This window comes from Neoarius graeffei, chromosome 17 (assembly GCF_027579695.1).
Source record: "Neoarius graeffei isolate fNeoGra1 chromosome 17, fNeoGra1.pri, whole genome shotgun sequence".
Taxonomy (NCBI): domain Eukaryota; kingdom Metazoa; phylum Chordata; class Actinopteri; order Siluriformes; family Ariidae; genus Neoarius; species Neoarius graeffei.
This window is the reverse complement of record NC_083585.1, coordinates 19,304,143-19,366,678: the sequence shown is the minus strand read 5'-3', so window position 1 is coordinate 19,366,678 and position 62,536 is coordinate 19,304,143. Positions and strand designations below refer to the sequence as shown.

The following is a 62,536-nucleotide window of genomic DNA, read 5'->3' as shown; positions in this document are numbered from 1 at the left end:
AGTCTGGGGCAACTGGAGCCGGTAGGCGACAGGGTTCATCCTGCGCACCACCTTGAAGGGGCCAATGTAGCGAGGAGCAAGCTTGCGGTTCTCCACCCGCAGCGGAAGGTCCTTGGTGGACAGCCAAACCCACTGCCCAGGGCGGAAAGTGTGGGCAGGTCTTCTATGGCGGTTGGCCTGAGTCTGGTTGGTTCTGGAGGTCTGGATGAGGGTCTTCCTGACCTTGCTCCAGGTCTTGTGACACCGTCTCACATATTGGTTGACTGAGGGCACCCCCATGTCCTCCTCCTGGTCCGGGAACAGAGGTAGCTGGAACCTGAATTGGCACTGGAATGGCGACAGCTTGGTGGCCGATAACTGCAGGGTGCTGTGGGCGTACTCTGCCCATGGCAGCCAGGTGCTCCACGATGTCGGGTTATCCATAGCCAGGCCTCGCAGGGTGGTTTCCAGGTCCTGGTTGAGCCTCTCCGTCTGGCCATTGGACTGTGGGTGGAACCCAGAGGAGAGGCTGGCAGTGGCTCCAATGACTTTACAAAACCCATGCCACACTCGGGAGGAGAACTGGGGCCCCCGGTCAGAAACGATGTCCTGTGGGAGACCAAAAACTCGGAAGACATGAGTGAATATGAGTTTGGCAGTTTCCAGGGCAGAAGCGAGCTTGCACAGTGGTATGAAGCGGCAGGCCTTAGAGAATCTGTCTACTATGACCAAAATGACAGTATTACCATGTGACTCAGGGAGACCCGTGATGAAGTCGACTGCCACATGGGACCAGGGACACCGGGGAATGGTCAGAGGATGCAGGAGACCCTGGGGATGCTGTCGTGGGTTCTTGCTTCTGGTGCACACTTCGCAGGAAAGGACAAATGACCTCACTTCCTTCTCCATGCTAGGCCACCAGAATCATCTTCTCAAAAAGTCCAGGGTCCTTCGAGCTCCCGGGTGGGCGGTGAGAGGGGATGAGTGACCCCACTGGAGAACCTTGGCCTGGGCTTGATGTGGGACATACAAGAGGCCTGGTGGCCCCATCCCAGGACCGGGGTCCTGGCATTGGGCTCGTCGGACGGCCTCCTCAATACCCCAGCGGACAGGGGCCACAATCTGGGACACAGGGATAATAGGACCAACTTCGCTCTCCCTGTTGGTGGGAGCGAACAGCCTGGAAAGCGCGTCAGGTTTGGTATTTTTGGAGCCGGGGCAGTATGATAGGGTAAAGTCGAACCGACTGAAAAATAAGGCCCACCTAGCCTGTCGTGGATTGAGTCTCTTTGCTTGCTGCAGGTACTCCAGGTTCTTGTGGTCCGTCCAGACCAAAAATGGGTGTTGCGCTCCCTCCAGCCAGTGCCTCCACTCCTCAAGGCCCAGTTTAACTGCTAGCAGTTCTCGATCCCCCACATCATACCGGGACTCCGCAGAACTCAGGCAGTGGGAGAAGTATGTGCAGGGGTGCAACCTTCCTTCCAAGCATTGAGAGAGGACCGCGCCGACGCCGCTGTCTGAGGCATCCACCTCGACGATGAAGGGTTGCGAAGGGTCCAGGAGGACCAGAATGGGTGCCATGCAGGAGCGGTGCTTGAGGTCTTTGAACGCCTTTTCTGCCTGAGGAGACCAGACATATGATCCACCTGTCCCTTTGGTGAGGTCCGATATGGGCTCTGCTACAGAACTAAAGTTCCTGATGAACTTGCGGTAGAAGTTAGCAAATCCTAAGAACCACTGAACCTCTTTGACGGACTTGGGGGTGGGCCAGTCCCGGATGGCCAGGGTCTTGGCTGGATCCATCTGGAGTTGGCCTGTCCATACAATAAAACCCAGAAAGGAGACCTCGGGAACTTGAAATTCGCATTTCTGGGCCTTAGCAAACAGATTGTTCTGTAGCAGCCTCTGGAGAACCTGGTGGACATGGTGGCGGTGCTCCTGCACGGTCTTGGAAAAGATTAGGATGTCGTCGAGGTAGACAAAAATGTACAGGTTAATCATGTCCCTCAAGACGTCGTTGATTAGGGCCTGAAAAACAGCTGGTGCGTTGGTGAGTCAGAAGGGCATCACCTGGTACTCGCAGTGCCCTGACGGGGTGTTAAAGGCGGTCTTCCACTCGTCTCCTTGTCAGATACGGACGAGGTGGTATGTGTTCCGTAAGTCCAACTTGGTGAAGACGGTGGCGCCTTGGAGCAGGTCAAATGCTGTGGACATCAGCGGAAGGGGATAGCGGTTGCGCACGGTGATCTTGTTCAGGCTCCTGTAGTCAATACACGGTCAGAGCCCCCCATCCTTCTTGCCGACAAAGAAGAAGCCGGCACCAGCAGGTGAAGTGGAGGGTCGAATGAACCCAGAGACCAGGGCTTCCTTGATGTATTCCTCCATGGCCTTGCATTCTGGCTGAGAGAGGGAGAACAGTCGGCCCCGAGGAGGATTAGTCCCAGGGAGCAAGTCGATGGCACAGTCGTAGGCGCGGTGCGGAGGAAGAACAGCGGCCCTGCTCTTGCTAAAAACCTCTTTCAGATCCCAGTACTCTGTGGGAACTTGAGATAACTCGGTGAGATCAGGAGGCTCGGCAGGAGATACAGGAGAGCTAGAGAGCAGACAAGAGGCATGGCATGCAGGACCCCATTCCACAACCTGGCTTGTTACCCAGTCTATGCGAGGGTTGTGGCGAGTAAGCCAAGGAAGGCCTAGAATAATTGGGTGAATGAATAAGGTGCAGGGATATTTCTTCTTTGTGACCTAAAGACTGGAGAAGTAACTTGGGTGACTCTTCTGTCACCTAAAGCTTGGCCATCCAGGGCAGACACAGACAGTGGGACTTCAAGAGGCGCAGTCGGGACATTGATACTTTGGGCGAAGTGGATATACATAAAGTTTCCAGCCGCCCCTGAGTCTAACAAGGCCTGGCAAGAATGGACGGACTCACCCCAGGAGATGGAAACCGGGATGTAGATTCCTTGGCCAGGAAGTCCGGGAGAGAGGGTAGGCCCCGTCACAACCCTCCCTCGGCTGGACGGGGCGATCCTTTTCCCGAGAGCTCGGGACATGATGCTCGGAAGTGACCAGGCTTGCCACAGTAGATGCAGCACTTGTCCCTCCTTCTGCGCTCCCTCTCAGATGGGGAGAGGCGAGTAGGGCCCACTTGCATGGGTTCTGTACAGTCACTGGAGGAGGTAGATGGGCTCCATGTTGAGGCAGTGAGGCCGGGGAGACTCAGGACTTGGCGGCGTTCTCTAATCCTGTTGTCCAGACAAATGGCATGAGAAATCAGTGTTTCGAGGTCACTTGGGCATCCAATAGAGGCCAGACCATCTTTGATGAGGTCAGACGGACTAACCAGGGCAGTCTCGTTCCATCCACTTACTGCTGCGACGCTTCCTCCTTGCCAGATGGACATGAGCTTTCTGGCTGCGTCTTTGCTGATGTCTGCTTGATCGAAGACACGAAGCATCTCCTCCGTAAACAGCTGGAAATCAGAGCACTTGGGTCCCTCTCTCTGCCAGATGTCTCTTGCCTTACCAGCTAACTAGGTTATCACAAAGGCAATCTTGTGGCAATCCGTAGTGTAGGTGGTAGGCTGGAACTCAAAGGTGAGTTGGCACTGTGCTTGCCATCATACCTCTGTGGTGTAGGAAGGCTGGGTTCGCGAGGTGAAGGAGGCAGCATGGCAGGTGGCGCAGGCGATGGGGGCAGAGAAGTCAGCTGTGCCAGGGTTTTCCCAATTTGCTGAAGCAGTACCTCGTGGCAAGCAAGGGTCTCATGTTGGCTTGCAAGAGTCCGTCCATGAGTGTCCATGGTGGATCCAAGGCATGTTAACACGACCATCATTCCCCAAAGGTTAGCCGGGTAGACAGTTGAAGAAGCCCCTGCTGAGTCGATCATGACGGAGTCTTTCTGTTAGGGTTTGGCTGGGATTCAAACCCAGGTCGCTGGTGTGATAATCCAGCAAACCCCCACTAGGCCACCAGGGGGATGACTCAAGTGCAGAGGCGTGAGGCGTAGGTAGAGTATCAAACAGTTTATTTACAATATTTACAATCCGATGGAAAAAACAAAAAGAAAATCCAAAAGCTCAGAAGATGACCAAAAATAAAAATATCCAAAGGTTCAAAGTCCAAAAAACAAAAGGAAAGGCAAAAATGCTGAATGCTCAGAAGATCAAAAAATACAAAGTCCAAAGAAAGCAAAAGCATCAAAAACACAACGGCACAGGCAAGACACATGGGACAGAGGAAACTAGCACTAGACAACATAGCATAAAGACTCCGTGACAAGGGAACAAACAGAAGGGTATTTATACACAAAACAATTAAAGAACAGGGCCGGGCAGGAAACAGGCAATCAAGACAAACACAAAACACAGTGGTGGCCTCTAGAGGCCAAAACAACCATGACAAGATAAACATAACAGCGTCCTCTAGAGGCCAAAACAGTCCCAGTCCTAACACAAGCAATGCTATTGGTGAAAGTTTGTCAAAATTTGCATTATTGTTCAAAACTGATTTAATAAAGATTTCTATTGTGCAATATAACAAAAGGTACATCTCGGAAACGAGAAATGTACCCTGAATTCAAGAATGACCAATTAAAAAAAAATCCATCTATCCATCCATTATCTGTAGCCACTTATCCTGTTCTACAGGGCCACAGGCTAGCTAGAGCCTATCCCAGCTGACTATGGGTGAGAGGCGGGGTACACCCTGGACAAGTTTCCAGATCATCGCAGGTTTGTCATAGAGAAAACCATTTACATCTACGGTCAATTTAGAGTCACCAATTAGCCTAACCTGCATGTCTTTGGACTGTGGGGGAAACTGGAGCACCTGGAGGAAACCCACACAGACACGGGGAGAACATACAAACTCCATACAGGAAGGCCCTTGTTGGCCACTGAGCTCAAACCCAGAACCTTCTTGTTGTGAGATGACAGTGCTAACCACTACACCACCATGCTCTCTCTGTCCCACTTTCTGTCTCTTTTATATGTATATAAAAGAGAGAGAGAGAGAGAGAGAGAGAGAGAGAGACTGTGTGTGTATATATATATATAATGTATATATATTAGTGCTGTCAAAAATGTCGCGTTATTAACGCGTTAACTTGACTCAATTTTAACGGCGATAATTTTTTTTTATCGGGAGATTAACGCTCTGTGACATGATGCCACGCCCCGCACAACCAGAGTCCTCTGCCCTCCCCCAAAGAGCCACGGTGCTCAGCTTACGTTTCGTTTTCCCATCGGCGGCTCCAGCCCCACTTTGCAGTGGCTGTGACAAGACGTGTTATGCTCTGCAATAATAAAAAAACATTGGTACAACCAGTGTTCGAACTATGCCGATATTTTCGGGGGGGGTCCCTTATTTTCCTTTGGGGGTATGCTTGCGCTTGTCTCAGAGCGCGGCTCTCCATCGCGCGCTCACTTCGGATATGCAAATGCTTCCCGTTACACGCGATTGCTATGTCAATAAACATCATTTTGCCAATATTTTTGAGACCCCCCCCAACATTTCCCAAATCATGTTTTCAAGGGATCTCATGTCTGTTTCAGGGGATCTCGGATCCCCCGTGTACCCCCGTAGTTCGAACGGTGAGCAAGCCCATTCATTTTTTTATGCTGATAAGAGAATTACAATGTTTTTTCATGTGACAAAAATGTGCGATTAAATTGCGATTAATCACGAGTTAACTATGACAGTCACGACATTAATCACGATTAAATATTTTAATCGCTTGACAGCACTAATATATATTACACAGTGTGTATATATACACAATGTGTGTATAAAAGAACTTCACTTTAAGGCAATACGCTGTGCACAAAACGAGGTCCATAAAATCATGGCTTGTCAGGTTGGTGTAGAAGATGTTACGTGGCCTGCACAGAACCTTGACTTCAAACCCAATGAACACCTTTGGGATAAATTAAAACAGTGCCAGGCTTTCCTGCCCAAGATCATGGCTTCAACCACACTTTTGCTCTTGTAGCTGAATGGGCTCAACTCCCTATAGATTGATAGAATGGGCTCAACGCCCTATAGATCTAGCGGGCTCAACTCCCGCTAGATTCCACAATCTAGCGGAAATCTTCCCAAATGATTGGAGACTGTTATAGCAGCAATGGGAATACTAACTCCATTTTAATGCCCACTGTTTTGCAATGGGACCACAAACTCCTATGGATGTGATGGTTAGGTATCTACATACTTTTGGCCATGTACTGTGTATTCTCTATAAAGTATCATCCAGTGACGACTAAAACAAGTCAAATTAGGCAGATCATCAATCAATCAATCAATCAATCTCACTACTTTATACTGCTAAGAGTGGCAGTGTAAATAATCTTGTGAAATATTTCATATTGAAAAGCTTGTTTTCCAAACAAGTTGAGTTACCAACAATTAGTACTTCAGTTTATTATCAGCCTCATCCTTAATGTCAGGGTAGGATACAGTGGGGAGACTTGGGACAAGTTTTCAGCTTTTGTAGATTGTGTGAAATTCTTTGCAGGTAGCATCATGTTCATATTGCATTAGAAAGTATTTCCTATACCCTCTTACCACAACATTCATTTCTCACCTTGTCTCATATACTGACTTCACTTTTTCTGTCATTATTTTTTTTTTGTGGGGAGACATGAGACAAGGGCAGCACGGTGGTGTAGTGGTTAGCGCTGTCGCCTCACAGCAAGAAGGTCCGGGTTCGAGCCCTGTGGCCGGCGAGGGCCTTTCTGTGTGGAGTTTGCATGTTCTCCCCGTGTCCGCGTGGGTTTCCTCCGGGTGCTCCGGTTTCCCCCACAGTCCAAAGACATGCAGGTTAGGTTAACTGGTGACTCTAACTTGACTGTAGGTGTGAATGTGAGTGTGAATGGTTGTCTGTGTCTATGTGTCAGCTCTGTGATGACCTGGCGACTTGTCCAGGGTGTACCCCGCCTTTCGCCCGTAGTCAGCTGGGATAGGCTCCAGCTTGCCTGCGACCCTGTAGAAGGATAACGCGGCTAGAGATTATGAGATGAGACATGAGACATTATGTTCAGAAACTTGAGCCATGGTGGATAGAAATGGAACAAAAATAAAATACCTAGGTCTACATGTTTAATTTTTATTTGTTATCAAAACCTGTAACATATGAACTGTATGAACATTCAATACTGGTACAGTTATAGAAAATTGTCAGTTTACCCAAAACCTGACTTGACAAAACAGTTCCATTCTCAAAAAGAAATGAAATGGCTTAATCCTCATGCAGGTTACCGCCCACATTTTTAAACAATTTTATATTTGTAAACCACAAGAAAAAAAAAACGTTATATGAGCTGTCTCAACTCTTCCCATCTGGCTATTTTTTCAAAAATTTGAACTTTTTTACAGTATTCTAAACATGTGTGCGTATGCATGCAAAAAAACAGATACCAGTCGAGTGCTTCATTTAATGTTCACATAAAACAACAGAATGAAGAAAAAATTTTCAAAATGTGATTTCTGTGACTTTGATCATGGCATGGTTGTTGAATTTCAAGCACAAGTTTTGAGAGTTTAAACAGAATCATGCGAAAAACAAAACCCATCCTGTGAGCAGAGGGTCTGCAGGCTGAAACACATTTTCGATGAGAGAGAGGTCAGCGGAGAATGACCAGGCTGTTCAGAGCTGACAAGAAGTCTATATTAATCCAAATATGTTCTCTTTACAACTGTGGTGAGCGGAACAGCATCTCAGAATGTACAATACATCAAATATTGAGGTGGATGGGCTACAACAGCAGAAGACCACATCAGGTTCCACTCTTGTCAGTCAAGATCAAGAATCTGAGGATATCATGGGCATGTACTATAAAATAAAGTAACCCATAGTGGTTTCAATTTAAGTTCTTATAATTTAACAGAATAAGGTTCCCACGTAGGACCAAGGGGTTTTGGTCCACATAAGCCCCACTTTTTGGCTTTACTTATGGTCCACACAGGATGAGATATATTGGGGCCCATGTGGGGCCAGAGGATGGTGGTCACATGGGCCCCACTTGTAGCCTATCTATGTCCTCGTAAGGGTCCACATGGGTTAACCCAGACAGAGAAACATACAGTATGCTGCCAGATGGCATCTTTTTTTCAGGAAAGTCCTTTCTTATTCCAGCAAGACAATGCCAAGCCACATTCTGCATGTGTTACAACAGTATGACTTTGTAGTAATAGATTGCAGTGCTAAATAGCCCTGTCTGCCTCCAATGAAAATGTGTGGTCAAGTTTATTTGTATAGCGCTTTTAACAATAAACATTGTCACAAAGCAGCTTTACAGAATTTAAACAAGTTAAAATATGAGCTAATGTTATCCCTAATCTATCCCCAAGGAGCACGCCTGTGGTGATAGTGGCAAGGAAAAACTCCCTCAGATGACACAAGGAAGAAACCTTGAGAGGAACCAGACTCAAAAGGGAACCCATCCCCATCCGGGTAACAACAGACAACATGACTATAACATTAACAGTCCTAACAAAGTCAGCTTCGTTGATGCTATAAACCCCCCACCAACGGAAACCCGAGTGCAAAACTGTTCATGACAACCGCAGTCCCAACGTCAGCGAGTCAACTGCAGTTCTAAAGTCAACAAGTCAACTGCACACAGCCACAAAAACACCACTGCAAGAGTCCAGAGCGTCCTCCAGGTGCGACCCCCAACTGTCTACATGGGGCCGCCCTCCACAGGAGTGATGCGATGAGACTCCAACCAGACACAGGGCACCAGGATGGATCAGGCAGGTTCGAGGAGCAGAAGAGGCCAGCATCTCGATCCCAGGACCGACATGTATCTCAGAGGGACAGATTTGGGGGGGGGGGAGAAGAGTGAGAAAACACAGGTTGTTAGGTATGCCCAATGTCACCTGAATAAGTAGGAACAGTATACATATTGCACGGAGTACAAGCAGGGACTCCGGCAACTAACTATGACAGCATAACTAAAAGGGGAGAGAAGGTAGCACAGGCATGAGGGAGCCCTGGGACATAAAGCAGCCAGCCACGACACCATCAACAAACTTGAGTGAGCAAGTGAGTGGGGACTGACAGCATCCATACATCCCAGTTTACCAAAACACTCTATGTCTGAGGACCCTCCAGATCTACACCTTTACCTCATAAACACCATTAACAAAAGGTTGACTAAACAGATATGTTTTCAGCCTTGACTTAAACAGTGAGACTGTGTCTGATTCCCGAACACTACTTGGAAGGCTGTTCCATAACTGTGGGGCTTTGTAGGAAAAGGCTCTGCCCCCTGATGTAGCCTTCACTATACAAGGTACCCGCAGATAGCCTGCACCTTTTGATCTAAGTAGGCGTGGCGGGTCATAGAGGAGCAGAAGTTCACTCAGGTACTGTGGTGCGAGATCATTCAGTGCTTTAAAGGTCAATAGTAGTATTTTATAATCAATATGAAATTTGATTGGAAGCAAATGCAGTGTGGATAAGCTAGGCGTGATGTGGGGCATTGTGGCTCAGGTGGATGGGGTGCTGTGCCGTGGGTTTAGGGACCCAGATTTGATTCTGACCGGGGGTCATTTCCTGATCCCTCCCCATCTCTTTCTCCCGTTTGTTTCCTGTCTCTGCACTGTTCTGCCCAATGGGGGTGAAAAAAGTCCCCCCCAAAAATCTTTAAGATACGGGTGATGTGGTCATATTTTCTAGTAAGGCCTCTTGCTGCTGCATTTTGAACTTACTGGAGCTTATTTATGCACTTATTGGAACATCCAGAGAGTAAGGCATTACAATAATCCAACCTGGAGGTAAAGAAAGCATGAACTAGTTTTCCCGCATCATGTAGTAACATTAAATTTCTTATCTTAGCAATAGGGCAGCATGGTGGTGTAGTGGTTATCGCTGTCGCCTCACAGCAAGAAGGTCCTGGGTTCGAGCCCCGGGGCCGGCGAGGGCCTTTCTGTGTGGAGTTTGCATGTTCTCCCCGTGTCCACGTGGGTTTCCTCCGGGTGCTCCGGTTTCCCCCACAGTCCAAAGACATGCAGGTTAGGTTAACTGGTGACTCTAAATTGACTGTAGGTGTGAATGTGAATGGGTGTCTATGTGTCAGCCCTGTGATGACTTGGCGACTTGTCCAGGGTGTACCCCGCCTTTCGCCCATAGTCAGCTGGGATAGGCTCCAGCTTGCCTGCGACCCTGTAGAAGGGTAAAGCGGCTAGAGATGATGAGATGAGATCTTAGCAATATTACTGAGATGAAAGAAAGCTATCCAGGTAATGTTATCAATGTGTGCTTTGAATGAAAGACTGGGGTCAATAATCACTCTGAGGTCTTTTACTGCTGCATGCGAAGAAACAGAAAGGTCATTCAGCGTTACTATGTAATCAGAAAACTTACTTCTAGCTGCATGTGGTCCTAATACAATACTTCAGTCTTGTCAGAGTTAAGCAGAAGGAAGTTAATAAGCATCCAGTGTCTAATGTCCTTTACACATTCCTCAATTCTATTAAGCTGGTGTCTCTCATCAGGTTTTGCAGAAACATACAACTGTGTGGCATCAGCATAACAGTGGAAACTAATACAATGTTTACAAATAATATCACCCAGAGGTAACATATATAAAGAAAAAAGCAGTGGACAAAATGTGTGGTGCATTATAAAGTGCAAAAAAAGGACAACGAAGACCCCAGACTGTTGTACTATTAAGGTTGTATATCAAGCAAGAATGTGAAAGAAATTTGTGGCAGTGGGGGTGTGGCCGAGAGTCAGTTTGTGAATGGAGGACGGAGTCGGGGAAGGTGAGTGGCCAAATTGCTACACCTGTTGTCAATTCATGTGTGTCTGCGTGTCTCTTGCAGTGACGGCACTGTAATAAAAGGAATAGTAGAGCAGAGGAGTGGTGGATTGGGACCAGAACACAACGGTGTGTGCATGTGACTGTCCCAGTTGGGAAAGTGTTGTGCTGAAAAGCATAATAAAGTGTATCTAAACACTAACAACAGTCTGCCGTACTTCTGTGCTCCACCCACATCTGGGCAGCTTCTGGTCAGGCCGGTTCTGTGTGGACTATAGAAAGGTCAATGGGGTGTCTAAATTCGACACATACCCAATGCCTCGCATTGATGAGCTGCTCGATCGATTAGGCACTGTTCGTTTTTACTCGACACTGGATTGAACAACGGGATATTGGCAGATCCCCTTGACTCCTCTATCCTGAGAGAAAATGGCCTTTTCCACACCTTTTGGGTTACACTAATTCATCACACTTCCTTTTGGGTTGTTTGGGGCTCCTGTGACATTCCAGCGGCTCATGGACAGGGTTCTCTGACCTCATACTGCCTATGCGGCCGCATACCTAGACAATATCATCATCTGTAGCAATGATAGGCTGTGGCACCAAGAACACCTTAGGGTCATCCTAAAGTCGCTGAGGCATGCGGGTCTCACAGCTAACCCTAAAAAGTGTGCAGTTGGGTGGGTGGAAGTATGGTATTGGGGTTTCCACTTGGGTCATGGCCAGGTTCATCCCCAAATTAACAAGACTGATTGTGGCCTGCCAAAGACCAAAAAGGGGGTGAGACAGTTACTGGGGCTGGCTGGCTACTATCGTAGGTTCACACCTAATTATTCGGATGTCATCAGCCCGCTGACTGATCTCACTAAAAAGGGAGCACCAGCTCCGGTCCAGTGGACGGAGCAATGCCAACAGGCTTTGTCTAGGGTAAAGGCTGCACAGTGTGGGGGGCCACTTTTATACTCCCCTGACTTTTCTCTCCCCTTTATTTTACAAACAGACACATCAGACAGGGGGCTGGGGGACATTCTGTCCTGGAAGGTGGAAGGGGAGGAATGTCCTGTGCTGTACATTAGCCAGAAGTTGTCAATGAGTGAAAGCAAGTACAGCATGATAGAGAAAGAGTGCCTGGCTATCAAGTGGGCAGTGCTCGCACTTCAGTACTACCTAGTGGGACGCCCTTTCACCCTATGTTCGGACCACGCGCCCCTCCAGTGTCTCCACCACATGAATGAGACCAATCCGCGGATCACCCGTTGGTATCTTGCCCTCCAGCTGTTCAAATTTGAGGTGGTCCACAGGCCAGGGGCACAGATGGTGGTGGTGGACTTCCTGTACTGTCGGGGGGGGAGTCCGCTGCAGGCCAAATGGCTCTCCGGCCTGAATCGGGTGGTGGGGGTATGTGGCAGTGGGGGCGTGGCCAAGCTTTGGTTTGTGAATGGAGGGCAGAGTCAGGGAAGGTGAGTGGCCAAATCGCTACACCTGTTGTCAATTCATGTGTGTCTGTGTGTCTCTTGCAGTGATGGTGCCGAATAAAAGGAGTAGGAGAGGAAAGGAGTGGGGGACTGGGACCAGAACATGACGGTGTGTCCGTGTGTCACTGTGTGTGTGTGACTGTCCCAGTTGGGAAAGTGTTGTGCTCAAAAGCATAAAAAGTGTATCTAAACACTAACAACAGTCTACCATACTTCTGTGCTCCACCCACATCTGGGCAGCTTCCACAAATTTCATGTTCAAAACTTCAGCAATTGGTGTCCTCCATTTTGAAACACTTACTGACTGTTGTTAAACGAGAAGGTGATGTAACACAGTGGTAAACATGGTAGTGTTACAGCTTTTTTTGGGTGGTGTTGCAGGCCTCAAATTCACAATGAGTGTATATTTACAAAAACAATAAAATTAGTTTGAACATTAATATATTGTGTTTGGATTGTATTCAATTGAAAATAAAGCTCTGGAAACAATTAAGAGACTACTTCATTTTTTTCTTAAATCAGCATCTCTATGTATGGCAGCAATTTTATTCCAGTGTCTGTGTTGGAATTCCAACACAAGCACATCTCATTTGACTGAATGAGGTACTGATTAGGTGATCACCTGAACCAAATCTTATTTAAAGAGGAAAAGTATAAAAACCACTGCTGTGGTCATTACTATCCTCTTGCAATAGTAGCAGTTTGATGGCAAAATCAGTGCTAGTAGTACCTCAAACTTGGAATACAAAAATATTTATTCATCATGCCAAAAGAGTTAAAAAGAAAAGTTTTGAGTGAGAAAAAGAAGCACTCAATACTGGCTTTACTGGCAGGAGGATACAATGAGTGTCAGGTTGCTTCCATCCTCAATTTCAAAGACAGCAGTTCATAAGAACAAGGTCAAGCAGCAGACATTGAGGACAACAAAGTTACAGACTGGCAGAAGGCGAAAATGACACTCCACTGACCAGGATAATCAACTCCTTTGAATGGCCCTCAACAACTGTCAGATGACATCAAGTGACCCAAAAAAGAATGGCAGCTGGGGTAAAGTGCATGGCAAGGTTGGTTTGACACAGTAGGGTTGAAGTCATGGAAAGCTAGAAAAAAAGCCTTTCATCAATGAGAAGCAAAGAGCCTGGCTAAGGTTTACTAACGACCATAAGGATTGGATCGTTGAAGACTGGAGGAAGGTTATCTTCTCTGATGAGTCCTATTGTCAGCTTTTCCCATCACCTGGTCATCTAATGGTTAGACATAGACCTGGAGAGTCCTACAAGCCACAGTGACTACGTTTACATGCACATCCAAATCGAGCTGCTGTCGGTAATCGAGCTGAAGGTCCCAGCAGGGTGCCAGAGAAATCAAATCCTACATGCACACAACTGAAATCGGGCTATTGTGTGAGGTGCATTGTGCACCCGAGCCACAGATGGCGCAACACGCCCCATCGTGTTGGTACACTTCCGGTTGTCGTCATGAAGTAGAGCTATTCAAGAGTGTAAACAAAGTTATCAGTTCCGTGTTCTCCATTGCGCGTTTTTCTCCCGTCCATGACTTTTAATATATTCAACTCCTTAAGCTGAATGAGCATGAACTCTTTCTCCTCATTGCTCCAGAAGTGCACGTTTCTGCTTGCCTGTAGCAGTGGGGGCGTGGTCAAGCGCCGGTCTGTGACAGGAGGGCGGAGCCAGGGAAGGTGAGTGGCAGAATAACTACACCTGACGGTAATTAACCTGTGTTTGTGTGTCTTCCCAGTAACTGTGCCCTATTTAAGGAGGCAGAGGGAGAGCAGAGGGGACAGCTCATCCCGGGACTAGAACACAGCGCGCGCATGTGTTTTTTTTCTCTCAAGAATAAAAGTAGGCTGTTGTGTGTGTTTTTCTCTCAAGAATAAAAGTAGGCTGTTAAACTGAAAAGTCTGACAATAAAAAGCCTATTAGTACCAGAAGCTTTGTCCTGCCGTCCTCTGTGCTCCACCCACACTTCAGAGAGCTCTACATCGCCATTTTCTCTTCTTCGTTTGTTCCTCCTGACCTCTTCTGCTGCTCGCTACTACTGTTGTCATGCCGACCGAGGCTGTTGTGTTTCCCGCTTGTGGTCTCGTCACTCGTCACTTCCGGAAGTAGCTTGACAACTAACTTGATAGGATATACATGCACAAAGTAGCTCGGCAGAAATCACATAAACTAGGTCGTGTAGCTTGATTCCGACAAATCAAGTTCGGTTCAATTTCAGCCGAATTAAGGTGTATACATGGCATTTTGAACTTCGATTTCAGTCGAGCAACGGCAGAAATTCGATTCTCTCTATGTGCATGTAAACGTAGTGACTGTCTCACACCCATTGTAAAATTTGGTGAAGGGTCAGTGATCTGGGGGTGTTTCAGCAAGGCTAGAATGGGGCAGATTTTTTTTTTTTTGTAAAGGACACATGAATCAAGCCATATACAAGTTTATCCTGGAAGAAAACTTGCTTCCTTTTACTCTGGCACTGTTTCCTAACTCTGAGAATTGGGTTTTCCAGCAGGACAATACTCCATGCCACACAGCCAGGTCAGTCAAGTTGAGAATGGAGGACCACAAGATCAAGACCCTGCCATGCCCAGCCCAATCTCTAAATCTGAACCTCAAGGAAAAACTCTGGAATGTGATGAAGAGGAAGATGGATGGTCACAAGCCATCGAGCAAAGCTGAGCTGATTGAATTTTTGTGCCAGGAGTGGCATAAAAGTCACCCAAGAGCAATGTGAAAGACTGGTGGAGAGCATACCAAGACGCATGAAAGCTGTGATTTAAATGTCAGGGTTCTTCAACCAAATATTGATTTCTGAACTCATCCTAAGTTCAAAGTATTGTGTTGTTTAAAATTGAATATGATTTTGATTTCTATGCATTACTCAAGGTCTGAAAACACTTAATCGTTTTTGTTATTTTGACCAGTTTTCATTTTCTGCCACTAAATGCTGTGACAATTTTTTATATGGAGTTTGGAGGAAACATTGTAAGTTCAAGGAAATTTTTTAAAAAAGTACGTGTTCTTCAAACATCATCATCATGGCCAAACCTAATCTAGGCTTGAGTCAAACCATGTTTGGTTGGCTCAGCCAGAATTGCAGCAGTAGGGTGGACAGTTCCTTTCTGCATCCCCACACAGATATGAGGAGAACATGCAAACTCCACGCAGAAAGGACCCTGTCAGCCACTGGGCTCAAACCCAGAACCTTCTGTCTGTGAAGCACCAGTGCTAACTACTGCACCACAGCTCCTCAAACACATCTCTCATCTCATTCTCATTTTCTCTAGCCACTTTATCCTGTTCTACAGGGTCGCAGGCAAGCTGGAGCCTATCCCAGCTGACTACGGGCGAAAGGCGGGTACGCTGGACAAGTCGCCAGGTCATCACAGGGCTGACACATAGACACAGACAACCATTCACACTCACATTCACACCTACGGTCAATTTAGAGTCACCGGTTAACCTAACCTGCATGTCTTTGGACTGTAGGGGAAACTGGAGCACCCGGAGGAAACCCACGCGGACACGGGGAGAACATGCAAACTCCACACAGAAAGGTCCTCGCGGGCCACAGGGCTCGAACCTGGACCTTCTTGCTGTGAGGCGACAGTGCTAACCACTACACCACCATGCCGCACAAACACATCTATAAATAGTAAAACAAGAGCAGCTGATAATTTTGCAGTGGTCTTTTAATTTTTTCCAGAGCTGCCGTTTGAAAAGGATTTGCAAATTATTGCATTCTGTTTTGATTTACATTTTACCTAGAATCCCAACTTTTTTTACATTTGAGGTTGTATCTGGCATCATCCATAACCAGCATTTGACATATTAGGATGGACTGACAATAATTTGATTCTCTTATAAATTAAGTATTTGCTATGTGAATAGCAAAATTAGTATCTGATTTTTGTGTATTTCTATTTTAAAGCATGGTACATCTATTTCTACATAAATTTTGTACAAATAACAAGGACACATAACACACCGACTGTTAAATAAAAAAAATATAATGAGACAACATTGTATACCCCATATAATGGATACTTTTTAGACACTGTTAGCTAAAAGTTGTTGTTGGTGTGTGTGTGTGTGTGTGTGTGTGTGTGTGTGTGTGCGTGTGTTTGACAGTAACAGTGAAACGACATTTGATATTCAACATTCAAACCATAACACATTTCAACAATAAGCCTTGATCAAAATGTATAATAAGACAATTCAGCCTCAGGGGCATATATTTTTCCACATTTTTTGTTGTATAAGCAAATTCCAAAATATTCAGTTCACCAAAAGTTGGTAGATAATTTTAGCACAGTCATTAAAGCATCTGTTTTCATCAAACAATCTAAAAATCACATAAAATAATCACTTATTAGTTATGTCCTGCATTGTATTTAAATTGGTCTTATTTTCAATTTTTTGATTTCAAGCAATGTTGGGAAATGACAATCAGTGCCACACATAGCATAATGTCTTAAAGCATGAAAAAATTTTTCATCTCTGAGACCATAAATCAATGGGCTGAGACAACGTGGTGCAATCACAAAAGCTATAAACATGGAATATCGTATTTTCCGCAACATCATTTCTTCAACCCCCCAATATGCCATTTCTATATATGGGTTTAAAAACTGCACTATGCACAGAAACAACTGAAATGCATGAAGCAGCACAGTCCTGAGACTCTTACTGGTTGATTTCTTTTTCTCAGAGGAAGCAGCTCTAGCTGCAATCATTATCTTGATGTAGGTGAAGACAATGATAATGATTAAAAAAAGGAAAAAGATAATAAAAATGATGGCACGTCCGTGTGCCTGCCATGCTTCACCTAAAATTAGCTCCACAGTGCACACTGCATAGGAGTACTGAGCAGCAGGTGGGACTACTGCCCAATATCCTATGAAATTGAACAATGGAATTATAGAACTGAGAGTCCATATGATAAAACCCCCATATAATCTGGTCCTGCTTGTGGAGATGACAGCATGTCTCAAAGGCATGCATATAGCCACATAGCGTTCCAGACACATTGCCACCAAAGTCAGTGGTGTACAGCAGATCAGAAAAACCGAAACTGTACAAATGATACTGCAAGGAATTATGTGCGTGGCATACTGGAAATAAGCTCCAACTGAAAGCAAGTCACTTAACAGCATAAGAGCAGAGTCCACAAATAGGGTTTGTACAAACAAAATGTATCGCGTTTCTTCCCTAAAAACCTCCTTTTTAAAAAATGTGTATATCATCAAGCAGTTTATATAGAGGAAAACCCCAACCAGGACCTGCAACAACAATAGTCTTCCACTCAATGAGCTTGAAAAATTAAATAAATTATTGCTTGAGTTACTGTTTGCTCCTGCACTTTGCATGTCTGTAAAATAAAGAACTCTAAATAAAAGACACTGTACAACACCAAAAATATACTTATGTGTATAGGAGGGAATAAACAGGCTGCTGGAGGACATAAATTGTTCCAGTGTGTGCAAAGCAATATAATATGGGGAATGTTTGCTTTTCAGGGATTTATACTTTTCACGTGGTGGTGGTGTGGTGAGTGGGAGGGGAGTGGGTCTAACAGTAGTTTACTATGCTCAGAGAACGACAAGTATTGGTGCTGTTAGTAGTAATACTTAATGATATCCTTTTGATGCAGAGCTTTTCTTTGTACTCTTAATGCAATTTTTCTTCCCAACAAAGTTAACATCTCAATTTCAACATATGAATAATACCAGTACTTACTGAATGTTTCAATATGTAATGTGAGCCATTCAGTCATGCATTTACAAACAGGAGACCTTTTGGAAACAAATCATAACTGAGGTAATCAAGCTTTTTTCATTTTTCCATTTTTTCCCCATTTTCTCACTAATCTTGTACATATTTTAGGATGGTGATTTATATAAAGATGCAAACAGGATTAGTATTTGTACATCTTAAATTTTTACCTCCACCAACTTTGGAGAAGAAGGTTATGTTTTCACTTCCATTTTTTTGCTTCCGTTTGTTTGTCTGTTCCAAACATAACTCAAACAGTCGTGAAAGGATTTTAATGAACTTTGAAGAAATGCAGCCCACGGGCCAAGGATCAATTGATTAGATGTTGATGCAAATCCAGGTATGCATGTGGATTTGGGATCCAGCTATGCACGCAGATCCAGGAGTTTTTTTTGTGGTTATTCTAATATGTGGCTTAGCAGATGTATGCACTCTCCCAAGTGCCCTTCTAGTTCAAGATGTAATGGTCTTCATTCAGTCATGCATTACAAACAGGAGACCTTTTGGAAACAAATCATAACTATGAGGTAATCAAGCTTTATCCTACATGTCAACCTTTAGTTACCCATGCCCTTACAAAATCTGTACTTTTCCCTTACATACACCCATGAGCCCTTATGCATGAGAAAAAAATTCCAATATATAATCCAAAGCACCAATTGTTTTATTCCACATTATACACTCCTATTGTAATAGGCATATTTATCACACTGCATCAAGTTAAAGGGATCAAATAAGCATGTACTGAATTAAAAGAAATTTTAGATCCCAGAGAAAACAACTGAATTGAAAAGGACTATATGTACAGTCAAGTAAACAATTATCTTCTAAAGAGAATGACTGAACTATAAACTTAATTATTTAATATACATTGTATCAGTAATACCAGAATTATTGATATAAATTTTGCAAATAAAATATATTAATATTAAATAGTTCATAAAAATTACACAAAGTTCTATTTAACAAGTGTTGACATCACCTACAATATTACATTCCACCAAAGAAAATGACTTGAAATATAACATCAATACTAAGAAGGCATGTTAATTAAAATAGTAGGTTACATTAAATAAATTATATGTAATCATGTCAAACAGTATATGAAGGTTAGTAAAAGTTCCATTTGAGAAAAAAGTGTTGACACCACAAGCAGTGTTAGATCCAACTAAAGATGACTGAACCACATCAAGTATATTATGCAAACAAGGACAAGTGAAAATATTAATAAATTATGAAATTAAATTGAAAATCTTCCCGGTAATTTATAACAAGAATTTAAATCTTATTCCTTTTTGGACAGTTCTTTGTTGTACAAAGATGTTGCATATTTGGCACTAGCTATAATATCACTGCTTGGGGAGCAGTTGTAGCTCCTCATCACACTTAATTTTAATTTGCAGATATGCAGTTAATATGTCTGCAGCCATATTTTTTCTGTACTCAGTATGAATTTTCCTAACCAATTAAAAAGCCCTCTCACTATCTGCATTGCTATGTGGGAAGCACAGCAAAGCAGTAAAAAGTTGTTTCAGCATTGGAAACTTGGCAACACCCAGAGCAGTTTTTACATCAAAGACCTTTCCCCAATATACATCTATTATTTTCCACGGCAAACATGTAGACGGGTGGCATGGTGGTGTAGTGGTTAGCATGGTCGCCTCACAGCAAGAAGGTACCGGGTTCGAACCCAGTGGCTGGCGAGGGCCTTTCTGTATGGAGTTTGCATGTTGTCTGTGTGGGTTGCCTCTGGGTGCTCTGGTTTCCCCCACAATCCAAAGACATGCAGTTAGGTTGATGTGGGGTGGCCTTGGGCTGAGGTGCCCTTGAGCAGGGTATCTGTGCTCTGGTGTGGCTGCCCACTGCTTTGTGCGTGTGTTCACTTCTTCAGATGGGTTAAATGCAGAGGATGAATTTCACTGTGCTTGAAGTGTGCATGTGACAAAGGTGTTAAATTGCTTCCATCCCCTACTGCACATTTTAGAGACAGGTTACCAACAGACGTTACCACCATTACTCTTCATTCAGTAATTTTCCAGTTTACTGACGACTGATGGTAGTAACAGGTGTTGGTCATCTGTGTCTACATATAATGTCTATCAGCAATTAAAATGTTTAGGGAAGTGAAACCAGAAATTGCCGGGTAACTACAGTTGCCGTTGTATAAACTGCGACTCCCAGTATCGCCTCCCTAAATTATCATCATAATGGAGAAAGGTTTCCTACATGCAAACAGTAAAAACTTAAAAAGAAAATAAATAAATAAATAAATAAATAAAACCCCCACAAATGCTTACCTGTGCAGTCTTTGAATCGGGAAACATTTTTTTTGCTAGCTGCGAAAAATGGTCTGTCACAGTCGGGGGGATGTTGTGTTCCATGAGAAATTGGCAGAACATAACTTCTGCAGCCATAATAGAAATATGGGCAGTCTGAGCCGATGGACTTAAATGACAGAGCAAACCACGTGCAACTATAAAACCACATAAATCGAAAATAGTTCCATTTCATTGGGCATGCGTGTTTGAAAAAATAAATGATGAATGCTAAGAAAATTTTCTTGGAGTAACGGAAAAAATCTCTGATACAAAACGGAATTTTCCCGTATGAAAATCAGTGTACGCCGTATTAGCCAAAAAGCTGCATTTTCCCATACAAAATACAGGGAAACCATATAACTTGACATGTATGTTTTATTCGCATTTCCCTCCCCCCCCCATTTTCTCACTATTCTTGTATGGTTAGGTAGTAATTTACATAAAGATACAAACATGAGGATCAGAACAGTTTATTTCAGGGCATATGATTCTTAAAATATCTGGGATGCAATAGGACCTGAGGTATCTTCCTATTTTCTAGTCCAACTGCTCTACTTGTCTGTTAGAAAGCAGATGGTCCCTTTCAGATATTGTTACCTTAAATTTGAGCTGTTGCCTTCCATGCATAGGAGGTAAACTGGCCTCCCCACTGGAGGTAAATTGTCAGACACAATATCTTCTGGTATGCCATAATGCAGAAACACATAACTAAATAGTGGTTTCCATGGCTGTAGGAAGTTTAGGTGCAGTATTGGAAGGGACTCAAGTAGTACAGTGGCCAAGTGTCTAGTGGTTCAGAGCTGTGTATAGATATGGCAATGTTGAAAGTTGCGTCATGAGCAAGGGAAGGCCATACTGACCATTTTGATTGTTCTATGAATTCCCAAATGTCCATAACTGAGCAATATATATATTGCTCAGTTATATATATTTCTTATATATAAGAAAGATGAAAGAAAATGAAATCTATCGAAGCATAACCTGTTATTTTCACTGCTTTGTCAGGATATGAAGTCTGAGCATGAACAACTCCACTTTCACATAGACATGAGTTCGCTTTCCAGAGGTAAAGTACTGCAACACTTGTATGAAATGCGTGCAGAGGTCAAATCCTTTCTATATATGATATTAAGTCTGACCTTGCAAGTTACACAATGACCCTCTTTGGGTCGCGCAGCTGTCATATCTAGTGGACATTTTTGACTGAACAAACTCACTCAGTAAAGTGATGCAAAGGAGAGGCAAATATCTTGCTGCTTCCAGTATCCATGCATTGATTTACAAATTGGACCTTGGTGTGAGCGGCTGGCAAACTAAAATGTTGACATGTTTCCAACTTTTTCTCATATAAAATTGTGGGTATATTTCAAGTGTTGACTCTCTTAGTCGTCATCAACTCTGTTATCATTAAAATGGGCAATCCATTAACAGAATTGATAACAGAGTTGACATTTTCCACCATTTTGTGTGGAATGCTAACCTCAAACTAGCTACCACATGGCATGTACATAAGCAGAATGTTATAATAGATTTGATGAATAATTAATCAACTGTTGGTGTATCCTGAATATTTTGTTCAAATTAATGAGACACTTCGTACCTCACTGCCTTTCTGAAGTTTCCTGCCAGAGGATGTGACCTTTCTCAGTGCAGGTGTCATGCATATTATTCAAAGTCATTGTAGATTTTATGCAATTTATAACAGAGTTAAGTGTTGACAAGAACATTGGGACAGATAAAAACATATACATTATATATATATAAAAATAAATTTTTTTTATTATTGAAATTCAATACAGAAAATAAGTTTCTATGCAATTGATTTTTATAACAGATAATAGAATAAGCCCAAAAACAGATTGTTAGATGGAATCACTTCATGTTTATTCAACTTGAATGTATGAATCAGTAGTCGAAGACAGCCAATAATATGGGGGGTGTTTGACATCACGAGAGGTTGGCTGGCTCTCAGCGGGACCCTTCAATCAGTGCAAGGACACAAAGGTTAAAATAAATCAAGATTTTTAATGTTATGCCAGGAGATTAAACAGAAAAGGTATCTCAAAGTCCAATGTTCAAACAAAGATGGATTCCCAAAAGTCAAACTCAATGTTTCTGGCTTTAGAACAACAAAATTATAGGCAGGTTTCCTTCAGTCCAATATCCTTTTCACAGAACAAACAAAATCTTCTGCCTTACTTTGAGTCCAGTCAACAATCCCTGTAGTCTTCAGCCCGGTGGCAGCCCAGTAGCAGGCATTCGTAACACAGGTAAGTATTTCAGTGCAAAAATCCCTCAGGTAAGAATTCCAGATAAGCATTTCGATGAATACTCCACCCAGCAGGAGAGTCCATGAACCTCACTCCTCTCTCTTCCACATTCACCCTGGGAGTTTTGAGCTCTCACAAAGCCCGCTTACTCATTAGGCCCTCATCGGCCACAGGTGTGTTGCCGTGTTGGGTGCTGAGGGTGGAGTTCCCAACTCCACCACCAGATGAAGTTATAGCTGCTTGTTGTTGGAGACATCTACGTGTGACATAGCGCCCCTCGACAACGCAGCCTCTCGGGATATCACACATCCCCCCCCTCGGGACCGACGTCCTCGTCGGGCTGAAGGTTATGAAGAGGGCATCTCGCCGGGACAGGGCGTCTGCATTGCCATAGCGCCTGCCAGCCCTGTGGACAACAGAGAAGTTAAACGCTTGCAAGCTTAAAAACCATCTGGTAACCCTACTGTTTGTCTCCTTGTTCTTGGCCATCCACTGCAGAGGGGGCGTGGTCAGAGATCACTGTGAAACGCCAGCCCAGGAGGTAATATCGTAGGGATTCCAGGGCCCAGGTAATGGCGAGACACTCTTTTTCGACCGTTGAATAGTTCTTCTCTCTGTGGAGTAGTTTTCTGCTTAGATATAGGATGGGATGTTCCTCACCTTCATGTACTTGAGCGAGTACAGCCCCCAGCCCCACCTCTGAAGCATCTGTTTGCACCACGAACTCCCTCTTGAAGTCTGGTGCCACCAGAACCAGACTGGAACAGAGGGCCTGCTTCAGATTGATGAAGGCTGCCCCCACCGCGGGATTCCACTTCACCATCCTTAAGTGCCGTTTGGTTGTCAGATCTGTCAGGGGTGCAGCAATGGAGGCAAAATTGGAAATAAAACGCCGGTAGTAGCCGGATAGGCCCAAAAATGACCTCACCTGCTTCTTGGTGAGGGGTTGCGGCCAGTCCTGTATGGCCCGCAGCTTCGCTTCGTGGGGCTTGACTAGTCCCCGGCCAACGGTGTACCCCAGGTAATTGGTTTCACTGAAGGCCAGTCTGCATTTTTTCGGCTTTGCCGTCAGACCTGCATCTCTGAGGGAATCAAGCACAGCTTGTACATGGGGTAAATGACTGTCCCAATCCAGACTTTGAATGACCACATCATCTAAAAAATGCAGCTGCATACCTCTTATGGGGGGCCAGGACCCGATCCATTAAGCGCTGGAACGTGGCCGGCGCTCCATGCAGACCAAATGGGAGCCGTGTGTACTGGTAGAGAGGAGGAACAGCTCCTTGGCTATCTGTTTAGAGGTAGCCTTCCTCAGGGGGATGGCCTCAGGGTACCGGGTCGCATAGTCCAGTATGACCAGAATGTACTGATGCCCCCTGGAGCTTTTTGGCAAAGGCCCAACTATATCCAGTCCAATCCTCTCAAAAGGAATTTCAATAATTGGTAAGGGGATGAGCGGGTTACGATATGGGGGCTTAAGCTCCACCTTCTGGCATTCCAGGCAACTACGACAGTAATTCTCTGTTTCCTTGTGCACTCCAGGCCAGAAGAAATGCTGCAAGATCCTTTCTTTTGTCTTCTCAACACCTAGGTGGGCCCCCAGTGGATGTGTGTGTGCCAGATTGAGCACAGTCGCCCGGTGGGGCTGTGGTACAAGGAGCTGTTCATGCACTTCGTCATTCTTCTTCACTACCTGATACAGTAGGCCCCATATAATTGCGAAATGGGGGTATGTAGGGCTTGCTCTACCCCCTAACAGCACACCCTCTAGCACCTGCACATTTCTTAAGGCATTTGCAAGTGTGGGATCCTGCAACTGGGCAGTACCATACTGGCCTGTGAGAGGGGGAAGCTCCTCGATGCCTGGGGCATCTTCCTCGTCGGAGCTCAGAGAGCTTTCCGGGGCCACATTCTCTTCTCCAGTCTCCGGGCCAGTCTCTGTGTCAGCCTGGGTGCCTATCATCCCTGCGAGGGCAAAAGCGGGGATGCGGGGTTGTGCGGGTTGCACTGGTGTGGTTGCAGGATGAGTCTTACCTCTCTGACTGCGGGGTACCCAGGCTGGCCTCTGCTGGGTCTCTCTCCACAGCAGGTGGAAGGTTGGGCAATCTCGCCCAATCAGAACAGGAAAAGGGGGGGAATCAACCACTCCCACCCTCATGTGTATAGTCCCCCTGGTGGTGGTCATTTTTAGTTCAGTGGTGGGGTACTCTTTGGTGTCCCCATGGATGCAGGAAACTGGGAGAACTTTGTCAGTGGTCAGACACGATGGATCCACCAGGTCCTTATGCACCAAGGTGACCCGACTACCCAAATCTAACAATGCCTCGACATCACAGCAATTCACAGTCACTGGGCAGGTGGGGGGGTCAATCTGGGGGCCAGTCTGCAGCCCCAACGAGTGATGCAAACAGCTGGACAGATGGTGAGCTGGAGGACCCTGCAGTGGGCATAGGCTTGTCCACCAGTTTCCCACACTGCCAAGACATGTGTCCCCTGCCCCCACACCGGAAGCATTGTCGGGTGTCACCATCACGGGGAATCCTAACCGGACCCGGCTGGCTTCTGGCTCCCCCTGGAGCATAGCCAGGTCCTGCTGTGGCTGGGCTGGACCCCTTGGGTTTTTTGGGGTGGCCTCCCCCTGTCAGCAGTGGGGGCGCAGTCCTGGGGTCCTTCCTGGAGGCACGGAGCATGTCTGTTGTGACCTGGTACTTTTTCACAGCTTCAACAGTCAGTTCAGCTGTGGTTAGGGCTTGTTGGCTGATGAAGCGCTTCGCCTCATATGGCAGGGCTCGAATGTAGTGATCGACGACAATGGCCTCCACTACTGCAGCCGCTGTGGTTTTCTCAGGTTCCAGCCATCTCCTCGCGATTCTGGAAAGTTCGTGCATCAGTCAACAATCCCTGTAGTCTTCAGCCCGGTGGCAGCCCAGTAGCAGGCGTTCATAACACAGGTAAGTATTTCAGTGCAAAAATCCCTCAGGTAAGAATTCCAGATAAGCATTTCGATGAATACTCCGCCCAGCAGGATCCACTCAGCAGGAGAGTCCATGAACCTCGCTCCTCTCTCCTCCACATTCACACTGGGAGTTTTGAGCTCTCACAAAGCCCTCTTACTCATTAGGCCCTCATTGGCCACAGGTGTGTTGCCGTGTTGGGTGCTGAGGGTGGAGTTCCCAACTCCACCACCAGATGGAGTTATAACTGCTTGTTGTTGGAGCCATCTACGTGTGACATAGCGCCCCTCGACGACGCAGCCTCTCGGGATATCACAGGTGGAAGTCATTTAGTTAATGTTTTATGGATAAATTTGGTCTAAAATATGCATCAAGCAACGCTATTGGTGAAAGTTTGTCATAATTTGCATTATTGTTCAAAACTGATTTAATAAAGATTTATTTTGTGCAATATAACAAAAGGTACATCTCGGAGACGAGAAATGTACCCTGAATTCAAGAATGACCCGTAAAAAAAATCCATCTATCCATCCATTATCTGTTGCCGCTTATCCTGTTCTACAGGGTCACAGGCTAGTTAGAGCCTATCCCAGCTGACTATGGGCGAGAGGTGGGGTACACCCTGGATAAGTCTCCAGATCATCGCAGGTTTTACATATAGAGAAAACCATTCACATTCACATCTACGGTCAAATTAGAGTCAGCAATTAGCCTAACCTGCCTGTCTTTGGACTGTGGGGGAAACCGAAGCACCCGGAGGAAACCCACACAGACACAGGGAGAACATGCAAACTCCACACAGAAAGGCCCTTGTTGGCCACTGAGCTCAAACCCAGAACCTTCTTGTTGTGAGGTGACAGTGCTAACCACTACACCACTGTGCTCTCTCTGTCCCACTCTCTGTCTCTTTTATATATATATAAAAGAGAGAGAGTGAGACACTGTGTATATATAAAAGAGAGACACTGTATATATATCACAGTGTGTATGTATACACACTGTGTGTATATATACACACTGTGTGTATAAAAGAACTTCAGTTTAAGGAAATACCCTGTGCACAAAACGAGGTCCATAAAGTCATGGCTTGTCAGGTTGGTGTAGAAGATGTTAAGTGGCCTGCACAGAACCTTGACTTCAAACCCACTGAACACCTTTGGGATAAATTGAAACAGTGCCAGGCTGTCTTGCCCAAGATCATGGCTTCAACCACACTTTTGCTCTTGTAGCTGAATGGGCTCAACTCCCTATTGAGGTTTTTCACCTGATGTCACAGGGTCATGTGATGCCCTGGTGTCCGCCATTTTGAAGGTCAAGCTAGCTAATGTCAACATCATAGTAGCTAGTATGTTACTGTAGCAATATTTACGTTCAGTCATTTGGATGACTGTTAAAACCTTTCAGTCTCAAGTTTTTCCTTTACTGTATTTACTAGTTTACTGAGCTAGCGTGCTCAGGCAAGCTGGGAGCTAGCGTGCTCGGGCAAGCTGGGAGCTAGCACGCTCGGGCAAGCTGGGAGCTAGCACACTCGGGCAAGCTGGGAGCTAGCGCGCTCCGGCGCCGGAGCGCACTAGCTCCCAGCCTGCCTGAGCGCGCTAGCTCCCAGCTTGCCCGAGCGCGCTAGCTCAGTAAACTAGTAAATACAGTAAAGGAAAAACTTGAGACTGAAAGGTTTTAACAGTCATCCAAATGACTGAACGTAAACATTGCTACAGTAACATACTAGCTACGATGTTGTTGACATTAGCTAGTGCTAACAGCAAGCTGCTAGTACACTGCTACAACACAGACGCCGACCCTAAAAATACAGTTCTTGGTCATTGCCTGGTAACAGCAAATTTATAACGGGCCATGTCTCAACAGACTAAGAAGTTATTTCAATGACATTTAATAACATTTTGTTTATCCTGAGGACCGAAAGTAAATGAAAATGTGAACAAACCTTAGCTGTAATAAGATGGCGACCACCGGCTCCAGGGACGACCCGCTGATGTAGGCATGTTACCCAGCCTGACACAAAATATTTGTAGGCATCCAAAGTCTTATACGCTTTCAGATCAATACCTGTGTATGGTGATGGGTTTTTAACGACATAGGTATACAGATCATGTGGGCCGAATTCAGGTAAAGACGAGGGCTTCGTGTACTTCCGTACGTCAGTGAACAATCCTGGTGGAAGCAGGTAAACGTTCTCTAAGCCTGCTAACCTCAATTTTTGCAAATACCTCTCCCTCTGCTCACCCTGTAAATGCCCTATGTCGCTGGATAGTGAAGGTGTTTTCTGCATCTTGCTCCTTTTTCTTTTATGTTTTTCGTTTGTCACCTTCCTCGCATTCAAACTGATTCGAGCCATGACGTCCAAAATGGCAGCCTCACATGACTTGGTCACATGCGTGAAAAACCTCAATAGCCACATTCCACAATCTAGTGGAAATCTTCCCAAATGATTGGAGACTGTTATAGCAGCAATGGGAGTACTAACTCCATTTTAATGCCCACTGTTTTGCAATGGGACCACAAACTCTATATGGATGTGATGGTTAGGTATCTACAGTGGTGCTTGAAAGTTTGTGAACCCTTTAGAATTTTCTATATTTCTGCATAAATATGACCTAAAACATCATCAGATTTTCACACAAGTCCTAAAAGTAGATAAACAGAACCCAGTTAAACAAATGAGACAAAAATAGTATACTTGGTCATTTATTTCTTGAGGAAAATGAGCCAATATTACATATCTGTGAGTGGCAAAAGTTTGTGAACCTTTGCATTCAGTATCTGGTCTGACCCCCTTGTGCAGCAATAACTGCAACTAAACGTTTGCGGTAACTGTTGATCAGTCCTGCACACCAGGTTGGAGGAATTTTAGCCCGTTCCTCCATACAGAACAGCTTCAACTCTGGGATGTTGGTGGGTTTCCTCACATAAACTACTCGCTTCAGGTCCTTCCACAACATTTCGATTGGATTAAGGTCAGGACTTTGACTTGGCCATTCCAAAACATTAACTTTATTCTTCTTTAACCATTCTTTGGTAGAACGACTTGTGTGCTTAGGGTCATTGTCTTGCTGCATGACCCACCTTCTCTTGAGATTCAGTTCATGGACAGATGTCCTGACATTTTCCTTTAGAATTCGCTGGTATAATTCAGAATTCATTGTTCCATCAATGATGGCAAGCCATCCCGGCCCAGATGCAGCAAAACAGGCCCAAACCATGATACTACCACCACCATGTTTCATAGATGGGATAAGGTTCTTATACTGGAATGCAGTGTTTTCCTTTCTCCAAACATAGCGCTTCTCATTTAAACCAAAAAGTTCTATTTTGGTCTCATCCATCCACAAAACATTTTTCCAATAGCCTTCTGGCTTGTCCACATGATCTTTAGCAAACTGCAGATGAGCAGCAATGTTCTTTTTGGAGAGCAGTGGCTTTCTTCTTGCAGCCCTGTCATGCACACCATTGTTGTTCAGTGTTCTCCTGATGGTGGACTCATGAACATTCACATTAGCCAATGTGAGAGAGGCCTTCAGTTGCTTAGAAGTTACCCTGGGGTTCTTTGTGACCTCACCGACTATTACACGCCTTGCTCTTGGAGTGATCTTTGTTGGTCGACCACTCCTGGGAAGGGTAACAAAGGTCTTGAATTTCCTCTATTTGTACACAGTCTGTCTGACTGTGGATTGGTGGAGTCCAAACTCTTTAGAGATGGTTTTGTAACCTTTTCCAGCCTGATGAGCATCAACAATGCTTTTTCTGAGGTCCTCAGAAATCTCCTTTGTTCGTGCCATGATCCACTTCCACAAACATGTGTTGTGAAGATCAGACTTTGATAGATCCCTGTTCTTGAAATAAAACAGGGTGCCCACTCACACCTGATTGTCGTCCCATTGATTGAAAACACCTGACTCGAATTTCACCTTCAAATTAACTGCTAATCTTAGAGTTTCACATACTTTTGCCACTCACAGATATGTATTATTGGATCATTTTCCTCAATAAATAAATGACCAAGTATAATACTTTTGTCTCATTTGTTTAACTGGGTTCTCTTTATCTACTTTTAGGACTTGTGTGAAAATCTGATGATGTTTTAGGTCATATTTATGCAGAAATATAGAAAATCCTAAAGGGTTCACAAACTTTCAAGCACCACTGTACATACTTTTGGCCATGTACTGTGTGCTCTCTATAAAGTATCATCCAGTGACGACTAACACAAGTCAAATGAGGCAAATCATCAATCAATCAATCAATCAATCAATCAATCAATCAATCAATCAATCTCACTACTTTATACTGCTAAGAGTGGCAGTGTAAATAGTCTTGTGAAATATTTCATATTGAAAAGCTTGTTTTCCAAACAAGTTGAGTTACCAACAATTAGTACTTCAGTTTATTATCAGCCTCATCCTTAATGTCAGGGTAGGATACAGTGGGGAGACTTGGGACAAGTTTTCAGCTTTTGTAGATTGTGTGAAATTCTTTGCAGGTAGCATCACGTTCATATTGCATTAGAAAGTATTTCCTATACCCTCTTACCACAACATTCATTTCTCAGCTTGTCTCATATACTGACTTCACTTTTTCTGTCATTATTTTTTTTGTGGGGAGACATGAGACATTATGTTCGGAAACTTGAGCCATGGTGGACAGAAATGGAGCAAAAATAAAATACCTAGGTCTACATGTTTAATTTTTATTTGTTATCAAAACCTGTAACATATGAACTGTATGAACATTCAATACTGGTACAGTTATAGAAAATTGTCAGTTTACCCAAAACCTAACTTGACAAAACAGTTCCATTCTTAAAAAGAAATGAAATGGCTTAATCCTCATGCAGGTACACACCCACATTTTTAAACAATTTTATGTTTGTAAACCACAAGAAAAAAAAATGTGATATGAGCTGTCTCAACTCTCCCCATCTGGCTATTTTGACAAAAATTTGAACTTTTTTACAGTATTCTAAACATGTGTCCGTATGCATGCAAAAAAACCAGATACAGGTCGAGTGATTCAGTTAACGTTCCCATAAAACAGAAATCAGAATCAGAATGAAGAAAAAAATTTCAAAATGTGATTTCTGTGACTTTAATCGTGGCATGGTTGTTGAATTTCAAGCACAAGTTTTGAGAGTTTACACAGAATCATGCGAAAAACAAAACCCATCCTGTGAGCAGAGGGTCTGCAGGCTGAAACACATTTTCAATGAGAGAGAGGTCAGCGGAGAATGGCCATGCTGTTCAGAGCTGACAGGAAGTCTGTATTGATGCAAATATGTACTCTTTACAACTGTGGTGAGCGGAACAGCATCTAAGAATTTACAATACATCAAATATTGAGGTGGATGGGCTACAACAGCAGAAGACCATATTAGGTTCCACTCTTGTCAGTCAAGAACAAGAATCTGAGGCTATCATGGGCATGTACTATAAAATAAAGTAACCCATAGTGGTTCCAATTTAAGTTCTTATAATTTAACAGAATAAGCAAGTGGGGACTTGACAGCATCCATACATCCATACAAGCAGGGACTCCGGCAACTAACTATGACAGCATAATTAAAAGGGCAGAGCCAGAAGGTAACACAGGCATGAGGGAGCCCCAGGACATAAAGCAGCAAGCCACTACACCATCAACAAACTCGAGTGAGCAAGCGAGTGGGGACTGACAGCATCCGTACATCCCAGTTTACCAAAACACTCTATGTCTGAGGACCCTCCAGATCTACACCTTTACCTCATAAACACCATTAAGAAAAGGCTTGACTAAACAGATATGTTTTCAGCCTAGACTTAAACACTGAGACTGTGTCTGATTCCCGAACACTACTTGGAAGGCTGTTCCATAACTGTGGGGCTTTGTAAGAAAAGGCTCTGCCCCCTGATGTAGCCTTCACTATACGAGGTACCCGCAGATAGCCTGCACCTTTTGATCTAAGTAGGCGTGGCGGGTCATAGAGGACCAGAAGTTCACTCAGGTACTGTGGCATGAGACCATTCAGTGCTTTGATGGTCAATAGTAGTATTTTATAATCAATATGAAATTTGATTGGAAGCCAATGCAGTGTGGATAAGATAGGGGTGATGCGGGGTGTCATGGCTCAGGTGGATGGGGTGCCGTGCCATGGGTTCAGGGACCTGGGTTTGATTCCGACCCGGGTTCATTTCCTGATCCCTCTCTTTCTCCTGCTTGTTTCCTGTCTCTGCACTCTTCTGTCCAATGGAGGTGAAAAAAGTCCCCCCAAAAAATCTTTAAGATAGGGGTGATGTGGTCATATTTTCTAGTAAGGACTCTTGCTGCTGCATTTTGAACTAACTGGAGCTTATTTATGCACTTATTGGAACATCCAGAGAGTAAGGCATTACAATTGTAACACACCTGAAAATTAGGCTAAGCCGAATTTGTGTTTATATACTGTGTCTGTAATATTATGTATTTTTAATAAAAGATTGAATAAGTATTTAGCTATAATCTTATAAGAATTGATATCTAACGTTGTCATTGTACGATATGTATTGTATTTTGCTTGGCGTACTGTTGTTTTGTATGCCCACCTGATTGTTGTTATGGTAATGGGGGTGGGAGGAAAAACAAGAGTTGGGGGAAGTGATGTGTTTTTTTCCCTGGGTGTGATAACAACGTTGGGACCTATTTAAAGACGACTGTGGATGTCCAAGGTGAGAGATGGACTTTTAGACACCGGCGGTAGGCACACGGCATTTATGTGTTACACTTTTATTTTGAGTTTGTGTTCTGTGAAAGTGCGTCTTCACCCACTTTTTTCCAGCTGGATCTGAAAATGCTAGCTGTGACCAACAGAATCTAGTTACATGTGGGGGCTCGTCTGGGAGGTGAAGTTGAATGCTGTGTTTTAAAGGTCAATGTGAATGCAATATAAGGTGTTAATATTGCTGATTTTAATACTGATTTCAATAATTATACCGTGTTGGGCATTTACCAAAATATATTAGTATTAATTTGCACTGTATTGAAATATGGAGGCTGAATGGGTAATTAGTTGGTGTAAACAGAAGGGGGTTGATTTCAACAAAGCTATAGTACTTGGTAATGTGCCTGTAGATGTAACTGATGAGGTCGTGTACAGCATACTAGATAATGTAGCGTTTTTTGGTAGGTCTAAAATAAGAGGGCGTTGCCTTGCCCCTTGTGGGAGGAGTCAGTTAATTCTCCTTGAGATATCTCATGATGTCAGAGTAGTCCAAATGCCTGAGCAGGTAGGCCTTAGTACTGAGGTGGCTCCTTGGGTGGTCAGTGTCACTGCTGAAGCCCTGTCTGTGAAGGTTCCCCCAGAAGAAGATTTTCAAGCCAAACTGAAAGCCTTCCTGGCACACGAGGGAAAGACTGTCGCTGATATGCAAAGCCTGTTAACTCCTGCCACACCTACACCAGCACCATTAGACCTGAACACGCAGCTCGTCTGCCTCTCTCGTGGACAGATATCAGACTGCTCCAGTTGAAAATCAGGTCTACCGCAAGCTTCATGTATTCTCCGGTATAAAGCCAGCACCACCTGGAGAAGAGGAATATGATGCATGGGCAGAACAAATGACGCACCTGCTTGAGGAATGAAAGTGTCCAGACACCTTGAAAAAGCAGAAAATAGCTGAATGTCTTAAAGGGCCAGCAGCAGACATTGTACAATGCTTGAGAGTGAGCAACCCCAGTTCAACGGCTGACGATTACTTAGCAGCACTTGAAACAGCATTTGGAACCACAGAGAGCGCCCTTGACCTCATGTTTAAGTTCTGCAACACCTATCAGCTGCAAGGTGAGAAACTCTCAGCATACATACTCAGAATTGATAAGCTGCTGCATTCAGTATTCCGCAAAGGTGGAGTTCTTCTGTCAGACATGGACAAAACTCGCATTGAGCAGGTTACACGGGGTGCACTGCCTAATGATCTGGTTGCCCTCCGTATCAGGTTGACATACAAATTCAAGACTCCACCCAGTTTCACTGAGCTGTTGTGTGAAGTGAGGGAAGAGGAGACTCTGATATTGGAGAGGCCAGTTGCCAGTCATGTCGCTGTTTCTGCCATGGTAGCTCCTGTTGAGTATAGCACCAGCCCTGCTGTATTTCCTGGTTACAGTTCAGTGCCCACTGAAACTTTCCCTTCTGTTGAGAGTCTGACTAAAGAGGTGCAAGATCTGAAAAGCGAGCTGACACGCCTGCCCTCATTCTCTGTTTCGTTGCCCTCAGCAGCATTGGTAATGACTTCACAGAGACCCAGCCAAAGGGTAGAGGGACGACCTGCAACCACACACAGAGCATGACAGGGCCAAGCTGACGTCTTCTGCTACAAGTGCGGGGAAGATGGCCATACTCTTGTTGCTAGTTCAGAATGCTCACCTGTCTGCCGCAGAACGGTAGGGGCCCTGGCGGTAAGCTGCGGTAAGGGTGCAGTTACAACTTGCAGCCATGGGGGCAGCATAACACTGAAGTAGGCTTTGTCAGTGGCCGCCAAAACATGTGCGCCCGCCATCTCTCCCTCTCCTTTCGTTGATAATCGGCGATTTGGTGATAGCAAATTACCTCTATTGCTAACTAATAACAGAGACAATTGAACACATACGAGTTGATAATTGCATGCCACAAACTTGAGCAGATGCGCCAATTTCTCCTCTCACCTCCTTTCCTCCACGCAGCTGTTAAAAAAAATTGCAATTCCACAGTTTGTTTGGCATGCCTCGTCACTTAAATTTTGTACAGACACTGCCGTTGTTTTGTAGGTGAAGACAGTTCGTCTGGTTATGTTAGTTATTAATAAATATCCCAACTTAATTTATAACATTAATATTCTAGCGCACCCCGATTCAGCTGATAACGAGATCATTAAACTGCACAGTATTCTCGAGCACACTTCCAGGATTTAAGTTAGAGAGGTGAAGAAGTGGCTGCACGTGATTTCGGTATTTAAAATAAATGTTTGTATAAACGTAGTTCGGGAGGAAGCCCGCGGAGTGATTGACAGCTGTCATTACCTGCTCCCGCCTTCACGGAGATTTAATCCCTCCTGCTCCTTTCACCTGTCATGCGCGAAGGCTTCTCGAATTGTCCCACCACCTCCCCCTTCTCCTCCATTTCACTAGAGCACCCAGCTGCAATTCCTCTATAGGGGGTGTGTGAAGCGGATCTCATCCCGTATGATCTCCGCTGAAAGCATCCAGGCATCCAGCCAAGCATCCAGCCAAGAAGGCTTGGGAGGAGTGCTGTATCAAGATCAGGGAGGTGGCTTACGTCCAGTTGCCTTTGTGAGTAGGAGTCTGTCCCAGTCTGAAAAGAACTACCCCACACATAAGTTGGAGTTATTGGCTCTTAAGTGGGCTGTTACAGAAAAGTTGCATGACTACCTGTATGGGGTGAAGTTTGAAGTGCACACAGACAACAGCCCAATGTCCTCACTACAGCCAAGTTGGATGCAGCTGGACACCACTGGCTAGCAGCACTGTCGACTTACAACTACAGTTTAAAGTATTGACCAGGGAAGCAGAATATAGATGCTGATGCCTTGTCAAGACGTCCTCATTCAGCCATTCCTCCTGGTGTCTCATGCCTGTCTGAAGAAGGGTGGGAGACAGTTCCTTCAGCTGGTGTCAAAGCCATGTACCAAGTGTCCCGTGTCTGCTGTTCAAAGCATACCCAGCCTCACAGAGCCATTGACCTGCTGGGAGCTCCCAAACAAGCTGTTCCCAGGGCCTTCTGCAATGTGTCAGCTGTAACCACACACCATCTTCCCCGATTGAGCTCAGTTGAGATTGCACGGTCTCAGCATGCAGACCCATGCATTGGAGAAGTGCTGAAAGCTGTTTCTCAAAAAGACTGCCAGTGTGCTGACAGAAATATGCATAAAGACATTCCACTGTTGCTGAAAGAGTGGGAGAAGTTACAGTTAAAGAACTCCCTCCTCTACCGAGTGTCAAAGCCACCCGATGCCCCATCTCATCAGCAGTTGTTGCTCCTGCAAGAGTTTAGAGAGACAGTGCTTCAGTCACTCCACAATCAGTCTGGTCATCTGGGATTTGAGAAGACTTATGGGCTTGTGCAAGAGAGATTCTACTGGCCCTGGATGAAGGCAGAGATTGAAAAGTACTGCAAGAACTGTGCTAGATGTATTCAGCGAAAGACCTTGCCAACCAGAGCTGCTGAACTTTCCCACCTCAGCAGTAATGGGCCAATGGATCTTGTCTGCATTGACTTTCTGTCCCTTGAACCAGACTCTAAGAATATCTGCAATGTTCTTGTGGTCACCGATCACTACACCCGGTATGCACAAGCATTTCCCACAAAAGACCAGACGTCATCTACAGTGGCCAAAGTGTTATGGGAGAAGTTCTTTGTTCACTATGGCCTACCTAACAGAGTGCACTCAGACCAAGGCAGAGACTTCGAGAGTCGTCTCATCCATGAACTGCTGGGTATGCTGGGAGTGAAGAAGTCAAGAACCACCCCATATCACCCGCAGGGAGATCCACAGCCTGAGCGTTTCAATAGGACACTGCTCAACATGCTGGGTACACTGAAGCCAGAAGAAAAGGGGAAATGGAGCCAGCACATTAGCTACCTTGTCCATGCATACAACTGCACCAAGAATGACAGCACTGGCTACCGCCCTTACTTCTTGATGTTTGGATGTGAACCTTGCCTGCCAGTTGATGTGTGCTTTGGCGTGTCCAGTGACAGCTCATCCCCAAAGTCCTATGCAAGATATGTCGCAAATATGAGACGAGACCTTCAAGGGGCTTATCAGGCGGCTGAGAGCATGGCTGAAAAGAGAAATAAGGCAAACAAGCACTGCTATGACCAGAGGGTCCGATACTGTCCTCTTGCTCCTGGGGACAGAGTGTTGATGAAGAACCTTGGCCTACAAGGGAAGCACAAGATTGCAGACCATTGGTGTTCAGACCCCTACATTGTACAAAGTCAACTGCCAGGCTTACCCGTGTACAAATTAAGACCAGAGAATGGAGTGGGTCCTGATAAGGTTCTACACCGCAACCTACTGCTACCCCTCAGACAAGATGTTCAGCTGAGGCTGGGAGATACTTCAGAGACGGACAAACTCAAGTGAAGGTCAAGCAGACGGCTGAGAAAGAGACAAGCACCTTTGCCTGAGGAGGTGGAGAGCATTTTGGCTAGTGAACCATCTACCTCTGAGTCAGAAGGAGAGGAGTTGAGTGCATACACTCTACATTATCCATCCATGGTTCAGGACACTGGTGAAGATGACTCAGATGTGCCCATTCGGCTGGCCTTTGAAAGGGATTGGCCTGCCATGACAAATGACTCTGATTCTCTGCTAGGGCAGTCTGGTTCACACCCACCTGTCTTTACCCCTGAAGCTGCCTCCCCTGGCCACACTTGTCCAAACACACCTCTGCCTTACCCTGACTCCCCACTCAGCCACTCTTGTTCCAGTCTGCCCTCTGTTCAGGATATGTCCACTGCTGACTTCAGTCAACCCTTACCGGCAACCTTTGCTGAAGATGAAAGGCGAGTGGCAGATGGTCTGCAAGAGATGGAGACTAATGCCCCAGAGACCCAAAGACAGCATGAGAGGTCCCCCCATGACGTAAGGACACAGAGCTTTCCTGCACCTGAAGCCCCAAGACTCCAGAGGGTGAGAAGGGCACCAGCAAGATTGACATATGACTCCCTAGGGCAGCCCACCTCAGTAACCTTGCCATCCCTCTTTCCAGTAGTCAGTAGGTTAGATACCACCCCTGCTACTAGATATGTCAGTACTGTGTTTAAATGGGTAGGCCCTGGGCTCAGGTAAAAACTCTTTCTTTCAAATAATTCCTTATATAGGACTAACTTCTGGTATGTGTGTTTATATGGGTAATTTTGGGATGGAGTAGTCTAATCTATTTTCCTTTGTCATGAGTACATGACCTTTTTCTGTAGGGGGAGAGTGTAACACACCTGAAAATTAGGCTAAGCCAAATTTGTGTTTATATACTGTGTCTGTAATATTATGTATTTTTAATAAGAGATTGAATAAGTATTTAGCTATAATCTTATAAGACCTGATATCTAACGTTGTAATTGTATGATATGTATTGTATTTTGCTTGGCGTACTGTTGTTTTGTATGCCCGCCTAATTGTTGTTATGGTAATGGGGTGGAAGGAGAAACAAGAGTTGGGGGAAGTGACGTGTTTTTTTTCCCCGGGTGTGATAACAACGTTGGAGACCTATTTAAAGACGACTGCGGATGTCCAAGGTGAGGGATGGACTTTTAGACACCGGCGGTAGGCACACGGCATTTATGTGTTACACTTTTAGTTTGAGTTTGTGTTCTGTGAAAGTGCGTCTTCGCCCACATTTTTCTAGCTGGAGCTGAAAATGCTAGCTGCGACCAACAGAATCTCCGCTAGCCTGCTAGCAAAACATTAGCATCACCACAACAGAATGAGGATTACTCCGAGGTGCCTGGGAGGTTCGCTGGGGTCCAAACTCATCTGCTGTGTAACGGTGTGATGGTAACGGTGACGGACAGCATTGGACGTTTCGAGACCGGGATAATGTACAGTCGGGTGGTGGCTTCAGTTTAGCCTACAAGGCGAGCAATTCATGTTCCTGGATACGCGAGTCAACTGTTGTTCTGTTCTATGTCGGCAAGAGTTCCAACGCACGCCAACTTGGTACCAATAATTAACTGTTTTAATACCTGGGTATTTATTTTCTTTTTATTGCTGTTTATTGTGGATTGCCTAATACTGTTTATGAGTCATACAATGCTGATGTGTGGGTTTAGGTAAATATCAGATTCACACGAATGGTTTTAAATAAATATTACTCATTGATTTTTTTCTCTAACACATGTTTAACCTTCCTTTCCCTATACATATTGATTGATATATTGATGAATATGGTGTAAATATATAGTTTAAATATTTTAGTGATATGTCTTTGAGGTGTAGCTCAAAGTGGGGGCTCAGAACAAAATAACACAACATTCATCTATAGTCATGCTATTCCAGGCCTCTGTTGAAGTAAGTGATCATCCCAAGAAGTTAATAATAGTAATAACTTAAGGCTGATGAGCAGGGTTGTTACACAGTAATCCAACCTGGAGGTAAAGAAAGCATGAACTAGTTTTTCTGCATCATGTAGTAACATTAAATTTCTTATCTTAGCAATATTACTGAGATGAAAGAAAGCTATCCGAGTAATGTTATCAATGTGAGATTTGAATGAAAGACTGGGGTCAATAATCACTCTGAGGTCTTTTACTGCTGCACGCAAAGAAACAGAAAGGTCATTCAGAATTACTATGTAATCAGAAAACTTACTTCTAGCTGCATGTGGTCCTAATACAATACTTCAGTCTTGTCAGAGTTAAGCAGAAGGAAGTTAATAAGCATCCAGTGTCTAATGTCCTTTACACATTCCTCAATTTTATTAAGCTGGTGTCTCTCATCAGGTTTTGCAGACACATACAACTGTGTGTCATCAGCGTAACAGTGGAAACTAATACAATGTTTATGAATAAGATCACCCAGAGGTAACATATATAAAGAAAAAAGCAGTGGACAAAATGTGTGGTGCATTATAAAGTGCAAAAAAGGACAACGAAGACCCCAGACTGTTGTACTATTAAGGTTGTATATCAAGCAAGAATGTGAAAGAATTTTGTGGCAGTGGGGTTTGGCCGAGCGTCGGTTTGTGAATGGAGAACGGAGTCAGGGAAGGTGAGTGGCCAAATTGCTACACCTGTTGTCATTTAACGTGTGTCTGCGTGTCTCTTGCAGTGACGGCACTGTATAAAAGGAGTAGGAGAGCAGAGGAGTGGTGGATTGGGATCAGAACACGATGGTGTGTGCGTGTGTCTGTGTGTGCATGTGACTGTCCCAGTTGGGAAAGTGTTGAGCTGAAAAGCATAATAATCAAATCAAATCAAGTTTATTTGTATAGCGCTTTTAACAATAAACATTGTCGCAAAGCAGCTTTACAGAATTTGAACGACTTAAAACATGAGCTAATTTTATCCCTAATCTATCCCCAATGAGCAAGCCTGTGGCGATGGTGGCAAAGAAAAACTCCCTCAGATGACATGAGGAAGAAACCTCAAGAGGAACCAGACTCAAAAGGGAACCCATCCTCATTTGGGCAACAACAGACAGCCTGACTATAATATTAACAGTTTTAACAGGTATAACCCTCAACTGTCCTCATGGGGCCATCCTTCACAGGAGCAGTGCGATAAAACTCCGACCAGACACAGGGCACCAGTATAGATCAAGCAGGTCTGAGGGGCAGAAGAGGCCAGCATCTCAATCCCAGGATCAACATGTAACTCAGAGGGACAGAAGGGGGGGGGGGGAGAGAGAGAGAGAGAGAGAAAGAAAACACAGGTTGTTAGGTATGCCCTAAAAATGACAAGTATTAAATCTGTGTGGTAGGCTCGCAGAGACGAGAGTCTTTACATCAGGCATAACACACAACAATGGCATGTTAATATGGTAAAAAATATATCATGACCTGCTCTGGCTGGATGCTTGATTGGGTGATGGGAGCACACTCCTCAGCAATGATGAGATGCAGATGGGACCCTTAGGGCTGGCCAAGACAATTCAGTTACATTTCACCGGGTCTGGGACATGCGACAGAATGTCTGACGGCCGATTCCCTGCAGGCTACGATAGCCAGTCGAGGTCTCCACCCTCTCCACCAAAAGATTCCCTGTTGACTCCATGTAACTCAGAGGGACAGATTTGGGGTGGGGGGGAGGGAAAGAAAACACAGGTTGTTAGGTATGCCCAATGTCACCTGAATAAGTAGGAGCAGTATACGTATTGCACTGAGTACAAGCAGGGACTCCGGCAACTAACTATGACAGCATAACTAAAAGGAGAGAGCCAGAAGGTAACACAGGCATGAGGGAGCCCCGGGACATAAAGCAGCCAGCCACTACACCGTCAACAAACTCGAGTGAGCAAGCGAGTGGGGACTGACAGCATCCATACATCCCAGTTTACCAAAACACTCTATGTCTGAGGACCCTCCAGATCTACTCCTTTACCTCATAAACACCATTAACAAAAGGCTTGACTAAACAGATATGTTTTCAACCTAGACTTAAATGCTGAGACTGTGTCTGATTCCTGAACATTACTTGGAAGGCTGTTCCATAACTGTGGGGCTTTGTAAGAAAAGGCTCTGCCCCCTGATGTAGCCTTCACTATACGAGGTACCAGCAGATAGCCTGCACCTTTTGATCTAAGAAGATGTGGCAGGTCATAGAGGAGCAGAAGTTCACTCAGGTACTGTGGTGTGAGACCATTTAGTGCTTTAAAGGTCAATAGTAGTATTTTATAATCAATATGAAATTTGATTGGGAGCCAATGCAGTGTGTATAAGACAGGTGTGATGTGGTCATATTTTCTAGTTCTACTAAGGACTCTTGCTGCTGCATTTTGAACTAACTGGAGCTTATTTATGCACTTATTGGAACATCCAGACAGTAAGGCATTACAATAATCCAACCTGGAGGTAACGAAAGCATGAACTAGTTTTTCTGCATCATGCAATGACATTCAATTTCTTATCTTTGCAATATTTCTGAGATGAAAGAAAGCTATCCAGGTGATGTTATCAATGTGAGTTTCGAATGAAAGACTGGGGTCAATAATCACTCCGAGGTCTTTTACTGCTGCACGTGAAGAAACAGAAAGGCCATCCAGAGTCACTGTGTAATCAGAAAACTTACTTCTAGCTGTATGTGGTCCTAGCACAAGTACTTCAGTCTTGTCAGAGTTAAGCAGAAGGAAATTAATAAGCATCCAGTGTCTAATGTCCTTAACACATTCCTCAATTCTATTAAGCTGGTGTCTCTCATCAGGTTTTGCAGAGACATACAACTGTGTGTCATCAGCATAACAGTTGAAACTAATACAATGTTTACGAATAATATCGCCCAGAGGTAACATATATAGAGAAAAAAGCAGTGGACCCAAGACAGAACCTTGTGGAACATCAAACTTTACCTCGGTACGTCTAGAAATATCACCATTTATATCAACATACTGATAACGATCAGTTAGATAAGACCTGAGCCAGGAGAGGGCCATTCCCTTAACTCCCACAACATTTTCTAGTCTATCCAGAAGAATGGAATGATCAATGGTATCAAATGCTGCACTAAGGTCAAGCAACACAAGTAGCGAGACCCAGCCCTGATCAGTCGCCAACAGTTTACTACTTTAACCAGTGCTGTCTCTGTGCTATGATGAGGTCTAAATCCTGACTGATACATTTCATGGATGTTATTCCAATGTAAATATGAGCATAACTGCTGTGCCACAGCTATTTCAAGGATCTTGGAGATAAAGGGGAGGTTTGATATTGGCCGATAATTGGACAGCTGACAGGGATCAAGGTCAGGTTTTTTAATCAGGGGTTTGATAACTGCTAGTTTAAAGGATTTGGGTACATAGCCAATCATAAGAGAAGAATTTATTATTTTTAGAAGCGGTTCAATTACTCCAGGCATTATCTGTTTGAATTGATATGTCGGTAAGGGATCTAGTACGCAAGTTGAGGCTTTTGATGTAGAGATTAATGAAAGTAATTCAGTTTCTTTTAGGGGAGTAAAGCATTCTAACTGATGATCTGATACAGTTATATTGTTAACTACAAGGTCACTTTCATTGTCTAACCTTAAATTAGTAGTTTGAATTTTTTGTTGGATATTCTCAATTTTGTCATTAAAAAAATTCATGAAGTCATTGCTACTACATACTGCAGGTGTGCATGTGTTGATAGTGGACTTATTCTTGGTTAATTTTGCTACAGTATTAAATAGGAATCTAGGATTATTTTTGTTATCTTCTATTAGGGAGGAGAAATACGTTGATCTCGCAGCACTAAGAGCTTTTCTATACTTCAGGAAGCTCTCCTTCCAAGCTAATTTGAACACTACCAATTTTGTTTGACGCCATTTACGTTCCAATTTTCGAGTGGTCTGTTTTAATGTGCGAGTGTCATCATTATACCAGGGTGCTAATTTTTTGTCTCTGACCATTTTCCTTTTTAGAGGAGCTACATTATCTAAAGCATGGCGGAATGTTGACTCTAAACATTCAGTTGCCTGATCAAGTTCCGCAGGGGCTGACAGCGACCCAATCAAAGCCGACAGCTCTGGGAGACCATCCATAAAGCTCTGTGCAGTAGTTGACGTGAAAGTACGTTTAATACAGTAGCATGGTGAGGTGCATATATTATTACTCAGACATAGTTTGAATGAGATGAGACAATGATCTGAGATAACTTCAGACTGTGGAAGTATGACTATATTGTCTACGTTTATTCTGAATGTTAGTATTAGATCAAGGGTGTGACCACCATTATGGGTCGGTCCTATGACATTCTGCTTAATCCCGACTGAATCTAAGATGGACACAAATGCTGTTTTTAAAGGGTCTTCTGGGTTATCGAAGTGAATATTAAAATCTCCGACAACTAAAGCTTTGTCTAAGGAAATAACCAGATCTGAGATAAAATCTGCAAATTCAGAAAGAAACTCAGAATATGGCCCTGGGGGCCTGTAAATAATAAGCAATGGAATTAACTGGGTAGACTTATTTTTCGAGGCTACATACATTATATGAGTATGAAGAACTTCAAATGTATTAAATTTATAACCAGGTTTTTGTGTTACACCTAGATAATCGTTATAAATAACCACGACGCCTCCTCCTCTGCCAGTTAATCGAGGCTGGTGTATATAACTGTATCCAGGAGGACTCGCTTCATTTAATGCTATATATTCATTTGGCTTAATCCATGTTTCTGTTAAACAGAGTACATTAAACTCCTGATCAGTAATGAGTTCATTAACCATTAGCGCTTTAGATGTAAGAGATCTAATATTTAATCGCCCCACCTTTAGATCAAAGGTGCTGGCAGCAGCTGTACAGTCAGTATGATCTAATTTTATATTGATTAGGTTACTGGAACAAACTCTCTGAAAATTTCTACCTTTTTGTTGAGCTCGGGGAACAGACACAGTCTCGATGTAGTGGGCCCTGAGTGACGACTCTGTGCAGCTAGCAGACAGTCAGTTTAGCCTGTTCGTCTGCTCCCTGGCCTTGGCTCTGGATTGTCAGAAATTAACTAGGCCTGTTCTGAGACTATGACCTATGCTGCAGGAAATGAGAGCAGCACCTTCCCGAGTGGGATGGATACCGTCCCGCCCTAACAGGCCAGCAGTGCCCTCAAAATTAGCCCAATTATCTATAAAGCCCACCCTGTTTTCAGAGCACCACCTGGACAGCCAGCAGTTCAGCGACCATAACCTGCTGTAAGCTACATCGCCATGCCGCATTGGGATGGGGACAGAGCATACTACAGCATCAGACATCGCCTTCGCTAATTTAAACACCTCTACAAAGTTACTCTTAGTAACCTCAGACTGACGAAGGTGTATATCATTAGCTCCTGCATGGATAACTATCTTTGAGAACCTGTGCTTGCCTAGGACCCTAAGATTACCTGCTATGTCTGGCACCCTGGCTCCCGGTATACACCTGACTAAAGCTGCTGGTGCCCCTAAAGGCTGAGCTAATTTCACGTGCCGTATGATAGAGTCCCCTATAACCAGAGCTCTTTCAGGTTTCTCAGCGGGTGCATCACTAAGGAGAGCAAACCTGTTCGACACGTGACGCGGAGAGGAGTGGTGCTCCTGTGGGCGAACCTCAGCGGTAGTTTTGGCTCTACGCTTATGCCGCCGAGCCGTCACCCATTCGCCCCGCTGTAAGGGCTCTAATGCCGGAGTTTGGGGATTGCTAACTCCACCTAGGGCATCCAGACTTTCCCTAACAGAAACTACACTGTTCTCACGCTCACTAACCTGCTCTAAAGCCTGGACATGCACTTCTAGCACTGTAATCTTCTCCGTCAGAGAGCTAACTAATCTGCACTTATCACAAATAAAGCTAATAAAGCTATCGCTAGTGACAGAGGAAGAATGACTAAACATCCTGCACTCAGCACACTGAACAGGCTGAAGGTGTGCCATGATGAAAAGATTCACATACTCTTAAACGAAGATCTGTTGATATTAAAGCAGATCCGATGTGGATGGCCTCCGCTTGTGGTCTTTACACAGGAGGAGAGAAAAAGAAAGCTCTGTGATGGAATAATAATAATAAAGTGTATCTAAACACTAACAACTGCCTGCTGTACTTCTGTCTTCCACCAACATCTGGGCAGCTTCCACAGTAGTGCTGAAACCTGGGAGTGCAGAAGGGAGCCCCTCCATGGAGTCCTCGCCCTTCAAAGACCTCATTCATGCCCTCACCATGGTACAGCAGAACCAGCATTAAGCACTGATCGCCCTCCGAAAAGAGCAGGAGCAACACTTCGAAGCTTTGATGCTGGCCCAACAAGAAGACCGCCAGGCGTTCCAGCACCTGCTCGCGTCAGCGGGGTCCCTGACCGCCACTGCAGCGGACCCTTCCCACCTCCCTCTAAAAAAGATGGGTCTGCAGGACAATCCAGAAGCCTTCCACGCACTCTTTAAGCAAGTAGCCGAGGTGTGGGGTTGGCCAGGCGAGCAGCGCGCAGCGCACCTGCTTCCCCTTCTGACCGGCGAGGCACAGCTCGCCCCGCTGCAGCTCCCCGCCGACAGCCAGCTTGTGCATGCAGACTTAAAGAGAGCCATTCTCCAGCATGTTGGCTGCTCCCCGGAACAGCTTCCATGTGCTGTGCTTGGAGGAGGTTGTCTGGCTGTTCGCGTTTGGCCAACAACTCCAGGACGCCTGCCGGTGGTGGCTGAGGGCAGATGACCATGACGCATAATTATATGGGCATAAGCCACATGGCATTTTGGAAATGCTACGTGAAAATAGGGAGGAGGGACCTTCGCCTAGTGAGAACAAAATTCAATACGTTCTCGACCTGAGGGCAAAACTCCACACACTCACTCACGTAACCCAGGAGAATTTGCAGCAGGCACAAGAACGTCAAGTCCGACTGTATGACAGGGGCACGTGCCTTAAAGTGTTCACACCGGGAGACAAAGTGCTTGTATTATTGCCCACGTTGAGCTCCAAATTAATCAACTCTGGTCCCTTGTGGAGACCACCTCTCACTGGCCCAACTCACAGAGGTGGCCCAGTTGCAGAAGGAATTTTCCGATGTGTTTTCGCTCCTGCCCAGCCGTACCCACCTCATAGAACACCACATTGAGATGCCCCCGGGGGTGGTAGTGCACAGCCACCCTTACTGCCTGCCCAAACACAAAAAAAAGGTGGTCTGGGATGAACTCAAGGCCATGCTCAAAATGGGCATAATCAAGGAGTCCCACAGTGACTGGAATAGCCTGGTGGTCCTGGTGCCCAAGACCAATGGGTCGGGCCGGTTCTGTGTGGACTATAGAAAGGTCAATGGGGTGTCTAAATTCGACGCATACCCAATGCCTCGCATTGATGAGCTGCTCGATCAATTAGGCACTGTTCGTTTTTACTCGACACTGGATTGAACAATGGGATATTGGCAGATCCCCTTGACTCCTCTATCCTGAGAGAAAATGGCCTTTTCCACACTGTTTGGGTTACACCAATTCATCACACTTCCTTTTGGGTTGTTTGGGGCTCCTGTGACATTCCAGCGGCTCATGGACAGGGTTCTCTGACCTCATGCTGCCTCCGCGGCCGTGTACCTAGACGATATCATCATCTGTAGCAATGATTGGCTGTGGCACCGAGAACACCTTAGGGTCATCCTAAAGTCACTGAGGCATGCGGGTCTCACAGCTAACCCTAAAAAGTGTGCAATTGGGTGGGTGGAAGTATGGTATCTGGGTTTCCACTTGGGTCATGGCCAGGTGCATCCCCAAATTAACAAGACTGATTGCGGCCTGCCTGAGGCCCAAGACCAAAAAGGGGGTGAGACAGTTCCTGAGTCTGGCTGGCTACTATCGTAGGTTCATACCTAATTATTTGGATGTCATCAGCCCGCTGACTGATCTCACTAAAAAGGGAGCACCAGGTCCGGTCCAGTGGACGGAACAATGCCAACAGGCTTTCTCTAGGGTAAAGGCTGCACTGTGTGGGGGGCCACTTTTACACTCCCCTGACTTTTCTCTCCCCTTTGTTTTACAGACAGACACATCAGACAGGGGGCGTGGGGCCATTCTGTCCCAGAAGGTGGAGGGGGAGGAATGTCCTGTGCTGTACATTAGCCGGAAGTTGTCAATGAGTGAAAGAAAGTACAGCATGATAGAGAAAGAGTGCCTGGCTATCAAGTGGGCAGTCCTACCTAGTACTACCTAGTGGGACTTCCTTTCACCCTCTGTTCGGACCACGCGCCCCTCCAGTGGCTCCACCGCATGAAGGAGACCAATCCGCAGATCACCCGTTGGTATCTTGCCCTCCAGCCATTCAAATTTGAGGTGGTCCACAGGCCAGGGGCACAGATGGTGGTGGTGGACTTCCTGTCCTGTCAGGGGGGGAGTCCGCTGCAGGCTGAATGGCTCCCCGGCCTGAATCGGGTGGTGGGGGTATGTGGCAGTGGGGGCATGGCCAAGCTTCGGTTTGTGAATGGAGGCAAGGCAAGTTTATTTATATAGCACATTTCATACACAGTGGCAGTTCAATGTGCTTTACAGAAGTAAAAGCAAAACAGTAAACAATAGAAAATAAAATTACATAAAATAAATGGGGAAGAAAAATAATAAGAATTAAACAGTAGTAGAAATAAAATAATAAAATGAAGTAAAAGTTCAGTAAAAGAAAAAAAAACAAAACAAAAAAACAGCAGAATAAAATAGAATAAAAGTTAAGTAAAATTTAAAACATGCAGAGACTGTAAAAGTTAAGAGTTTAAAACATGTAGAGATGACAATATTAATACTTTAGCAGAGAGCATCTGAAAACAGCTTGGTCTTTAATCTAGATTTGAAGCTGCCAACAGCAGGAGCATTTTTGATGTCCAGCTAAAAGCTGCTTCACCACACTTTGTTTTAACAATAGGTTTTACCAGTAAATTTTTCTGCTGCGATCTGGTAGATCTGATTGGGTTAGGCCGCTGTAACATATCAGAGAGGTAATTGGGCCCTGTACCATTTAAAGATTTGTACACCAGCAGCAATGCTTTAAAGTCAATTCTGTAGCTTACTGGAAGCCAATGAAGGGACCTTAAAATTGGAGTAATGTGCTCTGTTCTTTTTGTTTGTGTGAGAACCCTAGCCGCTGCATTTTGAACCAGCTGATGTCGTTTGATGGTCTTTTTTGGCAGGCCTGTGAAAAGTCCATTGCAGTAATCAACCCTACTAGAGATGAAGGCATGCATAAGTTTTTCCAGATCATTTTTTGACATAAGTCCTCTTAGTTTGGAAATGTTTTTTAGGTGATAAAATGCCATTTTAGTGATTGCTTTCATGTGACTGTCAAAATTTAGCTTGCTATCAATGAAAACACCAAGATTTTGAACCATTTCTTTTGTTTTAATCCCCTTTGTGTCAAGAATAGTGGTAATCCTGAGTCTTTCATCTTTTTTCCCAAATAGAATTACTTCTGTTTTATCTGTGTTCAGCTGAAGAAAATTTTGTGACATCCAGTTGTTGATTTGGTCGATACACTGGTAGAGACATTCAAGGGGGGTATAATCGTTAGGTGATAGAGCAAAATAAATTTGGGTGTCATCTGCATAGCAGTGATACAAAATTGAGTTGTTCTTGGAGGGCAGAGTCAGGGAAGGTGAGTGGCCAAATCGCTACACCTGTTGTCAATTCATGTGTGTCTGTGTGTCTCTTGCAGTGATGGTGCTGAATAAAAGGAGTAGGACAGGAAAAGAGTGGGGGACTGGGACCAGAACATGATGGTGTGTCCATGTGTCACTGTGTGTGTGTGTAACTGTCCCAGTTGGGAAAGTGTTGTGCTGAAAAGCATAAAAAGTGTATCTAAACACTAACACCAGCATGCCGTACTTCTGTGCTCCACCAACATCTGGGCAGCTTCCACAAATTTCATGTTCAAAACTTCAGCAATTGGTGTCCTCCATTTTGAAACACTTACTGACTGTTGTTAAATGAGAAGGTGATGTAACACAGTGGTAAACATGGTAGTGTCACAACTTTTTTTGGGTGGTGTTGCAGGCATCAAGTTCACAAAAAGTGTATATTTACAAAAACAATAAAATGTATTAGTTTGAACGTTAAATATATTGTGTTTGCATTGTATTCAATTGAAAATAAAGTTCTGGAAACAATTAAGAAACTACTTCATTTTTTTTTCTTAAATCAGCATCTCTATGTATGGCAGCAATTTTATTCCAGTGTCTGTGTTGGAATTCCAACACAAGCACATCTCATTTGACTGAATGAGGTACTGATTAGGTGATCACCTGAACCAAATCTTATTTAAAGAGGAAAAGTAAAAAAACCACTGCTGTGGTCATTACTATCCTCTTGCAATAGTAGCAGTTTGATGACAAAATCAGTGCTAGTAGTACCTCAAACTTGGAATATAAAAATATTTATTCATCATGCCAAAAGAGTTAAAAAGAAAAGTTTTGAGTGAGAAAAAGAAGCACTCAATACTGGCTTTACTGGCAGGAGGATACAGTGAGTGTCAGGTTGCTTCCATCCTCAATTTCAAAGACAGCAGTTCATAAGAACAAGGTCAAGCAGCAGACATTGAGGACAACAAAGTTACAGACTGGCAGAAGGCGAAAATGACACTCCACTGACCAGGATAATCAACTCCTTTGAATGGCACTCAACAACTGTCAGATGACATCAAGTGACCCCAAAAAAAAAGTCAGCTGGGGTAAAGTGCATGGCAAGGTTGGTTTGACACAGTAGGGTTGAGGTCATGGAAAGCTAGAAAAAAAGCCTTTCATCAATGAGAAGCAAAGAGCCTGGCTAAGGTTTACTAACGACCATAAGGATTGGATCGTTGAAGAGTGGAGGAAGGTTATCTTCTCTGATGAGTCTAAGCCCATGTTTACATTAGACCGTATCAGCGGATCATCAGATTAACGTTTTTAAAACGATTAGTGTGCACACAGCAACACCAATACACGATTTGCGTGCACACAGCAATACCAATACACGGATATGCTCGGCTCCGCAGGCATCCTGCGCTCCAAATCACTCCGCCCTGAACAGTGAGTGCCCTCTGGAGGGTGCGCACTCTGGCCTTGCTCAGCTCACAGAGCACGCTAGTGAAGTGAACAAGCTGTGATTCAGGACTGAGCCACTGTGTGTGTGATCCCAGCGCATATCACTTGCAAGTGGAAGGATGGCAAGCCTAAAGACAATCATAACTACACAATGGGCAGTATTTGCGTCAGTATTTGCAGTATTTTCATACTTTTATACTCTTTAATGAAAGGTGATACAAGGCGGAAGTCCGCGCCGTTTTTCAGCAGTCGTGTCACATGACCAACGCCAGCGAATCAGGAAGGTGGATGTCACAGTGACGTTGTCCAATGAGACGCCAGCTAGAGCTCAGCTCAGTGTATCTGCGTATTCTGAATGTTTACACAGCACCGGAGCTGACACGATCTGGATTGAATACGTGGACGCTGGCGGATTCCCGTTTCCCGGCGTTTCCAGGCGGTTTAATGTAAACGGAGAGTGCATCCGCGAAGAAAACGAGACAGATACGGTCTAATGTAAACGTAGCCTAATTGTCAGCTTTTCCCATCACCTGGCCATCTAATGGTTAGACGGAGACCTGGAGAGTCCTACAAGCCACAGTCAGTGCGTTTACATGCACATCCAAATCGAGCTACTGTCGGTAATCGAGCTAAGGGTCCCAGCAGGGGTGCCAGAGAAATCCAATCCTACATGCACACAAGGAAATCGAGCTATAGATAGTTTTCACTGACGTCATGGCATTCCAGGGAACACCCCCCAGCCGCCATCTTGGGGGGCAAACAAAACGGACCATCGCCGCTTCCGGCTACGTTATCTCGGACGAATTTATGAAGTTATATAGTCAGTTTTCTAAAATAAAGATCAATGTCGGCAAAATCAAGCAAACAGAAGTATATAGATACATTGGACGACATCTCACGACAACGGTATGCAGCCAGACTGGCCTTGATTGGGGGAATTGACCCCTACGAATTGGACAAAGATGCATTTTCAAGTGACTATGCAGGGCTGCCAAAGCCTGAAACTGCCAAAGCCTGCAACTGACTTCATCAAACTTTAAAGGCTGTCTGATATATACAACTTTATATATTCACAGTGCACCTTTTGGCAGATGCCGCCTGAATCGCGCAGATCCGATTTTTTTTTTTAGGGTGGGCGTTGGAGTGTCTGATTATAATTTCAAAGTAAATTCTGTATTAAAATTACTAAATAAGCAAATCCGTTACAGTCCATGAAACAGGAAGTATAAGGATGAGAAAAAAACAGTTTAAATTGGAAAGCTGCGCACATATGCGCAGTCCTACACACCGCTCAGGCTGCGCAAATGTGCGCAGCTTTCCGATTTAAACTGTTTTTTTCTTATCCTTATACTTCCTGTTTCATGGACTGTAACGGATTTGCTTATTTAGTAATTTTAATACAGAATTTACTTTGAAATTATAATCAGACACTCCAACGCCCCCCCTAAAAAAAAAAATCGGATCTGCGTGATTCAGGCGGCATCCGCCAAAAGGCGCGCTGTTTGCATCCCAAACACAAATCAAGTCATACAGAATAGACCTAAAATCTTTTTCAAAAATGACCCTTGCGTGAGTGAAGTGACAAGTTTCAAAAAGAAACGTGACAAACGAGCGATATTAAGTGTCCATTACAATGTAAACGTACACTCAGCGGTTCCAGTTAGGCATTCTCCAGAGATTGTTCACATGATGTTTTGGTTTCCAAAAACAAACTTAAACACAATTGATTGTTTATTTAAACAACTTACCACTTATAAAATGATTGGAGCAGACTTTGCTGTGTTTGGAAGGCTGATAATCCTTGCGGTTGATTCTCGCAAGCCATAGATTTCTCCTTTGTATGCGGAGTTTGTTTGCTCGTCTTCATGCTCCCGTACAGTAGGAAATACATAAAAGCTCCGCTTGACATCATCATTTGACCTATTACGACAGCCGTGAATACAACAGGTGTGCACCATTGCTAGCTTTAAATAGCCTGCTTGGGTTCTTTTGAAGACTTTGTACTCACGCATTACAATGTGTGCTCAGTCACCCGTACGGTAAGCTGGACCCCCAAGATGGCCGCCACTAGGGAATCCCCGACTCTGTGACATCATGTGAAAACTATCTATTCTGTGAGGTACATTGTGCACCCGAGCCACAGGTGGTGCTACACGCCCCATCGTGTTGGTACACTTCCGGTTGTCATCATGAAGAAGAGCTATTCAAGAGTATAAACAAAGTTATCAGTTCCGTATTCACAAGAAGAACGACGACAAGGACAGCAACATCGATATATATAATTTCAACTCCTTAAGCTGAATGAGCATGAACTCTATCTCCTCATTGGTCCAGAAGTGCACGTTTCTACTACTGTTGTCATGCCGACCGAGGCTGTTGTGTTTCCCGCTTGTGGTCTCGTCACTCGTCACTTCTGGAAGGGGCAGTGCTGAAGTAAGTAGCTCGACTACGTAGCTCAATAGGGTTTACATGCACTAAGTAGCTCGGCTACAATCGCTTAATCCCGGTCGCGTAGCTCGATTATGAGAAATCCAGTTAGGTTCGATTTCAGCTGAGCTAAGGTGTTTCCATGGCATTTAGAACTTCAATTTCAGTCGAGCTATGGCAGAAATTCGATTTTCTCTATATGCATGTAAACGCACTGAGTGTCTCACACCCATTGTAAAATTTGGTGAAGGGTCAGTGATCTGGGGGTGTTTCAGCAAGGCTGGAATGGGGCAGAGTTTTTTTTTGATTGTGAAGGACACATGAATCAAGCCATGTACAAGTTTATCCTTGAAGAAAACTTGCTTCCTTCTGCTCTGGCAGTGTTCCCTAACTCTGAGAATTGGGTTTTCCAGCAGGACAATGCTCCATGCCACACAGCCAGGTCAGTCAAGTTGTGAATGGAGGACCACAAGATCAAGACCCTGTCATGCCCAGCCCAATCTCTAGATCTGAACACCATTGAAAAATTCTGGAATGCGATGAATAGGAAGATGGATGGTCACAAGCCACTGAGCAAAGCTGAGCTGATTGAATTTTTGTGCCAGGAGTGGCATAAAAGTCACCCAAGAGCAATGTGAAAGACTGGTGGAGAGCATACCAAGACGCATGAAAGCTGTGATTAAATGTCAGGGTTCTTCCATCAAATATTGATTTCTGAACTCATGGTAAGTTCAAAGTATTGTGTTGTTTAAAATTGAATATGATTTTGATTTCTATGCATTACTCAAGGTCTGAAAACACTTAATCGTTTTTGTTATTTTGACCAGTTTTCATTTTCTGTCACTAAATGCTGTAAGTGACAGTTTTTTTATATAGAGTTTGGAGGAAACATTGTAAGTTCAAGGAAATTTTTTTTAAAAAGTTCATGTTATTCAAACATCGTCATCATAGCCAAACCTAATCCAGGATTGAGGCAAGCCATGTTTGGTTGGCCCAGCCGGAATTGCAGCAGTGAGGTGGACAGTTCCATTCTGCATCCCCACACAGACACAAGGAGAACATGCAAACTCCACCCAGAAAGAACCCTGTCAACCACTGGGCTCGAACCCAGAACCTTCTCGCTGTGAAGCAACAGTGCTAACTACTGCACCACGGCTCCTCAAACACATATCTACAAATAGTAAAACAAGAGAAACTGATAATTTTGCAGTGGTCTTTTAATTTTTTCCAGAGCTGCCATTTGAAAAGGATTTGCAAATTATTGCATTCTGTTTTGATTTACATTTTACCAAGAATCCCAACTTTTTTTTGAAGTTGAGGTTGTATCTGGCGTCATCCATAACCAGCATTTGACATATTAGGATGGACTGACAATAATTTGATTCTCTTATAAATTAAGTATTTGCTATGTGAATAGCAAAATTAGTATCTGATTTTTGTGTGTTTCTATTTAAAAGCATGGTATATCTATTTCTACATAAATTTTGTACAAACAACAAGGACACACAACACACAGACTGTTAAATAAAAAAAATATAATGAGACATCATTGTATACCCCATACAATGGATACTTTTTAGACACTGTCAGCTAAAAGTTGTTGTTGTTGTTGTTGGTGGTGTGTGTGTGTGTGTTTGACAGTAACAGTGAAATGACATTTGATATTCAACATTCAAACCATAACACATTTCAACAATAAGCCTTGATCAAAATGTATTTAATACAACTCAGCCTCAGGGGCATATATTTTTCCACATTTTTTGTTGTATAAATAAATTCTAATATATTCAACTCACCAAAGTTGGTAGAGAATTTTAGCACAGTCATTAAGGCATCTGTTTTCATCAAACAATCTAAAAATCACATACAGTAATCACTTATTTAATTATGTCCTGTTTTGTAATTAAATTGGTCTTATTTTCAATTTTTTAACTTTAAGCAATGTTGGGAAATGGCAATCCGTGCCACACATAGCATAATGTCTTAAAGCATGAAAAAAAATGTTCAACTCTGAGACCATAAATCAATGGACTGAGACAACGTGGTGCAATCATAAAAGCTATAAACATGGCATATCTTATTTTCCGCAACATCATTGCTTCAACCCCCCAATATACCATTTCTATATGGGTTTAAAAACTGCACTATGCACAGAAGCAACTGAAATGCATGACGCAGCACAGTTCTGAGACTCTTACTGGTTGATTTCTTTTTCTCAGAGGAAGTAGCTCTACCTGCAATCATTATCTTGATGTAGGTGAAGACAATGATAATGATTAAAAAAATGAAAAGGATAATAAAAATGATGGCACGTCTGTGTGCCTGCCATGCTTCACCTAAAATTAGCTCCACAGTACAGACTGCATAGGAGTACTGAGCAGCAGGTGGGACTACTGAAGTCTAGAAAAGCTCTTAGTACCGCGAGATCAACATATCTCTCCTCCCTAATACAACCCCGATTCCAAAAAAGTTGGGACAAAGTACAAATTATAAATAAAAACGGAATGCAATGATGTGGAAGTTTCAAAATTCCATATTTTATTCAGGTCGGCACGGTGGTGTAGAGGTTAGCACTGTCGCCTCACAGCAAGAAGGTCTGGGTTCGAGCCCCGTGGCTGGCGAGGGCCTTTCTGTGCGGAGTTTGCATGTTCTCCCCGTGTCCGCGTGGGTTTCCTCCGGGTGCTCCGGTTTCCCCCACAGTCCAAAGACATGCAGGTTAGGTTAACTGGTGACTCTAAATTGACTGTAGGGGTGAATGTGAGTGTGAATGGTTGTCTATGTGTCAGCCCTGTGATGACCTGGCAACTTGTCCAGGGTGTACCCCGCCTTTCGCCCTTAGTCAGCTGGGATAGGCTCCAGCTTGCCTGCGACCCTGTAGAACAGGATAAAGCAGCTAGAGATAATGAGATGAGATATTTTATTCAGAATAGGACATAGATGGCATATCAAATGTTTAAACTGAGAAAATGTATCATTTAAAGAGAAAAATTAGGTGATTTTTAAATTTCATGACAACAACACATCTCAAAAAAGTTGGGACAAAGCCATGTTTACCACTGTGAGACATCCCCTTTTCTCTTTACAACAGTCTGTAAATGTCTGGGGACTGAGGAGACAAGTTGCTCAAGTTTAGGGATAGGAATGTTAACCCATTCTTGTCTAATGTAGGATTCTAGTTGCTCAACTGTCTTAGGTCTTTTTTGTCGTATCTTCTGTTTTATGATGCGCCAAATGTTTTCTATGGGCGAAAGATCTGGACTGCAGGCTGGCCAGTTCAGTACCTGGACCCTTCTTCTACGCAGCCATGATGCTGTAATTGATGCAGTATGTGGTTTGGCATTGTCATGTTGGAAAATGCAAGGTCTTCCCTGAAAGAGAGATCATCTGGATGGGAGCATATGTTGCTCTAGAACCTGGATATACCTTTCAGCATTGATGGTGTCTCTCCAGATGTGTAAGCTGCCCATGCCACACGCACTAATGCAACCCCATACCATCAGAGATGCAGGCTTCTGAACTGAGCGCTGATAACAACTTGGGTCGTCCTTCTCCTCTTTAGTCCGAATGACACGGCGGCCCTGATTTCCATAAAGAACTTCAAATTTTAATTCATCTGACTACAGAACAGTTTTCCACTTTGCCACAGTCCAGTTTAAATGAGCCTTGGCCCTGAGAAGACGTCTGTGCTTCTGGATCACGTTTAGATACAGCTTCTTCTTTGAACTATAGAGTTTTAGCTGGCAACGGCGGATGGCACGGTGAATTGCGTTCACAGATAATGTTCTCTGGAAATATTCCTGAGCCCATTTTGTGATTTTCAATACAGAAGCATGCCTGCATGTGATGCAGTGCCGTCTAAGGGCCCGAAGATCATGGGCACCCAGTATGGTTTTCCGGCCTTGACCCTTACACACAGAGATTCTTCCAGATTCTCTGAATCTTCTGATGATATTATGCACTGTAGATGATGATATGTTCAAACTCTTTGCAATTTTACACTGTCAAACTCCTTTCTGATATTGCTCCACTATTTGTCGGTGCAGAATTAGGGGGATTGGTGATCCTCTTCCCATCTTTACTTCTGAGAGCCGCTGCTACTCCAAGATGCTCTTTTTATACCCAGTCATGTTAATGACCTATTGCCAATTGACCTAATGAGTTGCAATTTGGTCCTCCAGCTGTTCCTTTTTTGTACCTTTTAATTTTTCCAGCCTCTTATTGCCCCTGTCCCAACTTTTTTGAGATGTGTTGCTGTCATGAAATTTCAAATGAGCCAATATTTGGCATGAAATTTCAAAATGTCTCACTTTCGACATTTGATATGTTGTCTATGTTCTATTGTGAATACAATATCAATTTTTGAGATTTGTAAATTATTGCATTCCGTTTTTATTTACAATTTGTACTTTGTCCCAACTTTTTTGGAATCGGGGTTGTAGAAGATAATAAAAATAATCCTAGATTCCTATTTAATACTGTAGCAAAATTTAACCAGGAATAAGTCCACTATACACATGCACACCTGTACTATGTAGTAGCAACGACTTCATTAATTTTTTTAATGACAAAATTGAGATTATCCGACAAAAAATTCAAACTACTAATTTAAGGTCAGACAGTGTAAGTGACCCTGTAGTTAACAATATAACTGTATCAGATCAGCAATTAGAATGTTTTACTCCCCTAAAAGAAACTGAATTACTTTCATTAATCTCTGCATCAAAAGCCTCAACTTGCATACTAGATCCCTTACCTACACGTCTATTCAAACAGATAATACCTGAAGTAATTGAACCGCTTCTAAAAATAATAAATTCTTCTCTTACGATTGGCTATGTACCCAAATCCTTTAAACTCACAGTTATCAATCCCCTGATTAAAAAACCTGACCTTGATCCCTGTCAGCTGTCCAATTATCAGCCAATATCAAACCTTCCCTTTCTCTCCAAGATCCTTGAAAAAGCTGTGGCACAGCAGTTATGCTCATATTTACATAGGAATAACATCCATAAAATGCATCAGTCAGGATTTAGACCTAATCATAGCACAGAGACGGCTTTGGTTAAAGTAGTAAATGACCTACTGTTGGCGTCTGATCAGGGCTGTGTCTCGCTGCTTGTGTTGCATGATCTTAGTGCAGCATTTGATACCATTGATCATTCCATTCTTCTGGATAGACTAGAAAATGTTGTGGGAGTTAAGGGAATGGCCCTCTCCTGGGTCAGCTCTTATTTAACTGATCACTCTCAGTATGTTGATATAAATGGTGATATTTCTAGATGTACTGAGGTAAAGTTTGGTGTTCCACAAGGTTCTGTCTTGGGTCCAATGCTTTTTTCTTTATATACTGTATGTTACCACTGGGTGATATTATTCATAAACATGGTATTAGTTTCCACTGTTATGCTGATGACACACAGTTATATGTGTCAGCAAAACCTGATGAGAGACACCAGCTTAATAGTATTGAGGAATGTGTGAAGGACATTAGACACTGGATGCTTATTAACTTCCTTCTGCTTAACTCTGACAAAACTGAAGTACTTGTACTAGGACCACATGCAGCTAGAAGTAAGTTTTCTGATTACACAGTAACTCTGGATGGCCTTTCTGTTTCTTCACGTGCAGCAGTAAAAGACCTTGGAGTGATTATTGACCCCAGTCTGTCATTCGAAACTCACATTGATAACATTACCTGGATAGTTTTCTTTCATCTCAGAAATATTGCTAAGATAAGAAATTTAATGTCACTATGTGATGCAGAAAAACTAGTTCATGCTTTCGTTACCTCCAGGTTGGATTATTGTAATGCCTTACTGTCTGGATGTTCCAATAAGTGCATAAACATCTCATCTCATTATCTCCAGCCGCTTTATCCTTCTACAGGGTTGCAGGCAAGCTGGAGCCTATCCCAGCTGACTATGGGCAAAAGGCAGGGTACACCCTAGACAAGTCGCCAGGTCATCACAGGGCTGACACATAGACACAGACAACCATTCACACTCACACCTACGGTCAATTTAGAGTCACCAGTTAACCTAACCTGCATGTCTTTGGACTGTGGGGGAAACCGGAGCACCTGGAAGAAACCCACACGGACAACATGCAAACTCCGCACAGAAAGGCCCTCGCCGGCCCTCGAACCCAGGACCTTCTTGCTGTGAGGCAACAGCGCTAACCACTACACCACCGTGCCGCCCAGTGCATAAATAAGCTCCAGTTAATTCAAAATGCAGCAGCAAGAGTCCTTACTAGAAATAGAAAATATGACCACATCACCCCTGTCTTATCCACACTGCATTGGCTCCCAATCAAATTTTGTATTGATTATAAAGTACTACTATTGACCTTTAAAGCACTGAATGGTCTCGCACCACAGTACCTGAGTGAACTTCTGCTCCTCTATGACCCGCCACGCCCACTTAGGTCAAAAGGTGCAGGCTATCTGCTGGTACCTCATATAGTGAAGGCAACATCAGGGGGCAGAGCCTTTTCTTACAAAGCCCCACAGTTATGGAACAGCCTTCCAAGTAGTGTTCGTGAATCAGACACAGTCTCAGTGTTTAAGTCTAGGCTGAAAACACATCTGTTTAGTCAAGCCTTTTGTTAATGGTGTTTATGAGGTAAAGGTGTAGATCTGGAGGGTCCTCAGACATAGAGTGTTTTGGTAAACTGGGATGTACGGATGCTGTCAGTCCCCACTCGCTTGCTCACTCGAGTTTGTTGATGGTGTAGTGGCTTGCTGCTTTATGTCCTGGGGCTCCCTCATGCCTGTGTTACCTTCTGGCTCTGCCCTTTTAGTTATGCTGTCATAGTTAGTTGCCGGAGTCCCTGCTTGTACTCAGTGCAATATGTATACTGTTCCTACTTATTCAGGTGACATTGGGCATACCTAACAACCTGTGTTTTCTCTCCCTTTCTCTCTCTCTCCCCCTCCCCCCCAAATCTGTCCCTCTGAGTTACATGTCAGTCCTGGGATCGAGATGTTGACCTTTTCTGCTCCTCTGACCTGCTTGATCCATCCTGGTGCTCTGTGTCTGGTTGGAGTCTCATCGCATCGCTCCTGTGGAGGACGGCCCCATGAGGACAGTTGAAAGTCACACCTGGAGGACGCTCTGGACTCTTACAGTAATGCTTTTATGGCTGAGGACTACAGTTGACTTGCTAACTTTAGGACTGCAGTTGTCATGAACAGTTTTGCACTCAAGTTTCCATCAATGAAGAGTTTATAACATCAACGAAACTGACTTCATATTAAAACTGTTAATATTATAGTCATGCTGTCTGTTGTTGCCCAAATGAGGATGGGTTCCCTTTTGAGTCTGGTTCCTCTCGAGGTTTCTTCCTCATGTCATCTGAGGGAGTTTTTCTTTGCCACCATCGCCACAGGCTTGCTCATTGGGGATAGATTAGGGATAAAATTAGCTCATGTTTTAAGTCGTTCAAATTCTGTAAAGCTGCTTCGCGACAATGTTTATTGTTAAAAGCGCTATACAAATAAACTTGACTTTACTTGACTGGCTTACATTTACATAGGGGCCTACACATAGTGCAGAATCTTGAAAATTAAATACTTCTTAAAACATCTCATCTTCTGTAGCCACTTTATCCTGTTCTACAGGGTTGCAGGCAAGCTGGAGCCTATCCCAGCTGACTACGGGCGAAAGGCGGGGTACACCCTGGACAAGTCGCCAGGTCATCACAGGGCTGACACATAGACAACCATTCACACCTACGGTCAATTTAGAGTCACCAGTTAACCTAACCTGCATGTCTTTGGACTGTGGGGGAAATCAGAGCACCCGGAGGAAACCCACACGGACACGGGGAGAACATGCAAACTCCACACAGAAAGGCCCTCGCCAGCCCCAGGGCTCGAACCCAGGACCTTCTTGCTGTGAGGCGACAGCGCTAACCACTACACCACCGTGCCGCCCTCTATAAGCAACAATCATGCCAAATTTCATGCTTATATCACAAAGTGCACGATGGTTTGCTTAACCTGCTCTACTACAAAGTCAGTGCTGAAAAAGGAGAGAATCATAAAACTGACAGTACAAACAATCATGTGCATTGATATTGGAAATAACTCCCAAGAGTAAGCAACGCAGATGTCAGTATGAGCGCAGTGTCCACAAAAAAATGTATTGAGTTTCTTCTCTCAACGCCTCCTTTTTCAGAAATGTGAATGTCATTAAGCAGTTTATATAGAGGAAAATCCCAACTAGGGCATCCAACAACAAGACCTTCTCAAACAAATGGGCTTTAAGATATAATAAATAAATATTGCTGTAGTTACTAGAAACTCCTGCACTCTGCATGTCTGTAAAAGATGTAAATATAATAAATGATAAAAAGAGACACCATACAACAACAACAGCAACAACAAAAATAACCTTCATGTGGGTGGGTGAATGGAGGAGGTAAACTGTTGCAATGTGAATAAAGAACATCTTCATGATAATAGTTCTCTGGTATTTATACTGTTCTAATGGTCAGGAGGGAAATGATGCTGTCGTAATTCATTATGATGAGAGAGCGACCAGTGATGGTGCTCTCAGCTTTAATATTTTATTATGTTATTTGTATATACAGTGTTAGGACTGGGACTGTTTTGGCCTCTAGAGGCCGCTGTTATGTTTATCTTGTCATGTTTGTTTTGGCCTCTAGAGGCCGCCACTGTGTTTTGTGTTTGTCTTGATTGCCTGTTTCCTGCCCTGCCCTGTTCCTTAAATGTTTTGTGTATAAATACCCCTCTGTTTGTTCCCTTGTCATGGAGTCTTTATGCTATGCTGTCTTATGCTAGTTTCCTCTGTCTCACGTATCTTGCCTGTGCCCTTGTGTTTTTGATATTTTTTGCTTTCTTTGTACTTTGTACCTTTTTGATCTTCTGAGCATTCAGCATTTTGCCTTTCCTTTTGTTTTTGGACATTTAACCTTTGGATATTTTTATTTTGGTTTATCTTCTGAGCTTTTGGATTTTCTTTTTGTTTTTTCCATTGGATTGTATATAGTGTAAATAAACTATTTTTTGATACTCTACTTTTGCCTCATGCCTCTGCACTTGAGCCATCCCCCTGGTGGCCTAGTGGGGCTTTGCTGGATTATCACACCAGCAACCTGGGTTTGAATCCCAGCAAAACCCTAACAGAAAGACTCTGTCATGACCAACTCAGCAGAGGCGTTTTCAACAGTCTACCCGGCTAACCTTCAGGGAATTATGGCTTCTTTAACACACTTCGGAGCTACCATGGACGAACACTTACGAGCCAAGGTGAGGCCCTTGCTCGCCATGAGGTACTGCTTCAGCAAATTGGGAAAACCCTGGCACAGCTGACTTCTCTGCCCGCATCTCCTCATCCTAATCTGGCTCCACCATCTGCACCCGCTCCAGTGCCTCCCGCCACGCTGTCTCCTTCACCTTATGAACCCAGCCTTCCTGCACCACAGAGGTATGACGGTGAGTGCTGCCAACTCACCTTTGAGCTTCAGCCTACCACCTACACTACGGATCGCTGCAAGATTGCCTTTGTGATAACCTTGTTAGCTGGTAAGGCACGAGCTTGGGCAATGGCCATTTGGCAGAGACAGGGACCCGAGTGCTCTGATTTCAAGTTGTTTATGGAGGAGATGCTTCGTGTCTTCGATCAGGCAGACACCAGTAAAGATGCAGCCAGGAAGCTCATGTCCATCCGGCAAGAAGGAAGCGTCGTGGACTACGCCATTGCGTTCTGGATGCTCGCAGCTGTCAGTGGATGGAACGGTTTCAGCCTTTCACCATGGTTTGTCTGACCCTATCAAAGACGGCCTGGCCTCTATCGGATGCCCAAGTGACCTCGAAACTCTGATCTCACATTCCACTCGTCTTGACAACAGGATTAGAGAGGCCTCACTGCCTCGACCTAGAGCCCATCTACCTCTTCCAGTGACTGTCCAGAGCCCATGCAAGTTGGCCATACTCGTCTCTCCACAGCTGAGAGGGAGCGCAGAAGGAGGGACAAGTGCTGCATCTACTGTGGCAAGCCTGGCCATTTCCGAGCATCATGTCCCGAGCTCTCGGGAAAAGGACCGCCCCGTCCAGCCGAGGGAGGGTTGTGACAGGGCCTACCCTCTCTCCTGAACTCCCTGGCCAAGGAGTCTACATCCTGGTCTCCATCTCCTGGGGTGAGTCTGTCCACTCTTGTCAGGCCTTGTTAGACTCCAGGGCGGCTGGAAACTTTATGGATGTTCACTTCGCCCAAAGTATCAATGTCCCGACTGCCCCTCTTGAAGTCCCACTGTCTGTGTCTGCCCTGGATGGCCAAGCCTTAGGTGACAGAAGAGTCACCCAAGTAACTTCTCCAGTCTTCCTCCAGTCTCAAGGTCACAAGGAAGAAATATCCCTGTACCTGATT

The 62,536-nt window shown here is 44.2% G+C and overlaps 1 protein-coding gene and 1 pseudogene across 1 annotated transcript; both read right to left on the bottom strand.

The window, feature by feature from the left end:
• Window positions 1–16,630: 16,630 nt before the first annotated feature.
• Window positions 16,631–17,605, bottom strand: LOC132901123 (odorant receptor 131-2-like). The gene has a single exon (XM_060943481.1). It carries the CDS (start codon window positions 17,603–17,605, stop codon window positions 16,631–16,633), a length of 975 nt encoding a protein of 324 aa, XP_060799464.1.
• Window positions 17,606–54,045: 36,440 nt separating this feature from the next.
• LOC132901122 (odorant receptor 131-2-like) lies at window positions 54,046–61,436 on the bottom strand (annotated as a pseudogene).
• Window positions 61,437–62,536: the final 1,100 nt, after the last annotated feature.

Excerpts from the sequence above, each read along its gene's own strand:
- LOC132901123 (XM_060943481.1), bottom strand. The coding sequence starts at position 17,605 with ATGCAAAGTGCAGGAGCAAACAGTAACTCAAGCAATAATTTATTTAAT.